The following is a 71,769-nucleotide window of genomic DNA, read 5'->3' on the forward strand; positions in this document are numbered from 1 at the left end:
AATTTCATTTTCAAAATTTTATTTTACTTTTTTACTTTGTTTTTCTTCCTTCTTATCGATGCTTGTAGGTGGTGCAGCTATCGCTCGGGTCCCGAATGCAGTCCCTCGACTCAAGGAGTGGGTCGAGCATCGCGTTACAAAGGCCATATTTTGAGCACGCATGGTGCGAACTTTTGAAGAGCCGGTGGGAGGCCCGTTTTGATGGTGAGATTCCTTTCCCGAGTGAGTAATACTTGGGTTTCTTTTGTGTTGATAAGTTCTTACTTGTTTTGTTTTCCTGTGCAGGTTTATCCAAGGACATCACACTAATGCCTCCATCTGGTGATGAGGATTTCTCCGCCGAGTCCCCTGCTCCGGGACAAGGCGATGAGAAGAAAAGGAAAAGGCCTCAGAATTCTCCGAACTCAGAATATAAGAAACCAATGAGAAGGCTGGTGCGCAAATCCAAAGAAAGAACCAGTACCCAAGCACCCTCATCGGACTCACTCCACCGGCTGAGGGACGAGTCTGAAGAAGAAGAAGAGTTTGATCTAGTGGCCCGAGAGTCGTTGCAGCTCGAGGGGCAAGGGGCCTCCAAATTAGAGAGAGGCCAAATTAAATTGCCTCAATTTAGGGAGGCTGATGAGGAGGTCGTGGTTGAGGCTTCCGAACCAGAGAGACGCAAGGTTGTTTTGCCTCAAGATAGGGAGGCGAAGAAGAGGCTGTGGTTGGGGCTTCCCAAGCAGTGAGCAATGCCTTTAAGGATGCACTCGGTGTGATAGACATCTCCGAGTCGCCTTCGTTCACTAAGTCCATGTACAACGAGGCTCGGATGGTGAAAGAATGTCTCAATGAGGGGGCCCAAGGAGTAGAAGACCCCCTCCACGACTTTTTTGATGGAGTGGATTCTGCCACCATGGAGAACGTCACCGAATTGGGTGACTTAGAGGTGCCGAAGAAGAGTCCATCTTTGGGAATAAGCGGGCCTTCCTCAAGTCTGAAAGTAATCAAACAATTCCCAGCTCCGAGTGTGAATCCTCACTAGAAGCGATCAATCATCATCTCCATTCCATAGGATGCTCGGGTTCTCTCTGCCCCCGTAGGGGTGGCCAATTACCTTCGATGATTGGTGACCAAGGAAGACCAAGCCAAGATGAACGAGGTGGACGCGCCCTACCTGTTCACGAAGCACAACAAGCGTTAAACCGGGTAACTTCAGATGCCTCTTTATGAATTCTAATTTGTACTTAGATTAATTTATCATAATTTTTTTCTTTGTGTTTGTAGGCCTCGATGCTTCATGAAGAGACTTTTCTCCAATATCAGGAAGAGCTAAACCAGTATGAGGTCGAGATTCGAGGGCTCACTGAAAAGAGAGATTTTTACAAACTTCTCAGTGAGTAACGTGGAGGGGAGGCGAAGAGCCTCCAAGCTGAGCTAGAGGCGGCTCGAAAGGAGCACGCTGACCTAGTGGAAAAGGTAAAGTCTTTGAGGTTAGTAAAGATGAGCTAGGCTTGGTGACTAACACTCTGAACCCACAGGTCCAACAGAATCTTGATCGGAAACCAGCTTTGGGCCGAGATGGATGTGATAAAGGTCGAGGCCGAAGAATGGAAAAGCAAAATGGGCCGCTTAGCCTCGAAAAAGGAAATTTCCCAGGCACAACTGGCTTCGGCTAAGGTCCATCTTCGGGCGACAAAGGAAAAGGTCGTGGTGCAGGCCAAAAATATTGAGGAGCTCCAGTCTCAGCTAAGTCCGGCCTTTTTTTATCGAGAAACTCTGACAAAGCAGCTTAAAACAGTCAAGTCGGTGGCCGTGGTGGTTAAAGCTGATGCCGAAGAGATGGTGGCCCAATATAAGGCCGATGCCGAGGCAGACCAAGATCGAGCGAAAGATATCGTTGAGCACGCGAAGCGGCAATCCCAAATGGAGGCCCTTGAGGAAACTCATGCTCGGAGTTTCGACTTGTCTGCTGAAATTGAGAAGGGGCTTGAAGCCAAGGCCAAGAATTTAGATTATTACGAGGATGGTGAAGACTCAAAGGGTTTTAATATGGTCGTAACCTATTTAGTTTGGGTGCTACCCAGTGTGCTTGTTACCCCAAGTTATCTGGGCTTGCCTAAGATAACACTCCCCAAATGGGGATGGATGTAACCTTTAAAATTCGGGTGTTGCCTAATGGGTCTTGTGCCCCGAGCTCTGATATCCCGGACCGTTCGAGTTTGTCTTCAGACGTCAGTCCCCGAGTGGGAGTGATCATTTGAACTCGGATTAAGGTATCTTTAGGGGATCGGATGTAGGAAATTCCTTAAGAATTGCAAAAAACATTTAGGGGACAAGATATTTATCCGCAAGGTAGAGACTTCTTTTTATTCTTGTGCGTAATAGTTACACATGCGTACAAGCTTTGTGCTAGGGCTCGAGCAGTCTATGCAGCCACGGTTCATTTGGTTGTTTGGCCCTTACAGTAAATCCTATCGATCGAGCCGAGACCGTGTGATCACAAAGTCAATTTCTTTACTAAAGTCGCTATCTGAGTGTAATGCCATTGGCGTCCGAGGTTGATCATAGAGAAGCCTCGAATACTATTGATGTGATCTTTGACACCGATTCATAATCGACCTTCGATTTTAAGTTAGCACGATCCACTGTTGCCTCGTTAAAAACCTTGGTGGAAAACCCATTTAGGACAAAACTGGTCCAAGGAAAAAAGAGTGCAACACGTGCTTTCAGACCTAAAAATTTGTACCGTTCCTTGTTGGTTACCTGCAAGTGTCAGTTCAAAATGTAAATAAAAGAAATGAGTGTGGCCGTACTTTAGCAGTAATATTGTTTCAAGTGAGTTATATTCAGTTGTTCGGTAGTTGCCTGCCGTTCATCGTTCCGAGTTTGTAGGATCCTTTTCCGGTGATCTCGATAATTTAATATGGTCCTTCCCAGTTTGGCTCCAGCTTCCCTTATTTTGGGTTCTGGGTGCTTAGTGTGACCTTCCTTAATATTATGTCCCCGACATTGAAGTTTCGAAGGTTAGCCCTTCGGTTGTAATATCTCTCGATCTGCTGTTTTAAGGTGGCCAACCAAACAAGGGAGGCTTCGCGTCTTTCGTCTAATAGACCCAGGCTCATATTCATAGCCTCGTCATTTGTTTCCTTGGTTGCGTACCGGAACTTCAGACTTGGTTCTCCGACTTCGACCGATATTAGAGCTTCGTCACCGTAAACCAGCGAGAACGGGGTGGCCCCGGTGTTGGACTTCCAGGTCGTACGGGGTGGTCGTACTTTGCTGCCGATGAATTCTTTTCCTTTGTCGCACACGATCTCGGATGGCATTCCGAATTGGCATATGATGCGGTCCCAAATGAAATCGATGGCTTCCTTCTTCCTAGCCTTCTAGTATGTCTGAGCTTCCGCCCACTTAAAAAAATAGTCAGTCATAAATAGTATGAATTGAGCCTTACCAGGTGCCCATGGAAGGGGGCCAACGATGTTCATTCCCCACTTCATGAACGACTATGGTGACAAAACTGAATGCAGTAGCTCCTCAGGTTGATGAATTATTGAAGCATGTCTTTGGAATTCATCACTTTTTCGTATGAATTCCTTTGCGTCTTTTTACATGTCAATCCAGTAGTAGTCGGCTCTGATTACCTTTCGAACTATTGATTCGGCGCCTGAATGATTTCCGCAGGTGCCCTCGTGAATTTCCCTCAGAATGTATTCGGTATCTCCTGGTCCTAGACATATCACTTGTGGGCCATCGAATTCAGACAAGTTGAACCGGGCTGCCTTAGTATAGAGGGCCCTCGATTCTTCCGGATCCGAGGGTAGTTTTCCAGTCTTTAGATATTCTATATATTTGTTCCTCCAATCCTAAGTCAGGCTTGTAGAGTTTATCTCAGTGTGACCCTCTTTCACCACCAATCTCATAAGTTGTACGACTAACCCCAAGTTGAGCTTGTCGTCCTCGGCCAACGACCCTAAGTTAGCAACGGCATTGGCCTCGCTATTTTGATCCCGAGGCACGTGTTGCAAAGTCCACTCCTTGAACCCATGTAATGTTACCTCCAACTTATCCAGGTACTTTTTCATTCATTCTTCTCTAACCTCGAATATCCCATTAACTTGGTTCACCACGAGGAGGGAATCACACTTAGCTTCGATCACCTCCGCCCCTAAGATTTTGGCATGTTGGTGGATTTAATATAATGCCAAGTCCGAACCCTTTTGCGTTCGAGGCACTGTCCATAAAGAGAGTCTAGATCCCCGAAGACGTCCCCGAATTCTCAACAACTCTCATTCGACCTCGGGTATTAGGATCAACATAATGTTGGCCAGGAAATCTGCCAAAAAATTGAGATATAATGGTTGTCCGGAGTTGATATTTAATATCTTACCCACTGATTTCCACGGCCCATTTGTCCAATCTCCGCGAGAGCTCGGGTGTATGCATTATATTTCGCAATGGGTAGGTAGTCACAACACATATAGGATGACATTGAAAATCTGGTTTTAGCTTCCTAGAGGCACTTAGCAAAGCGAGCACCAATTTTTCTAGGTGAGGGTATCTAGTTTCGAACTCACCTAAAGTCTGGTTTCACCTAAAGTCTGGTTAACATAGTAAATTGGAAATTGTGTACCTTGCTCTTCCCAGACCAGGACTCCACTTACCGCTATCTCCGATACCGCCATGTATAGGTATAATTATTCGTTTGCCTTCAGCCTGTGAAGCAGCGACGGGCTCGATAGACATCGCTTGAGTTCCTCCAAGGCCCGTTGGCACTCCGGGGTCCATGAGAAGTAATTCTTCTTCTTCAGTAGTTGGAATAATCGGTGGATCTTATCATGGGACCTCGAGATAAATCTCCACAGGGCTACTATACTCCCGGTTAATCTTTGCACAACTTTCACGTTGTCCACAATTGTGATATCCTCGATTGCTTTGATCTTGTTGGGGTTGATCTTGATTGGATATCATGAATCCGAGGAATTTACCTGATCCGACTCCAAACACACATTTCTCTGGGTTCAACTTCATATTGTACTTCTTCAATATGCTCAAATTTTCCTGCAAATGTTTTAAATGGTCCTTTGCTCGCAGGGACTTGACCAACATATCGTCAATGTAAACCTTCATTGATTTTCCTGTTTGTTCCTCAAATATCTGGTTACTAGGCGTTGATAAGTGGCACCGGCCTTTTTTAATCCGAATGGCATCACGTTATAACAGTATGTGTCGTACTTAGTAATGAAGGAGATTTTTTCCTGATCATCCGGGTTTATCCGTATTTGGTTGTGTCATGACCTGGATTTTCCACCTTTGAAAATCGTGATGTGCCTACTCGTGAAAGCTAGGCAAGCCGACAGTTACAGTTTTGCTACCATTATTATTAACCAAACAGGGATAGATAATAGATAAAACAAAATAACTAAGAAATACGGAAGAGATATCATAGTGCAGATAATAGATAAAACAAAATAGCTAAGAAATATGGAAGTGATATATTAGTGCCACAACTCAAGTATGTAGCTAACCCATAGATCTGGTGTCACAATCCACGAACGACTAAGATTACTATAAATATAAGTCTGAAAGAAGTACAACTATTCTTGAAATAGAAGAGACAGAAGAAACTAAAGCGGGAAAAGGGGACTTCGGGCTCTGCGAACGCCAGCAGATCTACCTTGGTCTCCTTAGACTGAAGGCAGCAACCTCAAGCTACCCACAAGGTCTGGCACCGAAATCTGCACAAAAGGTTCAAAGTGCAGTATCAATACAACCGACCCCATGTACAGGTAAGTGTCGAGCCTAACCTCGGCAAAGTAGTGACGAGGCTAGGACACGACAAACATATAAACATGTGCAGTTAAATCATATACGAACAGAAAAATAATAAGAGGAAATAACAAGTAAAGACGGGAAGGGGAACATGCCGCGCGGAATATCAAATTCTAACAGTAATTCAATAGAGAAGCATAATGAACACCATATTTATATCAACAAGAATAACAAAACAGTATCACGTGCACGGCATCACCCTTCGTGTTTTTACTCTCGTTCTCCCATAAGAAACAATAGAAACGGCACGGTATCTCCCTTCATGCATTAACTCTCATAATCATGGCACGACATCACCCTTCGTGCATTAACTCTCACAATATTGGCACGCCATCACCCTTCGTGCATTAACACTCACAATATCGGCACGACATCACCCTTCGAGCATTAACACTCATAATATCAGCACGGCATTACCCTTCGTGCATTAACACTCACTCACAATATCATGCACTACATCACCCTTCGTGCTTTACATTATTCCTCACCCAAATAATAGAAATAATACATCCCAGCAAGGAAATCAACAATAGAAACAAATACATCCTAGCAAGGGAATCAGCTATAACCAATCTCGTTCCAACAATTACTTCACAACATAAATCTCAACTTGAGCCAATACTCAACAATTGTCAATTACTAAGAAATTATCACAAGTCTTGTTCAACATTGATAAATATCAATTTAAGCATGGGCAGTACATAATAACAGTCACAATAATCATGGTATAAGACTCACGGGCATGCTTGACACCAACGTATAGATACTCGTCACCACACCTATACGTCGTACTCAACTCTAACACGTAGCAAATAAGACCACAACACCTATTCCCTAAAGCTAAGGTTAGACCAAATACTTACCTCAATTCCACGGACAAAATCAAGCCTCAATTACCGTTTTACCTCTCGGTTCCTCTTCCAATCCGCTTGTATCTAGTCATAATTTACTTAATAACATAAATAAAGGCTAAATAAACCAATTCTAATGCATGAATATAGATTTCCCAATGTTTTCTCCAAAAAGTCAAAAACCGACCCCGGGCCCGCTTAGTTAAAACTCGAAGTTCGAACCAAAACCTGATTATCCATTCACCCACGAACTCAAATATGCAATTGATTTTGAAATCCGACCTCAAATTGAGGTCCAAATCCCCAAAATTCTTAAATCCTAATTTCTACCAAAAAAACACTCAGTTTCCCATGAAAAACCTTAGATTTTAAAGAGAAATCAAGTAAAAAGATGAAATAGATTTGAAAAAAAGAGTTAAGATTCATTCACCTATGATTTGGGGAAGAACTTGCTCTAGAAAAATCGCTCCTAGGAGTTTAGGTTTTGAAATTTTGAAGAATGAAGTGAAAATCCCGTTTAAATAATGTTTTGTTCATGTGCAGATGTCGCAATTGCGACAGGAGCTTCGCAATTGCAAAGATCACAAATGCGAGACAGGATTCGCAATTGCGAACCTGCTGCATGTCTGCTCCTCTCGCAATTGCGGGCATTTTGTCGCAATTGCGATGACTGGCCCTCCCTGATGACTTCACAATTGTGAACAAGGCAGGCTTGGGCTTCTTCACAATTGCGATAAAGCCCTCGCAATTGCCAAGCATGTTAGGCTCGTAATTGCGAGATCAGGGCCTGCAACAATACCAGATGCAACATCCAATTTTCTCTAAGTCCCAAAACACTCCGTGGCCTATCCAAAACTCACTCGAGCCCTCGGGGCTCCAAATCAAACATGTGCGCAAGTCTAAAAATATCATACGGACTTGCTCGTGCGATCAAATCATCAAAATAACATCAAACACTATGAATTTAACCTCAAACTCATGATTTTCCTCAAAACACTTCAAATTTACTATTTTCACAACTGGACGTCCAAATCACGTCAAATCAACTCCAATTCTTACCAAATTTCACAGATACGACTTAATTATTATATTAAACCTGTACCGGGTTCCAGAACCAAAATACGGGACCGATACTATCAAATCACACACCATTTCATTTCCAAAAGTCCTTATATTTTCTAGAAAATAATTTTCTTTAAAAATTCTTTTCTCGGGCTAAGGACCTCAGAATTCGATTCCGGGCATACGCCCAAGTCCCATATTTTACTACGGACCCTATGGGACTATCAAATTACGGGTTTGGGTTCGTTTACCAAAAATATTGACCGAAGTCAACTTTAATTAATTTTGAAGGCCAAATTCAATATTTTTCTTAAATTTCACATAGAAGCTTTTTGGAAACGCGCCCGAACTATGCACGCAAATCGAGGAGAAAGGAAATGAGGTTTTCTAGGCCTCAAAACTCGGATTCAGATTCTAAAATACCAGATGACCCTTTGGGTCATCACATTCTCCACCTCTAAAACAACTGTTCGTCCTCGAACGGACATAGAAAAGTACCTGAATCGGTGAAAAGATGGGGATATCGGCTCCGCATATCGGACTCGGACTCCCAGGTCATTGCCTCAACCGGCTGACCCCTCCACTGCACACGAACTAAAGGGAACTTCTTCGATCTCAACTAACGAACCTGCCAGTCTAGAATAACTATCGGCTCCTCCTCATAGGTCAAGTTCGTGTCCAACTGGACAGTGCTGAAGTCTAACACGTGGGATGGATCATCGTGATACTTCCAAAGCATGGACACATGAAATAGTGGATGCATAGCCAATAAACTGGGCAACAATGCAAGTCTGTAAGCCACCTCTTCTACTCGATCAAGAATATCAAAAGGCCCGATGAACCTAGGGCTTAGCTTGCCCTTCTTTCCAAATCTCATCACGCCCTTCATGGGTGACACCCGAAGCAACACTCGCTCTCCGACCATGAATGCCACATCACGAACTTTACGGTCGGCATTACTCTTTTGCCTGGACTAAGCTATACGAAGCCTATCCTGAATGATCTTAACCTTGTCCAAGGCATCCTGTACTAGATATGTACCCAACAACCAAGCCTCCCCCGACTCAAACCACGCAACTAGCGATCGATAGTGTCTACCATATAATGCCTTATAGGGAGCCATCTGGATGCTCGAATGATAGCTGTTGTTGTAGGCAAACTCCTCTAATGGCAAGAACTGATCCCAAGAACCTCCAAAGTCAATAACACGAGCGGGGAGCATATCCTCCAAAATCTGAATAGTACGCTCGGACTGTCCGTCCGTCTGAGGATAAAATGTTATGCTCAACTCAACCCGCATGACCAACTCATGCTGAAGTGCCCTCGAGAAATGCAAGATAAACTACGAACCTCGGTCAGAAATAATAGACACATGCACACCATGAAGACGAACAATCTCCCAGATATAGATCTCAGCTAAGCTCTCTGAAGAATAGAAGACTGCCACAAGAATGAAATGCTTAGTTAGCCTATTAACAATAACCCATACTACATCGAACTTCCTCTGAGTCCGTGGGAGTCCAACAACGAAGTTTATAGTGATACGCTCCCACTTCCACTCAGAAATCTCAATCTTCTGAAGCAAACCATCAGGTCTCTGATGCTCGTACTTTACTTGCTGACGATTCAAACACCGAGCTACATATACAACAATATCCTTCTTCATCCTCCTCCACCAATAATGCCGCTGCAAATCCTGATACATCTTAGCGGCGCTCGAATGAATAGAATACCAGGAAATATGGGCCTCCTCTAGAATCAACACACGAAGTCCATCCACATTAGGCACACACACTCAACCCTACATCCTCAAAACTCCATCATCTTTAACTGTAACCTGTTTGGCACCACCATGTCGCACTATGCCCCTAAGGACTAGCAAGTGAGGATCATCATACTGTCGATCCCTGATATGCTTAAATAATGAAAAACCAAGCGATTGTACAAGCTAAAATACGGCTAGGCTTAGAAACATCCAACCTCACGAACTAATTGGCTAAAGCCTGAACATCCAAAGCAAGCGTTCTCTCACCGACTAGAATATACGCAAGGCTACCCATACTAGCCGACTTCCTACTCAAAGCATCGGCCACCATATTGGCCTTCCCCGGGTGATACAAGATGGTAATATCATAGTCTTTCAATAGCTCCAACCACCTTCTCTGCCTTAAATTTAGCTCATTCTGCTTGAACAAATATTGTAGACTCTTGTGATCTATGAACACCTCACATGACATGCCATATAAATAATGCCTCTAAATCTTCAACGTGTGAACAATGGTTGCTAGCTCCAAATCATGAACTGGATAATTCTTCGCGTGGATCTTCAACTGATGTGAAGCATATGCAATAACCTTGCCATTCTACATCAACACCGCACCAAGTCCAATACGAGATGCATCACAATATACTATATATGGCCCTAAACCTGTGGGCAAAACCAATATCGGCGCCGTAGTCAAAGCTGTCTTGAGCTTCTGAAAGCTCACCTCACACTCGTCCGACCACCTGAACTGGGCACCCTTCTAGGTCAACCTGGTCATTGGGGCTGCTATAGATGAAAAACCCTCCACAAACCGACAGTAATAACCTGCCAAACCCAAGAAACTTTAGATCTCTATAGCTGATGTGGGTCTAGGCCAGTCTTTGATTGCCTCTATCTTCTTCGGATCCATCTGAATACCCTCTGCTGATAAAACGTGACCCCAAGAAGGCAACTAAACTCAACCAAAACTCACACTTTGAAAACTTAGCATACATCTAACTGTCTCTCAAAGTCTGAAGAACGACTCAAAGATGTTGCTCATGCTCTTCTCGGCTACAGGAGTAGATCAAAATATCATTAATGAGGACAATCATGAAGGAATCTAGATAAGGCTTGAACACCTGGTTTATCAAATCCATAAAAGCTGCTGGGGCATTTGTCAACCCAAATGACATTACTAGAAACTCATAATGCCCATACCGAGTGCGAAACGTTGTCTTAGGGACATCAGATGCCCTAATCCTCAACTGATGGTAGCCAAATCTCAAATCAATCTTCGAAAATACCTTGGCACCCTGAAGTTGATCAAACAAATCATCAATTCTCGGCAATGGATACTTGTTCTTGATGGTGACCTTGTTCAACTGCCGATAATCTATACACATCCTCATCGACCCATCCTTCTTCTTAACAAACAATATCGGCGCACCCCAGGGCGACACACTAGGTATGATAAAGCCCTTATCCAGCAAGTCTTGCAACTGCTCCTTCAATTCTTTCAACTCTGGCGGGGCTATACGATATGGCGGGATAGAAATGGGCTGAGTGTTCGGAGCCAAATCAATGCAAACGTTGATATCCCTATCGGGTGGCATCCCCGAAAGGCCTGTAGGAAATACTTCTGGATACTCCCGAACAACTGGCACGAAATCTATAGAAGGAACCTCAGCACTAGAATTACGAACATATGCCAAGTAATCCAAACACCCCTTTTCAACCATACGCCAAGCCTTCATATAAGAAATAACCCTACTAACAAAATGACCAGGAGTGCCTCTCCACTACAATCGAGGCAACCCCGGCAAAGCTAAGGTTACGGTCTTGGCATGACAGTCCAATATGGCATGATAAGGTGATAGCCAATCCATCCCCAATATGACATCAAAATCAACCATATCCAGAAGTAAGAGATATACATGAGTCTTAAGACCCCCAATAATAAGCACACGAGAGATAGACATGATCTACAATATATAATCACCCACTGATGTGGACACATATATAGGAGCACTCAAAGAATCACGAGGCACAACCAAATACGTAGCAAATAAGATGACACATAGTAGTATGTAGACCCTGGATCAAATAGAACTGATGCATCTCTACTGTAAACTGAAACCGTATGTATGATAATGACATTGGATGCCTCAGCCTCAGGCCTGGCTAGGAAAGCATAACATTGGGAATGAGCCCAACCACTCTGAACTACATCCCTGGGATGGCCTCCTGCTTGATGGCCTCCACCTCTAGCAGCCTGACCTCAACCTCTAACACCTCTACCTCCACCTCTAGCTGCCTAACCTCTGCCCTTAGCTGGCTGAGCCGGCGGTGGAACACCCGGTGCCTAAACTATAGCACGAGAACCCTGATGCTGAGAACTGCTCGAGGCTCGAGGGCAAAATCTAGCAATGTGCCTCGGATCGCCACAAGTATAACAAGTCCTCGGCTGTTGGGACTACTGACTCTAACGGTCTGAGTAATCACCCTGAAAACTCTAGAGTAGATGTGTACTGATAAGAGCTGGTGATGCACTATAGGGTAGCTGATCTAAATACTGCATATGAGAACTACAGCCACCTAGAGCACCATGAGAAGCCTAAAGTGCTGAATGAAATGGCCTAGGAGGGTGGCCCTTACCAAAAGAATCCTTGCCTCCAGACGAGGTACCACTGAACCTACCAGAATGACGATGCCTCTTGCCAGACCCCTGACTGCTTCCCTGATCTAGAACCATCTAAACCCACCTGGCCACATTGCCGCATCCTGAAAAGAAATTTTGCTCCCTGTCTCCTTAGCCATTTGCAATCGAATAGGCTGAGCGAGTCCCTCAATGAACCTCCTTACTCTCTCTCTTTCGGTGGGGAGTATAAGAAGAGCATGATGAGCCAAATCAACAAATCTAGTCTCATACTGGGTGACAGTCATAGAACCCTGCTGGAGGCACTCAAACTACCTCCGATAATCCTCTCTCTCTGGGTGATAGGGAGAAACTTTTCCAAAAATAGCTGAGAGAACTGATCCCACGTCAGAGCTGGTGACCCAGCTGGTCTGGACAAACAATAATCTCTCCACCACTTCTTGGCGGAACTTGACAAACGAAAAAGCAACAAAGTTGACCCCGTTGGTCTCCACTACCCCTATGTTTTGTAGAGCCTCGTGACAATTATCCAAATAATCTTGGGGATGCTCTAAAGATGTGCCGCCATAGGTGGTAGTAAAAAACTTGGTAAACTTGTCCAGTCTCTACAAGGCATCAGCAGACATAGCTGACCCATCACCGGTCTATGCCACAAAACTCGGTGGAACAACTCCAACTGGCTGAGCTGCTGGAGTCTGAAACTAGGGAGTCATCTGCTCCAGAGTGCGAGTAGCAAGAGTCTGGGCTCCTCCTCCAACCTGAGAGATAGCTGGGGCAATAGGGAATATGCCTGCCTGAGTGACGCTCTCCATAAAGCCCACTAGACGGACCAAAGAATCTTGGACTACCAGGGTGGCAATGAACCCCTCTAGGACCTGAGCTGGCCTTGCTGGAACTGTCTGGTCTGGAACCCCATCCTCAAACTCTACCTGAGGCTCCGCCACTGGTGTTGCAGCTCGAGCTCTAGGCTGAGCCTTGCCATTGTCTCGGCCTCTATCACGACCTCGGCCTCTGCCCTTCGTAGGAGCTGCCACTGGGGGCTCGGGCTACTGGTCAACTGATGAAGCGGTACGTGTTCTTACCATCTGCGAAAGAACAGAATGGAAGTTCAATTAGTATTAAGAAATCAAGTCGGATGACAGGAAAGAATAGATGTAAAGTTTTCCTAAACTCTGTAGCCTCTAGGGGATAAGCACAGACGTCTCCGTACTGATATCTCAGAATCTACCTAGCTTGTTCGTGAATTGTGAGACCTAGGCAACCTAGAGCTCTGATACCAACTTGTCACGACCCGGATTTCCCACCTTCGGGAATCGTGATGGCGCCTACTCGTGAAAGCTAAACAAGCCGATAGTTATAGTTTTGCTACCATTATTATTAACCAAACAGGGACAGATAATAGATAAAACAAAATAACTAAGAAATGTGAAAGTGATATAACAGTGCCATAACTCAATTACATAGCTACCTCATAGATCTGGTGTCACAATCCATGAACGACTAAGATTTACTACAAATATAAATCTTAAAGAGGTACAACTGTTCTCGAAATAGAAGAGACAGAAGAAACTAAAGCGGGAAAAGGGGACTTCAGGCTCTGCGAATGCTAGCAGATCTACCTTGGTCTCCTTGAACTGAAGGCAACAACCTCAAGCTACTCACAAGGTCTGGCACTGAAATCTGCATAAAAAGTGCAGTGTGTAGTATCAATACAACCGACCCCATGTACTGGTAAGTGTCGAGCCTAACCTCGGCGAAGAAGTGTTGAGGCTAGGACACTACAACCATATAAACATGTGTAGTTAAATCATATACGAACAGAACAATAATAACAGAAAATAAAAAATAAAGATGGGAAGGGGAACATGTTGCAGGGAATATCAAATTCTAACAGTAATTCAATAGAGAAGCATAATGAACACCATATTTGTATCAACAAGAATAATGAAACAGTATCACGTGCAGGGCATTACCCTTCTTGCTTTTACTCTCGTTCTCACCATAAGAAATAACAGAAATGGCACGACATCACCCTTCGTGCATTAACTCTCATAATCATGGCACGGCATCACCCTTCATGCATTAACTCTCACAATATTGGCACCGCATCACCCTTCATGCATTAACACTCACAATACTGGCACGACATCACCCTTCGTGCATTAACACTCACAATATCGGCATGGCATCACCCTTCGTGCATTAACACTCACTCACAATATCATGCACGGCATTACCCTTCGTGTTTTACACTCTTCCTCACCCAAATAATAGAAACAATATATCCCGATTGTGAGCATTTTGTCTTAATTGCGATGACTGGCCCCTCCCTAATGACTTCACAATTGCGAAGGGAGCTTCGCAAATGCGAACAAGGCAGGCTTGGGCTTCTTCGCAATTGCGATAAAGCCCTCGAAATTGCCAAGCATGTTAGGCTCACAATTACGAAGCCTGACCTCGCAATTGCGAGATCAGGGCCTGCAACAATACCAGATGCAACACCCAATATTCTCTAAGTCCCAAAACACTTCGTGGCCTATCCAAAACTTACCCGAGCCCTCAGGGCTCCAAACCAAATATGCATGCAAGTCTAAAAACTTCATACGAACTTGCTCGTGCGATGAACTCAACAAAATAACATCAAAAACTATGAATTTAACCTCAAACTCATGATTTTCCTCAAGAACACTTCAAATTTACTATTTTCACAACTGGACGTCTAAATCACGTCAAATCAACTCCAATTCTTACCAAATTTCACATATACGATTTACGTATTATATTAAACTTGTATAGGGCTCCGAAACCAAAATACAAACCTGATACCATCAAGATCACACATCATTTCATTTCGAAAAGTCCTTATATTTTCCAGCAAATAATTTTCTTTAAAAAAAAATCTCGGGCTAGGGACCTCGGAATTAGATTTCGAGCATACGCCCAATTCCCGTATTTTACTACGGACCCTACAGGACCATCAAATCACGTGTTCGGGTCCATTTACCAAAAATATTGACCAAAGTCAACTTTAATCAATTTTGAAGGCCAAATTCAATATCTTTCTTAAATTTCACATAAAAGCTTTTCGGAAACGCGTTTGGACTGCGCATGCAAATCGAGGAGAAAGGAAATGAGGTTTTCAAGGCCTCGGAACCCAGATTTGGATTCTAAAATACAAAATGACCCTTTGGGTCATCACAGGTTGTACCCGGAGTAGGCGTCGAGAAAACTGAGGATCTCATGGCCGGTCGTGGTTGTCGCACCCCCTTTTTTCCCTTCGCGGAGAGAAGGTCCAGGTTTCGACATTCATGGAAGGGGAGGTGGTAATAACTTATTTCCTTTTGGGAATTGGATATTTTGAAGAGTTGCCACCTAACGAATTATGGTGCGTTAGGGTACCTAGAGCGATTAACTCCTGGATTGGTTTGTATTACTAGAGATTTAGGGTAAGGGCTCGAAATAACCTTAAGGGGAAAGTGTTAGGCACCCCTCTCAGTCCACAACGGTGGGTCCCCGCCGAACTTATACTTGTGAACTAGTCCATTAACAAATAAATAGTTTTCAACACATAATTGCAAATAAGAGCAGGTTGGACATTGTATGACTCAGATAATAGACAAAAGATTCGAACAAGTTGTGTTCGTATAAAGCTTTAAATACAAGGAATTTGAGAAAGGAGGGGTCCTAGGTTGGTTAGCCTACAGGATCACCCTACACAATGTCCGGTAAACACTCCTCAATGAGGGGCTACACGTGACATTAACGCGTAGTCATCATATCCCATATCTACCCTTTCCCACCCTTTAGTGGTTATTAAAGTGAGTGTTGATTAGCGATCTCTATTGCGTGCTGTTACTCGTCCCTTCTTAATGGTCCTGGAGGAATTTAGGACCTCTACTTATAGGCAGTTCTAGATAGACCCCTAAGGTTTAAAGGAGAAAATACTAAGGTGACAAGTAGGAACACATAGGACTTCAACAAATAAAGGCATGAAATAGAAGATAAGAGGCTCAGGTTCACCCCCCACAGATAATGCATGTAAACAACACGACTCAAACACAAATAAGAGCAATATTGTTAAACAGTATCCTAAGACATGTTGTCTAGGCGAATATCAGAACACATGAGATATGTAGTCTTTATTTTGTAACCCAGAAGCAGGGCCCTAATCAGTTTGTCTACTGGTTTTAAGCCCGTTAATCATTAGGCAACACACACAAAAGGCAGTTTCCAGTTTTATAAGAGTTGAATACCTAAGGCTTGCCTAGGCGTGGGATAGTGCACAGTCTTTATTAGAACCATTAGAAGTTCAGAAGTCATTTTTGCCTAATAGCATGTTGTTCTATGTGTTACAAAGATACTGGGTTATTACTAATTTGTTTAAAGTAGTGTGAGACTGTTTATATTCCTTTTTATGCATCAGTAGTTTAACTAGGCATAGCTGAGTGAGGATGAATAAGAACCTAAACATGGTATCTAATATGCAAACATAAGGTATAGAGTGACTGATATGCAAGATTCCTAAAGCAGGATTTCTAAATGCACGGCATAGTTGTAGAACTTCCTAAAAAGTAGGATTTCTAAATGCATAAAGGTTATAGCATTATATAGCATGTTGTCAAGTGTGCAGGAACAACAATTTTATGTTATTGTTGTTATTTAGCCTAAAGCAGGGTTTCTAAGCGATAAAACAATGTCAAGCGAAATGCTAAAACAGTAAACCTAAGAACATGATATCTAATGCATGGCATGCTTGGAATATATTGGTCCTAAACATGGATTCTAATACACATATGGGAAATGTAAACCTAAGGCATGGTTTCTACCCATTGATATTGATAACATATATGACTACCCTTTTTCCTTTTCACTAGCCAACCCCCAATATTTGTTTACAACAAATTATTACAGACCAATACTACATGAATTACATAAGTAGAAAAGAAAACAAGAAGTTACACTATAGGGAACCTGAAAATGGGCCCAAATGATTTCCCAACCCTCCAATAGCCTCAAATGCCAAATTCCATAGACAATATCATTGTCTAGGTGCGTTAGAGTTCCCTAAGGATCTCAAGGATCCCGGGCAGTGCTAACACCTAGACTTTATAACTAGAACTGAGCAAGTGTAGTATGGAAGAGCCAGCTCCAGTGCATTAGAGTTCAGAAGGATCTCATAGGGATCCCAAGGCAGTCACACACTGGAGGGGCAAAACTTAAGGATCTAATAGTGGAGTGAGAGTGGTTGACATAATTTTGAAAAGATTTTAGCAGGAAAGCAGTGTAAAAGAGACTTAGTTGAAATAATTTTGTAAACAAGAGAGTTGTTTAGTAAAACAGCTTTTGAAAACAGTTGTATAATTAAACAAACAGCGGGTCAAACAAACAAGTTCAGCAACACTCAAATAATAGTCCTTCACACAGGGGAATGGGAATTGGGGACACATAGAGCACATAGTATACAGGAGGAAAGCAGTTCTTGTGGGGGTTTAAGGGATTAGGGGATAGCTATAGGTACCAATAAAATAGGAACTTCAAAAATAGTTATAGAATCAGTCATTTAAAGTGACAGATCAGCTTGCATATCAAAACTGGATAACAAATAGACAAGCATTCAAAACAGGGTAGAGTCATGTTGAGACAGACCACTAGGGGGTATAACATGTTCTGAAAGGCCCTAAGAAGGTTAGACTAGCATGCTAGATGAAGCAGTAATGTAAACATGTCAATTGCATGTTGAACAACAGAACCATAGATAGAAACAAATTAGAAATATGGTAAACTGAAGCAGTAAAAGAAACATATTGGTTTTGGGACTTGAATTGAAATCAGAACATACCAGTAGAGAGATAGTAAACACAAAGTGAGGAATAGGAGAGCACAATAGTTAGCCTTGGCTTGTAGCCGGCTAACTCAGAATAATAGCAAGTAACCAAAGAGAGAGAGAGAGAGCAGAAAGTTTTTGAGTGTGAGAGAGTTTTGAACCAATGTGTTCGTGTGTTGTGTTAATGAAAGAGCAGGGTACTTATAGTTTGAAAACATGTAGAAAATAAGGCAAGAGCCATAGTTCAGCAATAATTGTGGAACTATGTACTAATCATTGTAAGTACTTCCCTTTAATTAAGGAGTTAAATAACAAATAAGGAAAAAAATCAATGTACGACCAATAAGGACAAACTTCAAATACAGTAGGTATAGGGTAAACAATTAGGGCCAAGTTCAAAAAAATTCTAATTAAGGAGATAGTCGGTAAGAATCAAGTAATAATGCAGACAAGGTAAGGGAATCAATCAAATCGAGTAGAAAGGTAGGAATCGAAGGTTTACATGAAAGTGTTCAAATCAGACCAAGAAATAGGGAATTCAGAATCAATCAAAGATAAAGTCATGAAAAGAGTTAGCATTTAGCATATAAATAAATTAAGACATGGATAGTCAAGAGTCGACATACAGCTCTAGCAAACATGAGAGCCAAACAATATTGATTCAGTGAGAAAGAAGCAAGTCTTGATGTGAACAGTCAAGATGAACATATGCATATAGAATCAATGTAAATTCAGGCTAAGAAACTCAGTAGAAACATATCAAGGCAATATAGTCACGAGAAATCACAGAAACTCAAAAACGAGAACCGGTCAGTCATGCTGATACACAAAACCAACAAAGAACCCTAAAAAATTAGGGCTTTCAACATAGACAAATTAAAGATGTAGTAAACTCATAGAATCAGTCAAGATATGTGAGAAATAGAAGTTTAAACACAAAGAATCAGTTAAACAAGGTTTTTTTAAAAGAAGTTCTGAAACCCTAGTTTTAGAAGAAGATGAAAAACACTTGAAACCACATGATTCTTGTAAAAACCCTCAAGGACAGTGTAAAACATTCAAGAAAAAAACTCAGATCATCCTAGATCTGTACAAATCTAGGAGGTATAGAAAAGAAATTAGGGTTTCAGAAGAACCCTTTTTAGACGAAGAAACCTGTCCAGAAACTCAAAGATCGTGGCAGATATAGAATGATTCTGCTTAGAATCACACTGGAATAGCCAGGAACAGGTAGGAGATGAACCTTAGATGCAAGTCGGCATGGCCTTAGGCCCTTGAAGACCTTAGAGAAGGCAAGCATGACATGAGAGAAGTCATTGGAGGCTTAAGAGACGATGAGAGGTCATCGGAGATGACCGGAGATGGGAGGTCGGCGATTGAAGATTAGGGTTAGGTTGAGAGTGTTTTGAGAGAGGAGAGGATCTTAGGGCAGCGGATGTGGAGAAATGATTAGGGTTAGGGGGTCGTTTGGAATTAAAAAGGAAAGAACAAACGAGAAAGATCAACGACTAGGATATGATGGGTTTTGGGTCGGGTAGGATGTGTTTGGGGCCTGGGTCAGGTAATTCAATTAGGAATTAGGCTGGGGTATTGGGTTGAATTTAGGCTAAAATTGAAATACAATTTGGCTAAGTTTTAAATAGCCAATTTAACCCTATATAATTTATAATAAATAATAGATAATTCCTAGAAAATAATTTCGTGTAGTAAAATGATTTAAAATAGATATTTAACATTTTAAAAATATAGAAGACCATTTTATGCATATAAACATAATTATGCATTAATAGGGCTAGTATTGCAAATATATGCAAATTAGTTTTAAAAATGTAAATGCAATTATAAAAATGCACAAAAAATACTTAAGCACTATTTTGCCTAAATATAGGATTTAGATGGCTAAATTACCACAACAATAATTTAAAAGATAATTATTGGAAATTTTATAAGTAAAAAGGGAAGAATTAAATCATTTTAAAGCCTTTAAAATTATAGAAAAATTATAAAAACCCTGTGCATGCTTATGTATGCATATATATGCGATTTTGAAAGTATAATTTGGTTATACCCAGAATAGGCATTGAGAAAATTGAGGATCTCATGAATGGCCATCGCATCGATCATGCGATCAATGCTGGGAAAAGGGAAAGAGTCCTTGGTACATGCCTTATTCAAATCTTTATAGTTTACACACATTCTTAATTTATTCCCTTTTTTAGGGACTACCACTATGTTTGCTAACTAATCCGGGTATTTAACCTCCCGAATGAATCCTATTTTAAGGAGTTTAGATACCCCGTCCTTGATGAAAGCTTGTTTAACCTCGGACTAGGGTCTCCTCTTCTGCTTGACCGGGTGGAATTTTGGGTCCAGGCTTAGATTGTGAGTGGTTATCTCTGGCGGGATCCATGTCATATTAAGATGGAACTAAGCGAAACAATCTATGTTAGCAATAAGAAATTGAATGAGTTTTTCCTGAGCTCAGACTTAACCCCGTGCCTAGGTATACCTTTCGATCGGGTAGATGCTCGATCAATATGACATGTTCCAGCTCCTCGACCGTTGATTTAGTGGCGTGGGAATCATAAGGGACTATAAAAGATATGGAACCCCATAATCATCGTCTTCATCAGTCCCCTGTTTCTCCGGTTGGGGCCTGGCCGGTGTCGGTAATTGCTATTTAGCCTCTTGCTTTGCGAACGAACTTGGTTCGTTTGACGTTGCAAGTGCGGATATCAGAATCACCTCTTCGATCGTAAACATTTTCTTTGCTGCTGGTTGTTCTCCATAGATTGTTTTTATCCCTCCTAACATTGGGAATTTTAACACTTGGTGAAGAGTCGAGGGCACCGCCCTCGTGTTGTGGATTCATGGCCTCCCGAACAGAATGTTATACCTCATGTCTCCTTCGATTACATAAAACTTGGCCTTCTGGATGGTCCTGGCGGCATTCACTGGTAATGTTATCTCCCCCTTAATGGTTTTACATGCCATGTTGAATTCGTTTAGAACTCGGACTGCAGGAACAATTTGATCTTGTAGATCGAGCTACTCTACGACTCTCGATCGGATGATGTTGGCCGAGCTACCTGGATCAATTAACACATGCTTAACTCGAGATTTACTTATGATCACATATATTACCAGTGCATCGTTGTGGAGCTGCATGATCCCTTGTGCGTCTTCGTCATTGAAAGACAAGGTTCCTTCTGGTTAGGATCCCTTTGGGTTAGATCGGATTCTAGAGGTCGAGGCCATTTGGTGTCCCTGATGCGTTCGATAGCAGATACGATGGCAGTAGCATCGACGTTAAAGTTGTATTCTAATAACCTCAGAGCTTCTTTAGGACCGATAGGCCTGTCGAAACCATTCTTGCTCATAAGTCCCCGGTTGCTCTGACCTCAATCATTTCTCCTTTCATTTCGAATAGAATTTCACCCAGGCCCACTGCTTCATCGATCTCTATTGTACTGCTGATACCGATCTCTATTTGATCTCGGTTCCCGATCGGTGTGTCTCTTCACTTTGTCAATAGTTCTGACAAGGTATACGGACCCGGAAGAGGCCCCAAATTGATCATCTTTGACTCTGATTTTTGACTGATATCAGTTATGCACGTCGGGCCAAGTAATAGCCGGATATTCTATCAGATTTTGTTTCAACTACTGTGAAGCCACCGAGCTTCGAACATTGAGTCCCTGGGTGAAAGCTTGAATGGCCCAATCATCAGCGACCGGTGGTAGATCCATCCGTTCCATTTGAAACCGGGTCACAAACTCTCTGAGCATCTCATTATCTTTTTGTTTTACTTTGAAAAGGTCTGACTTCCTGGTCCCGACCTTGATGGCCCCGGCATGTGCTTTCATGAAAGAATCTGCAAGCATAGCAAATGAGTCAATAGAATTAGGAGGTAAGTTGTGATACCATATTATAGCTCTCTTTGACAGGATCTCTACGAACTTCTTCAACAAGATAGATTCGATCTCATCATAATCCAAGTCATTTCCTTTGATGGCACATATGTAGGAGATGACATGCTCGTTAGGGTCAGTCGTTCCGTTGTTCTTAGGAATATGGGACATGCAAAACTTCTTACGGATCGGCTTTGGAGCCGCGCTCGGAGGAAAAGGTTTTTGAACGAACTTCTTGGAATCCAGGCCTTTCAGTATTGGCGGTGCTCCCGGGATTTGGTCGACCCTAGAATTGTAGGTTTCCACCTTCTTGTCATTTGCTTTGATTTTCTTTTTCCCCGATTCCATCCTTTTCGTTAGTTCTTCAAGCATTTTCATGATCTCGGTATTGGTCCCCGATTCATTTTCATTCGACCTCTTGACGACCGGTTCATCCCTGCGGGTAACTTCTCGAGACGGATTGGGTTTAGTTCTGCTCGGTGCATGGCTTTGGTTCTGTAACTAAGCTATCGCCGCCTGTTGAGCCTATAACATTTCGAAGATCATTCGTAAATTGATCACATCTCCTCCATTGTTTTGCATATTTTAAGCTGCTGATCGGGCTCCACCACAGACGTTATTCTTGGGGTCAGTAGGCAGATTTTTGTTGATAGCCACATGCGAGTTACCGTCAAACGGGTCCGCGATTGGAATTCCGATAGGATCAACGGGCAGTACCTCGTCACCGGGCGCTATCTTGTTATTTTCACCATGATGATCAGACTCGTTGTCAATATGTAGGGGTGTCGATTGAGAGTTTGACATTTTGAGTTTTAGCCTGAAATCAGAAATGCCTTAAAGAACAAGTGTAAAGTAGTGTGTGTTATGGAAATTTGTATCAAATAACCACTATTATACTTGCCCCACGGTGGGCACCAAACTCTTTACCCTCAAAACCGGATAACAATTGAATTTGTAAGTGGCTTTAAGGATACGTGGATTAACTTGATACAAAGCGATAAATTAAATTGCAATTGAAATGAACAAGGATAAAGTAAATTCAAACCACACGAATTGAGCAGCTACAGTCTTGAGAGGTTAGCCACCCTCGAACTGGATGCACTTCGATCGGTATCAAGACACACTTGAATAATAGCCTAAATAGAAAAATAATGTATTGCTTTGGAATGCATGTTACAATATCCTAAACGAATTATCAAACTCCCTTTATATGGTGGGGGAATCCTACTTTAGGTACAATTCTATAAAAGGTAAAAATCTCTTGATTTGCTGATTGTCGGTTCCTTATTGATATGTGTCGAGATTCCCGCCGTAATATCCGACCGATCACGGATATTTAGGTCTTCTGTTGGTTACGCTAACAATGTTTTTTCGAGCTCGTTCGGGGTCAGGGTTGATTCCGGGATCGCGGACTCAATGTTCTCGAAGATAGACATTCTGACCTCGGGCTCTGATTCGGTGGGACTTGGGGTTGATCTTTAGTCCTTCATGTTCCGAGCCCGATCTACCATGTCGTCGACGAGCCCGATTTCAACCTTATATAGAATGATTATAAAACAAAACACATGAACATTAAATAAACTAACCAGTTGGATTTTCTCTCTTATTTTTTCGCAAATTATGCTATATTTTTATTATCTTTTTCTTAGAAAAAGAGTTAACACCTCAAAAGTGATAAGATTTTCATTTCTTTGCTAAACCACTGCAAAGTAACAATATTGCCTTATCCCTAAGACACATTCCTCAAGGAAAAAGGGCAAAGCTGGGCTCGGGGAGTGGGAGTTGTCGATGGCACAAGAAATTTGAAACAAAATTATTTGGATATTCAATATATAAAGCTACATATAAAATAATTCAGAAACGAACTAAATATATCCTTGTACTATGAGAAAATGTTTAAATATATCCCTCGTTATACTTTGGGTCTAAATATACTCATGTCATAATATTATTGGTTCAAGTATACCCTTATTCCATTAAGTTTGTCCAAGGTGGACATTCAACCTATGTGGCACTCATATTTGATAAGGTGGATGCCACATTGCATGTCACACCAATGGTGGTGGAGGGAACAAAAATTTAATGGTGGACAAAAAAGGGAGGGGGGGGGGGGGAAATGGGTTAGGGGTGCTGAGGAGGTAGCATGCCACGTGACATCCACCTCATCAAATGTTAGTACCATGTAGGATTGGATTTCCATCTTGGACAAATTTAACGGAAGAAAAGTTAAATTTGAACCAATAGTATAACGATATGGGTATATTTGAACTCAAAGTATTGTTACACCCCATGTTTTCGTACGTGGAAGTACTCCATAAGTAAATTGATATAAGCTCGGAAATGAAATGTTACATCCCGCATTTTCGTACGTTAAAGTTTCGTTGTAAGTTAATTGATGTAAGCTCGGGAGTGAGAATATTTGGAGGTTATAAGTATTATGCTATTTCAAATGAGTAATAAGTAAATTCGCGAAGATGAAGAGGTAAAATATTTATATGTAGATCATCTTAGCACTAAATTTAGTACCCCCCTAGAGGGGAATATGAAGTGATGTGGAATTAAGTTAGAATCAAGTGGTTCTAGTAACTATGGAATGTCAAAGGAAGAATGCGATAAAAATGAGAAAGGGATGAGATTGCATTTATCCAAATCCTATCGATATGTTACGTTGGTACTCGATTGAGTAAGGCACCGGGTGCCCCTCGTGACCCTTCGGTTTGGGTCGTGACAAGTATAACGAGAGATATATTTAAATATTTTCTCATACTACATGGGTATATTTAGACCTTTTCCGAAAATAATTTTTGATTAGTAACGTATTTGCGGTGTAACTTAAATTCTTGAGAAACAATTCACTAATTTATTTTTAGATTAGAATTGTGTCTTAATGATATTTAAGTTTAAAAGTTGAGGGTATAGTGTTTGTTAAAAGAAGTGTTGGGGCAAAACAAAATATTTTTCGCCATACACGCGCAGGTCATTGTAAGTGGCTTCCGGCAACATTTTCCCGACTCCGACTTAGGAATGTCGAAGAAAGCAGAACTAGCTGCGCCGCCGTCAGCGGCGGAGACGGCGTACTTCGGAGAGACCTGGCGGGAATTTAATGACGGATTAACTTACCATGACATTGTCCGACGCATCGATGCTGGTATACTTACAAAAAATGCACCTATTTTCCAACAAACTTTTTTCTTAAAGTAATTTAGGCTTTCTTTTTTGTGCAAAATCTACAGGTCTTACACTGATCGAATTCTACTCCAGAAAGTACAAAAGTTCAGCTCCTTTACAAGGGTAAGCTTATAAAAAAAATTAATAATTTTTTTGTGCAGTATTGTTGAAGATTTAGACACTAATTTGTAAAGCAGTTGGTTGCAGAGAATTCAAAATAAGCAGGTAAATTGCTCAAGGAAAATGGTTAAATTGGATGTTTAATGCACATGGACTATTGAGATTATGAAGCTTGGTCATGTTTAATTGTTACAGATAACAGTTGACGGTAAAGTTGTTACTATACCAGATACTGAACTCAGGTCACTTCTGTAAACTGAATTCCTTTTCGCAATACTTAGCCTACGTTATGTTGCGTGATTCAATATCTGAATTCTGAAGTGTAGTTTTTGGATGAGCAGAGCTGGTACAGAACTAGTATATCATCGACTTCCTTGGAGAGAACCTGATGCACCTTACTTGTTACAAGTACTATTTGAAGATAACTATTTGGTAAATTAAAATTGAGGTTCTGTTTTATTATCAAAGTTTTATAACTTATTAATGTGATCGTATTAATCACTCCAGGAAGAATCTTCGATTATTATGATGTTGGTTATTGACACTGCCAATCGAAGTGTCGGACTGACATCACTGCTTAGCTCTTTGTATCATTGATGAATTTGAGACTTTTTGTATGTTCGTCCAAAAAGGTTTGTATTGGTTAATAGAAAAATATCTGGAAAAACTAGGAAATTCAAGAGGAAAAATTGATGTCCATGCAAGTACATAGGTGAATAATAGAAAAGTTAAAGACGCCTAGATGCATATTGGGCTTGAGCAATTCAAAAATGCACGAAGGAGGAAATGATGGCATTTCTTTCCAGACTTAACCAACCTTAAAGTAAAAGACTGAAATCTTTGCACTAGATCTATCCTTATGGAACTCCCTTCCCTCCCCCCCCCCCCCCAAAAAAAAAAAAAAAAAAAAAAAATAAAGGCGATTTCCTCAATTTTTTTTGAGAAGGTAAGTAACAAATCGAAGGAGTTACTCAATTTCCTTGTAATTTTGGTAAAATGGCTGCTGGTTAACCATTTTGTCGAGGTTTTATATGAAACTTGATTGGCAGGAAAAAATTAAAGAACCGCCTTGGTATTTCTATGGTACTCAAACTTTAGATGCAATTCTTGTTATCTTCTGCAAAATCCTGTCCAGTGATGTGATCACTTAACTAAAGGGGCATTTATCACTGAGCTTTGGAAGTTTATATTTCATAGTACCTTACTTTGCTTCTTTAGAAGAAGTTTGTAGATTGACGACCAGCACAAAACTAGTCAATTTATGATATCATAATCGTGGCTTTACACCAGGGATCTACTTTGTGTCTATACTAGTTTATCCTATTTATAGATTAACTGATACTCCCTCCGTTCCAGTTTATGTGAACCTATTTCCTTTTTGGTCCGTTCCAAAAAGAATGACCCCTTTCTAAATTTGGAAACAATTTAGCTTAAACTTACAATTCTACCCTTAATGAGAAGCTTTTATATATAACCACACAAATATGCTGGCCTCTTTTTGACTTGTTTATGATCACAAATTCCAAAGGTCTTCATTTTTTTTTAAATTTTGTGCCCAGTCAAACAGTTCACATAAATTGGAACAGAGGGAGTAGTATATATGATGGGATTCCACCGTGAATACCATTTGCAAACAATATTCGAAAGGGTCAATCAATGGTTTGAATTATTGAGAAATATTCCAGATAGCAAGAGTTTTTTGATAAGTAAAAATAAGAATATATATACACTACTAGTTCAGGGAAGAAGAATGAACTTGATGTGAGATTAGACGGGATTATGGCATCTGAATGCAACCAATTCAGATATTTAGGGTTAGCCTTTTAGGGAAGCATAGACTATAGATTTAATGTAGATAGAATATAGGGCCTCTCAAGTTTGACATATCCATAAGATGAGTATTGTAGAAATGCTTATGTCAAGATGGATGTACTATCTTACAACAATAGAAAAATTACAAGTAATCACATCCCATAGAAAGTGCAGCATACACAGAGGATAAAATTAGATACACCCGCTTAAGATCTTTGATTGTATCCTGTGTACACCTCCAAATGTCCGGAGGTGTGTCACTAAGATGATTTGTCAAAAGAACCGAGGTAGACCTAAAATCAAATGGAGGGACATTGTCTCAATGGACCTACAATCCCTTCACATCCATACAGATTTAGCAAAGAACATAGCACAATGGAAGCATATATCCATACGCAATGCGAACAATATGGAATTAAGGCTTAGTCATTGTTGCTACACTTACAGGATTTGTGTTTGCCAAAAATCCTTTTAGTTTGGTTAGGGATTTGTATGTTCGTGTAGGAATAAATGTGAGATTTAAAGAAGGGAAAAGGTCAAATTGCCCCTCTACTATACTATATTGTTTACTTGTGCCACCCGTTATACTATTTGTCCCTACCATTAATGAACTTAAAATATTTGCACGTATCCTTATCGAACCTCTGCCGTGGCAGCTGACCCACTTTATTTTTTCCATGTCAGCCTCCAAGTCACACGACCAAATGCCACCTCGCCATCCTCTTCCCCAACCATTTCTTCTTCCACCCCCACTCAAAGCCACCAATACCTCCAAGGCTCCAGCTACCATTACAACCAAACAACACCCAAATCAGATTCAAGTAACTTCATATTTCCCAAAACAACAACAACTATTGATTCTCATTTTTTTCACGACTTTTCCAGATTTCGAAGAATTTGATGAGTTCTTCAACTTTTCTCACTATTTAGAAATGGAGGTTTCAAGTTTTCTTCTCTTAAATCTTGATAAAATAAGTGTTAAGCTCCGAATCTAACACAAATAAATGATTTCTAGAAGATTTAAGCAATAAACGCTGAACATCCATTAAATTTTCAGATCCGTGAACTTGGAAACCCGAAATGGGTTTTTAATTTTTTTTCAAAATTAATCCAAACCAAGACGACAACAATCCGATTTTGAGCGCACTTTAAGGTCAAAACTCAACAACGCAACTGTTAATCTTTTGAGTTTTTACCTTCTTTGTTGGTAGGCAGAGCTCTATTTTTGCTTTGGCTTTGGCCTTGGTTTTTAACATAAATCGTCTTTCATGGCTATAGTGGTTCACCTTCGCTCGGATATGATGTTTTATGGTCTAAATCTGTATTTCAAGTGTGTTTCTAGCCATTTGTCACCGGCCAGTAGTGGTTTTTGGTTAGGTGAGTGTTTGGTGAGAAGAAAAGAAATAACAAGAAATGAGAAGAATATGAGAACATTTAATAGAGGGAGACGAAGATGAGAACTATCTTTTGGAGGTTTTGGAGTGTGTGGATCTGTGAGTTAAGAGAGGGAGAAGAAGATGAGAATTTTTTAATAAAAAAGGGTGGGTTAATTAGTGGAACCTGCTTACTTGATTGCTGACATGGACAAAATATTAGAGGAGTCAGATGCCACGGTGGAGGGATGTTAGGGCAAAGGGCAATTGTGCAAACTTTGTTAATGGTAGGGGTGGATTTGGACGAAAGTATAATGGGGGACAAACGTAAACTATATACCATAGTAAAGGGGTAAATTCGGACCTTTTCCCTTGAAAGAATTCCTAGGTTTCGAGTATTCAGTCTAAAGGCAAATTCCAGTATTGGAATAAAATAGGCCCAAATGGACCATAATTGATATAAAGGATCTATATTGTGACCCTACTTGTTTGAATTGAGGCTTAGTTGTAAACTCATAGATCTTCTTTCTACAGGCCCTGTTTTGGTCTTGAACGAAAAATTTAAATTTTAACAAGTTAAAATAAATAAGCCTGCAGTTGGAAATCTTGTAAGTGGATACATAAAGAGAATGAAACAAATACAAGTGAAACAAAGAGCATATTGTAGCATAGCTCGTAGAGAATTTCTCTCACTGTCCTATACGGGCCAAGGGTATATTCATGTTATGGATTCTCACATTTCAGATTGCTCTAAATAAACCTTCTGGTTTGCAAGTCCTTCCTGGAGGGTTGTTCCAGCAGCGGACTGTCTTGACACAACTCCAATGGCATGTGAGCAAGCTGACAACCTCTTCCTCGGGTTGTCGAAAAACACATCCTGTCCCAGTTCATCGCCTAGGAAGGGGTACATCAGGTGAGTTATCACGGGTACATGAATTTCTGCTCCAAGTTTACTTATTGAATAAAGAATGAATTTCTGCTACAAGTAAAATATGAAAGATGGCTTTAATGTTATGTCATGGTATCTCCTTTACTGAAAAAGAACAGAATTACATAAACCTGTATCAATGGTAGTAGGGAATTTTATATTTGAATAACTGAATGGAAATACTAAATCTAAATGTAAAAAAATTAACATTCAAGCTATCTTTCACCTCCATCCAGCAAAGAAAACAGAAACACATTAATCACCGATTCTGGACAACATTGAAGCGAAGTGATAATGATATGGTTTTTGAAATAGTTTTTGTCCCTTCAATGCTAATTGTCGTTCAATGTGACAATCAGTGTCTTGATTGTTGGCTTCCAGCTTCGCTCTCGAATTTTTACGTGATCTAAAAGTCAGTATATTAGTCCATCTTAGAAGAAACTCTCCATGGTATTCTGTATGTAATTTCCAAAAGATGGAGCTTTAATTGTGCTCCGTCATGGCAGCATGTTATTCTTGCCTAGTTTTAGTTTTCAAGAAATGTGAATTTTGTCTCCCCCTTTTTCTTAATAGGACCTAGTAGTAGTTTAATCATGATCGTATTCTCGAGATCTAGCAACCGATACGAAGTCGAGTCATCATGCTACAGAGCTTCTTTCTGGAATTATGAAAACTTTGGAACAATATAAAATTTTCATTTTGACAGTTCCCTGTCTTCTTTTTCTGAAACCAAGCAAGAAAAAACAATCTTATTCCTTTTCTGAGATGTTCCAGGAATACTTCTCTGTGCGAAAACAAAGCTCGCTAAATCTCGCCTTGCGGCATATTTTGCTGAGGGGACGTCGGTTGTTGAAGACAAGTATGTTGAATCTGCTTCACCAATTATACATGCCCTATTTTCCTGACATGCCTTATGCTGCTATTGCTAATTTCATTCAGAGTGATAAAATAATAAAGGCAGCTTGATGTCTATGTTCCAGTGTCGGACACTGATGCATCGAGTTGTCTTATTAATGTTATTAATGTTCTGAAAGAGATTGTTAATTAAGCATGCAAAACTCTCTTGATTGGAGAAAATTGTGGAAACATATGCTAGTCTGCGTACTATCTTTATATTGTCACTGGCTATCAACATAAAACACTTTTCAGTCCCAAGATAATACTCCCTCCGTTCCAGTTTATGTGGCAACATTTCCTTTTTAGTCCGTTTCAAAAAGAATAATAGCATTCTAAATTTGGAAACAATTTAACTTAAACTTCCCATTTTACTCTTAATGAGAAGCTTTTATCGCCACCTTCATTATGTTAAAGATGGTGAACTTTATTTGTATAGATACACCAACTCAGAGTGCAAGAAAATGAGGAAAATTAGCAAGATATATCGGGCGCTTGTAAGTGGTGTGATTGATATGGATGAGGTATTATTATAGCATTATTCTCACTTACATTCCCCCTTTTATCCTTCTATGCGTGTTTTACATTGTAACCTTCTAACACTTTTTCTCGCCTCAGTTTGTCTGGTTTCATTTTGTCCGTTGGAGTGTCTGTTCTAGGGTAGCCAATCCATTGGGTTATTGGAAATTAAAAGTAATTTTGACTGATAGGTTGTCATCAAGCAACCAATTGGGACGATTAAATATCCTGGAGTTGCTAAAGGGTTGTATGTTGCTTCTCCTTCAGGTTTTCAAATTTGTTTATTTTGGATAAACAGTCTCCTGGATTAGTTTTTATAAAGATTCCTTCAGTTGTTACCATTTCCAGTGGTGCTTCAAAAGACACTATTTTTGGCTTAAATTCCTTCTGAACTTCGTTTCCAGGGAAGCCAGCTCTGAGCAGTGTTCGCGTTCTTGAAAGAGATTTAGAGAATAACAGCACATTGGTCCAGGTAATAGAAGTCAAAGACATAAGAAATTTATTACTATAGCCACCTTCCTTAACCTTCCCTACCCTGGAGAAGGAGATGGAACCTTAATATTTTCTTTCCTACATGTTGTGTGTTATGAACAGGTTGAAATTCAATCTGGAAGGCCACACCAAATCCGTATCCACCTCTCTTTCATTGGACTTCCACTAATTGGTAATCTGAAATTTTATAAGACATTCTCCTCCATCACAAAAAGATAAAAAGAAAAATAGAAGTAGAACTCAGTTTGTCTGTTAAAAGAAATGCCCAAAAAAAAAAAAGAATAGATGACACATAAAGTTCACCAACTTCAGATGGCCAAACCATATGTTGACCAGTACTTCGACTCTGGTTTGGTGCAACGCACACGTTCATAGTTCTTAGTTCTATGAAACCATATCAGTAATATCTACCTTAGTGCACGAGTAATGGAGAAAAGGTGATTGAAGAACCTCAGACTATACATTGGGTTATGATAAGAGAATGATCTTGGAATACTTCCTCAACTAAGTCTGTGGATTTTGCATCTTCTTTTGTTACAGAAATGCCAATGATCATTCTGATGAAGATGATATGAGGCCCTCTACTTCTAGAAAATATGTGATTGAAACGATGGGGGGTTGGAATGTGTTTTCATCCTCTGGGTTATAGCCAAGCAAATATGATTGGCTTATCAAATAGTTATAATATTGCAGGTTTATTTTTCCTTTGGTACCATCTTGGTACATTAATTAATAAACCTTTACCTTATCAAAAAACAATAAAAATTGCAGGTTTAGATGTTTATTCCATTGACAAACACTTCCAAGCTAAAAAAGGAACAATTACCATTTCCTTATGGAATCATCCATAATGTAATTTCCTCAACAAGTATCTTGTGTTCAGATTTTATACTGTGTATGCTTCCCCTGCACTATGTGGTCAATGCAAAATGCAAAAGCTAAGAATGTTAGCCTGAGCTAACTGTAGATCTGTCGAAGCTGAATTCTAGGTAATAATCCTACTGCCTTCATAGACCTACTGGGTCTGTTGAAAGAGATTGGTTCTGAAATCTTAATTTGTATACCTTGAACAAACTAACCAACCAAAATCGATTAGTTTTTGGCTGGACTGCTCTTGTAACATTTCTCTGAATGCTACAGCAGTTCTTCTGCTCTTGTTATGTAGTCAAGCAGCTATTCTGTTGGTTCCTTTCTTTTTATGATTAATAAAATATTGTATATCTTACCAGGTGATCCTCTTTATGTTTCTGGCGGGCAACCAAAGTGCTTTGATCCTGAATTAATGGATGAAAGTTTTGAGAAAGATGGGTATGGAATTAGAGTTCTGTTTGTCGCATTTTTTTAAAATATTAATTAGTCCCTCGGTCAGACATCTTATTGTTTTCATGGTAGTAAATACTAGTTTTGTGTGCTATTTATAGTACCCTGCTTCCACAGCTTTATCATATTAAAGCAAGGAAGTAGTAATCAACAGCCCTTTTTCATGACAGTTATGGACAACAAGCTTACAGATTTCTCTAAAAGCATATAAATTATGCCTATTTTGACGAAAAGAAGCTTTATTCTTTATGCTAATTTTGAAGATAGTCAAATTACTTAAAATTGAGACAGAAAATACCTGAGCTTTTTTGTTTTGTCTAATCACTTTAAATAATAACAATAGTTGCTGATGCTGCTAATATCGTGACCTGAATTTAGTTGGCTTTACTTTTTCATTAGCGGCTATCAAAGACCTGAGAATCCTGTTCCTGGAGACTGTGGATATAACCTGCATGCACATCAAATAGTTCTTATACACCCAATCACAAATGAGGTTAGTTGTTTTTCACAATATTGTTTTAGAAGCCAGTAATTTCAATTCTAGTCATTACCTAGCCACAAAAAAATAAAAATTGTACGTTAGTCATTTGCAGTTTTACATAACTGATCAGAGGAATACTTAACTAAGATGCTTGTTTTGATGTTTAGCAGTTAGCCATATATCCTCTAATAATTCTTTTAAAATGAAAGCTATGGATGAATAAAAGTTTTGCTACCTAGATTAAACAAGTAAATTCAATATATTGCTCCATTAAGCCCCACTAATTGCTCGTTTTATTGGACAAAATTTTGCATGTAAGGCCTTCAATATGCACAGATTAAATGAATCTAACCTCTCCCTTGAAACCTAAAGAAGGGAAGTTTTCCAAACGAGTCCCAAGAGTATGACCTTAGTCATGATCTGATTCTCGTTCTGTCAATTATTCTCATTTGATCCTCAATTTTTTGCATTTGACTCTAAATAATCCTTCCAATTACTGTTGATAATCTAAACAATGACTTGTCTATCGCCCTCAAACTGCTTGGTGAGAAATAAGAGACATGGGAGAGAGATTTGGGAGAAAGCATGAGACAAATGTCTTATACCTGGGTTGTTTTATATTCATGCTTTTCAAAGTATACAATTACATCTCCCGATGTAGAGCACTTATACAACCTATATAACACTCTCCCTCAAGATGGTGTATTGAAATCTATGTTTATAATTAGCTCAAAGACCGTCGAGGGACTTGGTGATTTGACCTTATAAGTTGTGTGACAATATGTATTATGTCCCGAGAGAAAAGACAAAATAACAAATGATTTCTGGGTGCTTGGGGTCCTCTCTTTTGGAGTAAATGCAATATGAATTGACTTGATTATTACGCATAAGTCCATCCAATCGTTCTCTCTGAACTTCAGCTTTCTTAGTCGATTAATTCATCATTCATATGAATTTCATAAGTTGTAGTACTATGACTCAATAATCTGCTTTTGCATTGGATCTTGAAACCACATTTTGTTTCTACTCTACCAAGATACCAGTTAGAAAGCATTATTTGGAAGTATAACGTCTTAAAATTGATCTGCTCAATGTGCCCGTGTACGCAACAGTTTTCTCAATCCTCATAGTGCATTACTTTTCATGGAGTAGATTTATATGAACGATGCGAATCACTGCATCCCAATAGGTGCACACTGCACACAGAGAATCCAAGAGTTAATTTACAATGCTTATTGAGAACATAATACCAGGTCAAGTTATGATGGGATAGTTTAACTTTTTGATCAACCTCCTGGAAAACGAAGATGCTCCCCTTCACCCGCTATAAGCTTAACATACACATGATGTCAATAGGCGTAACATCTGTCATGCCTATGTCTTCAAGAATATCGAGAGCATACTCCCTCTATGAATTGGCAATACCTAATCGGGATTGTGGTGAGTGCTTAGGAATACCTCAATGTAACTTGCCTAGATCATGGTACAAGAATACTGACTGAATGATGTTTCAATTTGGTAATGCCTCCAAATCCTTACACGCATTTCATCCACATACATTACCAAATATAGTGATCAAAGCACAAGAACACTGAATGATCAACTTTCATTGTGGGTTATGCCAAACTCCTTAATAACTGTGCTAACTTGCCAATCCATGATTGAGGTGATTGTTTCAAATCATATAGTGATCAAAGCACAAGACCACTATACTTCGTTTGAGCAACAAAACTTGGTGGTTTCTCCGTGTATACTTATCTTCAAGTTCTTGATGGAGAAATGCATTTTCTGATGTCAGTTGATGAAGAGACCAATCACAAACAACAATGATGGATAGGAAAAAACTAATAGAAGCAATCCTAGCCACGGGAGAGAATATATCATTATAGCTAGTACAAAAATCAGTGCATAACATTTGGCAACCAAATGTGCCTTAAGCCGATTAACCTGTCCTTAAAGATTAACCTTCACTAACATAACACACATTGGCAACCAACAATTGATTTACCTAGAAGTAGGAATGAGCTCCAAGATATCACTAGAGTGTAAATCTAACATATCTAAAACATAAATTGTGACCGGACGAAATCAGAAAAAGTTTCTTCTCTAGATTTAGCATTGAAATAAAGGACAAATACGACCCAAAAAGGCATGACGGGTAATGACAAACAATGTTTACTCAACAATATATACGGTCACAACAATTACGAGTAGTAGGATACCTTTGTAAATAACCACTAGTGAGTTATGTGTAGGTGACAAGCTGTAGGCGAAGGATCCGATGCAAGATGTGAATCATCCAAACATAGCATAGGACGCTAGCAATGAGGATAAGTCAAAAGTGTTGATCTTTACAAACAAAAAAAAACAAGGTCAACAGTATCTATGTTGTGAAGAGAGATGGAGGATAAATGTAGAATCTTCTAGTGGTATTGCTGGTAAAACCATGGAGGTGTTGAGATGTTCAAAGGGAGGTATCAGATGAGGCTAAATTTCAAGAAGGTGATATCAGCCAATAGAAGGTATAAAACATCTTTGTTCAAAAGTTACAAGGACGGAACATCTAATTGTATAAGTAGCGTGCGAATGGTCTCAGTGAGATAGATATTCTTCCTTTTGACTTCCAAATATAAGAAGAGGTATAATAAAGGAGATGGCTAATGAGTAATTTGATGAGAGTTCATAAACTAATGTAATATGGAAAACAAATGTGCAATTTTTAGAAGTCAGGAGCTGTGTATTTTGCAAGGTGGGGGCAGGAGGGGAATGTGCAGTTTTGAGAAGTTTAGAGAGGAGCCAAAATCGACGCCGATTGCCAACCATCACTTGCAAGCTCCCACGGATTGACCCAAAGGCCAAGTCAGTTTCTAGGATATTCTATTGTTGAATAGGGATGGTGGGAAGCTAGGACATGTACGGATCCTAAGTTTTGTTTAATTTAGCACACTAATCACCCACCAGCTTCATAGCTGAGTTTGATATGCTTGAAGGGTATAAGCAGTAGTCTTAGTCTTTGCTTTTACTCTTATAGATGTCAAGATTTTTTGTTTGATGTTGTATTCGGAGCGAATGCCACGCGTGGGGAATGAGAAAATGAAAGGGTTGTGGAAGGGCAATTAGTAGGGATGAAGTGTGGGAAGGAGACTGGCGAGGTAAAAGAGGGTGGATGTCAGGTTATAGTGGTGCTCCGAGAGAGGGAGGGATGGCTCCAAATGCCTTTTTTCAATGTGATTTTCTTTTGCCTATTTTTTTTCCAAGTTTGGCCTTTCATTTTTTTCCATTATTTTGTTTCTTTTGTAAAATTACCCTTCTAGCCTCGAAATGCATCCACATGAGAGATTGGAAAATTGCTATTATTTGGCTGGTTGGTGTATGGAAGGATCATTCAAAAACAAATATGATTGATTAGAGATTTAAACAAGGGAAAAGAGCCAAAATTACCCCTAAACTATTAAAAATAGAGCAATCATGCCCTCGTCTAATATGGTCCCAAATGTACCCTCGCCATTAGTCAAATGGCTCATTTATGCCCCTAAAAACTAAAAACTCCAACTATGATTTTAACCCATTAAAATAATGTTTACTTGCAAACATGGGTTTTTGTTGTTGTCTTAATTATTAGGAAAGATTTGATTCTAACTGAGATTTAATTTTCTTCTAATTGGTTGTAATTTATTTGTCTTCCTAAAATAGTCATGGGACCTAGTGTATAAATATCATTGCTTAGGGATGTAAGAAACACATGAAAATACAAGAAGGCTTTTCTTCTTCTCAAATTCTACATGGTATCAGAGCCATTGCTGCCTTTTTGATATGAATTATCTCCCTCGCAGCATTAAGGTTTCGTTTTTATCAAAGAGGTCGAGTTTTCTTTCTCTTGGTGGCTGTTCGCTACATAAACTCCTTGTCAGTTTTTGGTTGGAATTTTCTTTTATGTTGGGGTTGCTGAAAGGCGACTGGTGGTGGAATGACATAGTCCAAGGCAAAGTGGAGGCGAAGAAGGAAGCGTATATGAAGTTGGTAGGGAGCACATGCGAGGAGGAGATGAGAGCGAATAGAGAGAGGTACAAGATAGTAAGAAAGGAGGCTAAGAATACAATGTTTGGCCGACTATATGAGGAATTGGGGGAAAAGGCGGGGATAAGAAGTTGTTTCGATTGGCTAAAGCGAGGGAGAGGAAGGCTCGGGATTTGGATCAAGTGAGGTGCATCAAAAACGAGGACGGTAGAGTCTTGATGGGGGAGTCCCAGATTAAACAGAGATGGCAGATGTACTTTCAGGGTCTTCTAAATGAGGAAGAGGACCGTGATATAGTGCTAGGGGATCTGGGGCATTCGGAGAGTCTCCGAGACTTTGGGTATTGTAGGCGTATTAAGTTGGAGGAGGTCGTGGGGGCTATGCGTAAGATGAGTCGGGGCAGAGCGACCGGGCCAGATGAAATTCCGGTTGAGTTCTGGAAGTATGTGGGTAGAGCAGGCTTGGAGTGGCTGACTGGCTGTTTAATGTTATTTTCAGGACGAAGAGGATGCCGGATGAGTGGAGGTGGAGTACAGTGGTTCCGTTGTACAAGATCAAATGTGATATTCAGTGTTGTAACAACTATAGAGGTATCAAGTTACTAAGTCATACCATGAAAGTTTGGGAGAGGGTGGTGGAGGTGAGGAAGATAGTGTCTATATCTGACAACTAGTTCGGGTTCATGCCGGGTCGCTCGACCACGGAAGCTATCCACCTTATTAGGAAGTTGGTGGAACGGTACAGGGATAGGAAGAAAGATCTGCACATGGTATTTATTGACTTGGAGAAAGCATATGACAAGGTCCCTAGGGAGGTGCTATGGAGATGTCTGGAGGTAAAAGGTGTGCCGGTAGCTTATGTTAGAACGATCAAGGACATGTATGATGGAGCTAAGACTAGGGTAAGGATTGTGAGAGGCGACTCGGAGCATTTCCCGGTTGTTATGGGGTTACACCAAGGATCAGCGCTTAGCCCGTTCTTATTTGCCTTAGTAATGGATGCATTAACACACCATATTCAAGGGGAAGTGTCATGGTGTATGTTATTCGTTGATGACATAATCCTGATTGATGAGACGTGGGACGGTGTTAATGAGAGGTTGGAGGTTTGGAGACAGGCTCTCGAGTCTAAGGGTTTCAAATTGAGCAGGACTAAGACAGAGTACCTGGAGTGCAGGTTCAACGCCGAGTCGAGGGAAGTAGGCATGGATGTGGGGCTTGGATCACACTCATCCCCAAGAGAGGTAGTTTCAAGTACCTTGGGTCGGGTATTCAAGGGGATGGAGAGATTGACGAGGACGTCACTCACTGCATAGGAGTGGGGTGGATGAAATGGAGGCTAGCATCTGGAGTCTTATGTGACAAGAAAGTGTCACCGATACTCAAAGGTAAGTTTTATAAGGCGGTGGTTAGACCGGCCATGTTGTATGGGGCAGAGTGCTGGCCAGTTAAGAACTCTCATATCCAAAAGATGAAGGCAGTTGAGATGAAGATGTTGAAGTGGATGTGCGGGCACACTAAGATAGATAAGATTAGGAATGAAGATATTCGGGAGAATGTAGGTGTGGCCTCTGTGGATGACAAGATGCGGGAAGCGAGGCTCTGATGGTTCGAGCACGTGCGGAGGAGAAGCCCGGATGCTCCGGTGAGGAGGTGCGAGCTTCTGGCTTTATGGGGTACAAGAAGAGGTAAAGGACGACCTAAGAAGTATTGGGGAGAGGTGATCAGGCAGGACATGGCACGATTGCAGATTTCCGAGGACATGGCCCTTGATAGGAAGGTCTGGAGGTCGAGCATTAGGGTTGTAGGATAGAGTGGTAGTCGAGCTTCTCCTTCTCCATTCCGGGGATGAAGCAAGTTTGAGTAGGTTGGTCCAAGACGGCTTGTTGTTAATGTAGAGTTCACACTAACCTTACTGTTTTCCATAGCTCTGGACCTTAGTTGCGGGTTATTGTTATTGCATGTCATCTATTTTATGGTTTTTAGGATGTTGTCATTATTTCTATGGCTATGTTGATGTTACTGATGAATTGTCTTTTCTTGTTTTCTTATTTTATTTCCATCTTCCTGAGCCGAGGGTCTATCGGAAATAGCATCTCTGCCCTATCGGGGTAGGAGTAAGGTCTGCGTACACACTACCCTTCCCAGACCCCACTTAGTGGGACTTTACTGGGTTGTTGTTGTTGTTGGGTTGCTGAAACATTCCGAGCTTATCCCTACCAGTTTTGATTTTTCTGTTCACCGGAGTTAAGGTTCTGTCGAGACAAATTTGGTTTCTGGCGAGGCAGATTATTTTTGAGCAATTTTCTTCAGATTTTCTTCTGGTTAGGCAGAAAATATGGAGGCAATCAAGGAGACAGTTTTTGAAGAAATCTTGTCTTCGGATGAAATTCAACTTCTTCGTCGCCTCCTAGACAAACTTGACTCCACTAATGTTGCCACATCTAATTATGTGCAATCAAGTATTGCCTTTGCTGCTCACCTTAATTTTTGAATTTTTGATTCTTGTGCAATTAGACACATGACAAGCTCTTTTCCAAACTATTCTCCGTGTCTCAAAAGAGATAATGTTAAAATAGCCAATGGTTCTTTCACACCAATCGTGGAACAAGTTCTGTCGTTTGTACTTGTGAGAATGTACGGGAGAAAAATCTATTTATTAACAATGATACAATGATCCCTATATATAATACATATTCTACTCCTAATACATATAGGACTAGGACATATTATACTCCTACTATATATGAGACTAGGACTATTTACACATAACTATCTAATACTCCCCCTCAAACTGGTGCATACAAATCATATGTACCGAGCTTGTTACATATGTAACTTATACGTGGACCAGTGAGGGACTTGGTGAAAATATTTGTAAGCTGATCATTCGACATACAAGGCCACTAGACTCTCCCTGAGCATCAAAACCAAATGGTTGTTGATAAATAGAAGTTGGTCGAAAGTTCGCCGGAAAAATTTGAAAATAGTGAGACTAAGCCGAATTCCACATTATAAAATAGGTTCTAAAACAACACCAGAAACAGAACTTTTCTGGAAATCACTGTTCACGTTGAAAAAAAAGTGCATTGTTCACGCCGGAAAAAATAAATATTGCCAAAATTTGATGTAATTTATATGGGTAGACTTGAAATCACTGGACGAGTAAGTTGTCCTGAAGAAGTTTTGTCAAAAACTGGTTGGAAAAGTTACTGTAGCTCGCAGGAACCCTAGTTCGAGCGGCGCGTGGAGGCGCATGATGGACTTTCTGCCGGAGTGAATGACTGGGGTTTTGTCGCCCGACTTTTTCGAACAAGATAGTAGTGTCGGTTTTCGCACAACACTTACCGATGAGGAGATAACGCAAATTAATCTTGAGTCGTCAACCAGAAAGACGCACGGTGACGGACTTTTTTTGTTCCGATGGGACTAAAATTTAGGGGTTTGGTCGCACAAGGGTTTCGGATTTGATGGTGGTACTGGCATATGCACAGTACCACTGTAGCAGTGATGAACCCCGGGAACAAGATGAAGTTGTCGGAAAATTGCACGGCGATGAGATCTTTCTTCCCGGATGTCGTTGAAAGACGCACAACGATAATTTTCTCACTAAAGCTCTGATACCATGTGAGAATGTACAGATGAAAAATCTATTTATTAACAATGATGCAATGGTCCCTATATATAATACATATTCCACTCCTACTACATATGAGACTAGAACTATTTACACATAACTATCTAACAGTACTCCTAATATTAAAATATCATTTGTGCTTCATGTCCGTGAGTTCCCTGTCAATCTTTTATCTGTTAGTGCCATCATTAAAACTCTAAATTGTAAAATCGAGTTCTTCCCCGTTCATTGTATTTTTTCAGGATATTCAAACAGGGAAAAGGATTGGCAGTGGTAGATTACGTGATAATTTATATATATTAGATGGAATTTAAAACTCTGGTCAAGTCTTTTTAGGGAAAGTAAGGATGTCAACCAAGAAATAATACAACGGCTATGCCAGTTAGGACACCTATCATTCTTTGATTTGAAGAAGTTATATCCCGATTTATTTTCAAGGACTCAATTTTAATCTTTGTTCTGTGATGCGTGTGAATGTGTCAAGCATACTAGAAACTCTTATCATGTGAGTGATAATAGAAGCACAACTCCTTTTATGACTATTCATTCTGATGTATGTGGTCCTACCCAAACTGTTTCTTTGTCTGGTAGTCGATGGTTTGTTACTTTAATTGGTTGCTGCACTAGGATGACTTGAGTATATTTGTTAAAAGCCAAAACTGAAGTTTTCTCTCGTTTTCAATCATTTCATAAGATGATTTGTACTCAGTTTGATGCCAAAATAAAAAGCTTGATAAGTGACAATGGCGGCGAATACACGGATAAAAGATTTGGTGCTTATTTGGGTCCAATGGGATAGTCCATCAGACTAGTTGTCCTTTCACTGGTGCAAAAAACGGGGTCGTTGAAAGGAAAAATAGCATTTGTTAGAATTAGCAAGATCTCTTATGTTCACCATGTATTTGCCAAAAAAGCTATTCTAGTGGTTGCCTATCTTATCAACAGAATACCACTTAAAACCCTCAATTTTCAATGTTCCATGGAAGCTTTAAAGGGTAAGAATGAATATACAGTTCCTCCAAAGTTTTGAGTGTGTTTGCTTTGTCCACACTAGGAATTCTGGGAAACTTGATCCTAGAGCTATAAAGTGTGTTCTCATTGGATATTCTCCGACACATAAAGGTTACAAATGTTATCATCCTCCCTCTAGGAGATCTTTTGTTGGCATGGATGTTACCTTTTGAGAATTTGAGCCCTATTTCAGTATTACCTCATCACCTCTTCAGGGGAAGAGCGGTAAGGAGGAAGAGGTGATTCTACCTAGTTCCATTATTAGACCTCTTGATGATATTGTCACATGGGAAAGTGAAATTGGAGAAAGAATTCAGGGGGAGACTATTGGGCGTTTGGATAGGCATGACTTGAAAACTTACTCAAGAAGAAATAGAGTAGAAGAAGCCATCATGCAATCTACAGAAGCTGAACCTTCTTCTACCGGTGAATTAACTACATTTTTTAATGCGTTAGATGTACCTATTGCTCACAAAAAAGAGTCAGATCTTGCACTACCAAATATTTTTTTATCTAATTTTGTCTCCTGTAATTCTTTGCCTCCTTATAGAGCCTTTGCCTTGTCTATTTCTTTTGTGTCTATTCCCCAGAATTGGAGGGAAACTTTTTTTGCAGATCCTAAATAGAAGCAAGCTATGATTGAAGAAATGAAGGCCTTGTCAAAAAAATGAGACTTGGGAACTTGTCACTTCACCACCAGATAAGAAGTTGGTTGGTTGTAAATGGGTCTTCACTGTGAAGCAAAAAGCTGATGGTCTGATGGTCTGATGGTCTGATTGAAAGATTCAAAGTAAGATTGGTGGCTAAGGGATTCACTCAGACTTATGAAGTGGACTATCAAAAGACATTTGCCCCTGTTGCAAAAATAAACACTATCAGGAAACTTGTCTTGTATAGCTAATTTTGATTGGGACTTACAACAGTTTGATGTGAAGAATGCATTTTTTCATGGAGACTTGGAAGAAGAGATGTATATGGAGATATCTCCCGAATTTGATACTGAACAAAGTCAAGGAAAGGTGTGTAGACGGAAGAAAGCCCTATACGGACTGAATCAATTCCCTAGAGCTTGGTTTGATAGATTCTACAAAGCAATGATCTCCTTCGCCTACCAACAAAGCAATGATGACCATACTCTCTTCATAAGACATCAAAAGGATAAATTCACTCTTCTCATAATTTATGTTGACGACATAGTAATGACAGGAGATGACAAAGGGAAAATGACCTGACTGAAGAAGCTATTGGCACAGGAATTTGAGATAAAAAATCTAGGAAAATTGCAGTACTTCTTGGAATTGAGGTTGCTAAATCAAAAAGAGGAATCTTTATTTCTCAAAGAAAGTATATTTTGGATCCCTTGAAAGAAACTGGTATGACAGGTTGCAAACTAGCGGAATCGCCCATTGAAAATAATCACAAGTTACAAACTAGAGTACATAGCATATTCAACCAGCTTGGTGAGTCAGTTTATGCATGATCCTCGAGATCCTCATATGCAAGTTGTCTTTCACATTTTACGGTATCTAAAGTCTGCTCTAGGCAAAGGTCTGCTTTTCTCCGAACATGGTCACCTTCAGGTAGAAGCCTATACAGATGCGGGTTGGGCTGCATCTTTAGATGATAGAAGATCTGCATCCGATTACTGTACTCTCATAGGAGGGAATTTGGTTACTTGGAGTAGCAAGAAGCAAAGTGTAGTTGCTAGATCAAGTGCGGAAGCGGAATATAGAGCTATGGCCCATGGTGTTTGTGAACTTCTTTGGTTACTAAAATTACTAGAGAATTGAGACTCTCTGAAAAGCGGAAACATTTCTTATATTGTGACAACAAGGCTTCCATCAGAATAGCTCATAATCTAGTCCAGCATGACCGAATAAAGCATGTTGAAATTGATCATCAAAGGAAAATTTACAATTTGTGTCTTGAGCTTGTTTCATCACTTCATGTATCATCAGAAAAGCAGCTAGTTGATGTGTTACCAAGGGTCTCAATAAACAAAACGGACTTTTCATACACTGGTTTGCAAGTTGGGCATGTGCGTCATCTTTGCACTAATTTGAGGGGGGTATTGATTGGCTTAATGATTGGAAAAGATTTAATTATGTTGATTGCTTTAATTATTATGAGAGATTTGATTCTGATTGAATTGTAATTTATTTCCCTTCTTAAAATAGTCATAGGACCTAGTATATAAATACTTTTACTTGGGGATGTAAGAAACACACTGAAATACAAGAAGCTTTTTCTTCTTCTCAAAATCTATAGTTTCCAAAATCAATTAGGCGCATATATTTTGTTTCAGCAAAAGTCTACATGGAAAGGAACTCAAAATATTTCAAAAAAATAAAAACATCTCACTTTTTGTCTTTCATATGATTTTGAGATTCATCACATAAGGCCTGATGGGTTATTATATGAAGCAGAAGCAATCCAGTATCAAAATCACATGTAATCTAGACAATTAGCATATACAAAGTTATACAGGTTACCTCTTGAAGCACGAGCACAACTTGTCGATGAAGTAGCCCTCTAGTTTCGCGGATGGTCAGCGAAAGCACCACCAAGTTTGCTCCTCACCGGCAAGATCATGATCCAGCAGTTCCACGATCTTCACCCGTGTTACCCAGATAATACCCAAAAATAGCAAAATTCGAGTGAACGAATTTCACTAGGAAAACATGTCCCAAATTACGGCTAGAGAAAACGCTGACCTCTAGAGGGAAAAACTCATGTATTTATAATACACATTTTAAGGGTTTAACGCCCTTTTCCAAAACCTATTGGAATTTCTTTTTCACCACGAAAAGAATTTCTTTTATTTCCTAATATTCAGGTGCAACAGGGAACACATAATTCAATTAATAAGCCTTTGTATAATGGAATTAATTCGTAATATTTGAATTAATTCTATCATAATAAATCACGCGTTATTCCACTAAAAATTCGTAATTGCACTTAGTTCAATTTTAAAATTTCTTCCATTAAATCTATTTAATTCCTCATGTTAAGATTCATATACTAATCAATGCCAATTTAATTTATTACTTATTTTCTGTAGACTTTTACTTAACTTATTTTATGTATCGGATACAAAATTCATCGATGAGTTAAGGTGTATCATCAATCTCAATATGGAGACATGAATTCCTTCAACTAATCATTACATAGCCAATATATATCATTATTGTCTAATTTACCAAGCACATTGACTCACAAAAGAATCTCGCCTTTTAATAAATTAGAATAATAAATAATATACACAACTAATAATTATTATATCAAGATTAAGAGTATAATTATATTTAATGGACCAGAGGATTATTTTATTAAGTCAGTATAAAATATTTATCTCTACTTGGTCTGTTTAATACGTACAAAATATACTAGTGCAAGAAGTCGGAATTAAACTATTAATTATTCTGATGGTTTGTCCAATTTCATCATTAGATTGTGAACTTAAACTTTATTCTTGTAAAAATCAATAATTTAATCTTTCGTGTATAAGCTAAAACTCTATACGTTAAATCATTTACTCCCTCTATTTCAATTTATATGTTATTTTGACTTGGCACGGGGTTTAAGAAAGTAAGAAAGATTTTTAAATCTTGTGTTCTTAAACTAAAGATGTGTGTAAGTACCAAAATGCCCTTGAATTTTGTGGCCTTAAATATGCCATGTGGAAAGTTGGAGTTAAGGAATTACTAAACATAGAAAGAGGCATTCTTTTTTGAAGAGACTAAAAGAGAAGTAAGACACATAAATTGGAACGAATGGAGTACTATATAAGTAAATGGAGAAACATATGAATATATGATCTATTTAAATTTTTATTAAAATTGAATAAATAATATATCTAAAACATAGTTAATAGTAGTATATATCCCAAAGAGGGCCGATAAACTAACATAGCCGATAAACTAGCTTCTGACCCAAAAGATTGTCGTCTCTGATGTTCTCGTGCTGGAGAAGGAAGCCGCCACCACCCAAACCTGAATCGATATCTTTCCCCGGACTCAGGGAGAAATCTTCTGCTCCGGAGACGAAGGAAACAGGAAGATTGAAATTGATATGGAAGGAATTGTTGTTACTGAATCTTATTCGCTCAAGGAAGAAAGTAACAAAGTTTGAAGAACTCCCAAATCCTGAACAAAAAGCTTCAAAGGAATTGAAACATTTGGTTCAAATGCTCTGATGAACAACTGGCACTACAGCACCAGCGGAAACACCAGAAAAGGTGGAGCTGGTGCTGGACCAAGAATTGGATATGTTTCTGACTACCCTTCTAAGCTAATTGAGCCATTATTGGTTTAATGCTATTATCAATTGCTTATTTAGTTTTTATTCATATATATGTATATATATGTACTGACATTCTGCATGAAGATTTCAATTTTTTGTGTATTCCTGCTTCTTTTAAGTTTCGACAGCCATGGAGGGGAAAACGAGGAAGACTTTCCAAATATTTTAATTTCCTTTCCATGTGGCCATATGCTGGAATAAAATACCCCTCCCATGGATTTTGGAAATACATGTCAGCAAGAAAATATTATTTTAGTGGATTAAAATCAGACCTAGAGCTCCGTCAGTTTTTAGGGGCATAAACGAGCCATTTGACTAACGGCGAGGGTAATTTTGGGACTATAATCAAACTGGTATAATTGTTCTATTTCCAATAGCAAAGGGGCAATTTGGCCCTTTTCCGTTTAAACAATTGGTAAGGTGAGGGTGGAAGTATAAGTGCATACTTCTTGGAGTCGTTTGGTGATTTACTCCTTCGATGGTAATGGGAATTGTGGATCGGTGACCAAATTCAACATCCTCTTTTGCAAACAATAGTTGAATTACCTTTATTCTATGGATCTCTGTCAAGTTCCGAAGCTTTTGTATGGGCTCTATAAAAAGCGGATCATGTGTAATTATTGTTTTAAACAAGGCTACGTTGCTATGCATTTCAATTCAAAGCAAACTTATTGACAGTAATTGTTCATCTTGCAGCTTATCCAGATTACAGCACCGCTACCATCTATCCTTCAAACACGAGAAGAAGGCAAGGCGAATCAGCCAAATTCCAGCTAGAAGTATATTCCGTGCGTGCCCCTGCTACTAGGTAGTCAAGCTTATGGCCTGCAGATACCGTTGGAATGATTAAAAGATTCAAGTCATGGCACACACAATGTTGATTAATGTGACTTGTAAGTTTATAACTTAGAAGCGTGTTTTTTCTATTTTCCGTTTTCTTTGGTCAAAAGATTTTGGAAAGAAGAGATGGGGAATTTTTAAATCTAGACCAGATTAAAAAAAAATTTAGTGGGATCTTTACCAGATATTTTGCGGCTGGGCCTGTGAAAACGATTATTGACTTTAATCACACCCGTCATCACGGGGCGAACCAAGAAACAAAAGTCAGTGATAGGTGCGGTGGGACCCAGCTAAAAAGAGACCCCGTGTTTTTTTTTAACCTATCCTTTAATCTCACCTGTCAAAGAGGCCAGCTGTCACTAACCAGTATCTATCCAAATGCAATCATCATCCGAAGTGAAGAATCCACTAGAGACAAGCTTCTCTTCCCACAGTCAAACTAATGTTCAACTTAAATCTAACCTTCCTTGTAATCAATCCTCTGCAGTTAGAAATAACCGCCCCCAGAACAACATCAGCAACCCCTTAATAACAATATCAAACACCAACAGGAAAAAATCAGCACAAAAAATTAATAACGTGTAGGTAACAACAACGGTCCAGTATAGTTCCATAAGTGGGGTATGGGGATGGTAATATGTATGCAGACCTTACCCCTATTCCGGGGGCAAAGAGGTTGTTTCTAGAAGACCCTCGGCTCAAGAAAGTAACAAGAGACGATATATTAATACCATCAATAGAATCATAATAAAATAACAGCAATATAAAAAATACGAAATAGATAAAAAGGGAGAAACGCTGTAAGAAGAAGCAAAAGATACTGAATTTCTTCCACCTCCCAAGCTTCTGATAAATTATTGCTGTATTTCCATCAAATACAACAAATACAAAGCTACTGGCAAATATTACAGACACCTAGAATTCTGTAACAAAAAAGACGGCAACTACTACCGTCTACTGCCTATAAGTTTCCTGAATTAAAATTACAAAAACTATTGTACATTGTGGCAAAAAGAGAATTGCCACGGAGACCATCCACTGGCCTCCCTTGCGATCAACTACCTGCTGATATCACCCTTACTTAACCAATAATCATCTTCTCTGATAATGCTTGTCGCCTGCCCACTAAATTGTTCCGCTTTGGCATAATGCATTTTGATTGCAGCCACCGGATCAGAGACGCCGGTGCACTGCCCTCCCACCAGAATCCCTCCTCTACCAACAACCACACCCCTTGCCTGTTGCTGCATACTGGACACCACATCGAACCCATTTCTTCTTTGCATCTCAGAGAACACCGCATCTTGCCTCTGTTTCATTTCTATAGTAAAAGGCTGCACATCTAGACTCCTGTACACTTGATAATCTGCTGCTGCTACTCCATTGTTGCTACTTACATCTCTAGTTGGAAAGACAGGGACACCGTTCAAACTCCGCTCAGTGGCTGTCTTCACAACCCCATGCAAAGGAGGCTGTTGTTCCACTTTGCTGGAAGCTATCGCATAATTACCAAATGCAGCAGGATATTTTGCCAGCAAGATAGCAGAGTCAGGCAACGAAGAAAACCCTGTTTGTATTCTATTTCCATCCCAGAAACCAAAACTTCTTACTTGATGATTCTCAGAGCCCAGGAAGTTATTGCGCTCGAATTTGGCAGTGGCTGAATTCCCATCTAAACTGTGACTTGCACTGGACATATTGCTACAAACTTTCAACTGCTGATTGCTACTATCACTCTGCTGCGCGTTGGAACTGGTATTCGCTTGAGGGCACGGTTTACTGAGAATCTGTCCAAACAATTTCACATCACCATTCCTACAAGGTTTATCAACATTTGATGAGCTACCTCCTACTGTCTGTTCTCGGTTAGTACCATTGCACCTCTGGAGAAAGAAACCAGTTGTATCTGAACGTAGATTCTTACCCACTTTCTGGATTTCTTGCAATGCAGCTGATGTACTGCAGCCATCTCCACTCTCCTTCGTGGCTGACTCCCCCAATGAATAGCTGCCAAGAATCTGCCTGGATTCAATATGTGCTATCTGTGAGGTACTCGGCAAGGGCTGCTCAGCTGACTGAGTAGCATTCTCACGCTGCTGATCACCAACATTCTCAAGTTCTAGTTCTGATAAATAAACGGCATTAGAAGCTCGAGGCATTTTTTTCCTCTGAACTGAAATATTGCTTCCCGAGTAATTGACACCAGGCTTACACTCAGAATCAGATTCCAGAAGAGTCATATTCTGAGATCCATTAAGAGGGCACAATTCAGCTCCCCTAACAGCAGCAAGATGTGAATTACTCCCGGACGAAACCATATTGGACTTGGTATCTTCCAAAGAGAAGTTTGACCTACTTACTTCAGCGCTATCTGCCTTTCTATTTTTCAAATCATGTTCAGGCACCACTCCCTTTATTTCTTCCCCTGAATGCTCGCCAGAAACTTTATTGGCACACAATATGTCATCCGGACCATTCTCAGAGACATCTCCATCAATTTGAACACCACCTTCCTGAGAAACCGTAACCATATTTTCATCCCCTAGACCATTTTCAGTACAAGCACCCTGAATCTCACAATGCCTGTTAAATTCCACCCTTTGCTTATCCACATGACAATTTACCTGAACTGAATTCTTTGACACAAGTTCAGTATCTACTGAATCCAGTTCTCCAGCCCCATCTTTATCATCAGAGCTGGTCATATCAGGCTTTGAAATCCCTGCACTCACACATAAATCAGATAGCTCTTTCAACTTCAAACTTGATTTTTCATTACAGAACAGCTCAGTCTCCATAACACAAGCATCAGGATCATTTCCACCATTAACATCCTGCCTCACCAAATTGCCAGGTCCAGGAAGAATCTCATCCAGTCCGAGACACTTCCTGGCCTTGCTAAAGAATATCTTGCACTGCTCCCGGGATCTCGTTCGAACACATCTTGATACCATAACAAAATCTTTGCCATAAGCTGACACGGCCTGGATGAAGATTGATTTCTCTTCATCCGTCCAATCAGTAGGATCCATCTCGCCACAACTCTCATCTGAACAGGTTTCATCATCAACACTCTGGGTAACCTCTGGAGTCAGGGGCAATCTGGTCGATGAACCCACTTTCTGGTGCTTCCATTCCTGGTTTCCTTCTGCAGGATCAATTGAACTTGTAATGCAGGAACTCATAGCTTCTGATGATAAGGAACCACAGATACCAGTCAAAACATCAGCAGCCACTCTTTCTCTTTCACTATGACATACATCAAGACTGTTTGACCTCTCCAGCTCATTGTGTCTGGACGTCTTGTGCTCAGTGACCATTCGAACTGAGTACTTTGACGTACACTTTTGCTGAATCTCAATACTATCCTCAACATTAGCTGCAATTGCTGATGCAGCACCTAAGATATCAAGAGAAACAGAATTAGCCTCACGGTTCCATCTTTTCCCAGAAGAAGCAACAAGGTAGGTATTTGCAGAACAAACTTTTGCTTGTTTAGAATAATCTGGTTTTCTCTTTGTTCTCTCAAAACAATCTGATTTGTGATTCTTGTAATAGAACTCTATGCAATCAGCAGTTGTTTTATGATCAAGAAAAGAAGCGATCTTCCTGAAGTCTTTCCCAAAGGTAGCAAGTTTGTCAATAAAAATTTCTCTCTCCTCTGATGTCCATGGATTGATCACAGACCTTTCTTTCTCAACAGCACAGGGATCTTCCACCAGACTATTTTTTGAAATAAACCTTGACATCGCCCTCTCCTTCTGATCTAAAACTAAAGCAGGCATCCTTAACGTGTTCCTGTAGACCTTCGCCCTAAGATCTGAGAGCAGCCTGCTTGCAAAGTTCAATACTTCCAACGAGGGTACCAGGCTTGAGTTTCCAACTGCATTGGCAATGGACATTTTTAAAATCAGTATTGTAAAGAAAACGAACATGAAGGCAAACAAAGCCACTGGGATATTGCTAAAGCTAAAGAAGAAAAAGATGAAAACAGCTTCACACATATTTACATAGTATGCATATCTCAAGGAAGTTGTAATTTCTTTTGCGTCCAAGACAGCTTCACGCAGCTCTCCCACAAGCAAGGGTAAACCTGCCATGGAAGCTGGTACAGATGGGCTCTCTCACACTGAATGTTGTAGTTGGGATATAAAACTGGGTTCTTCGGGTTGCTAGCCTGTTGTCACTTATACGCCTGAACCAGTCAGTCATCCCCAGTTATCCCCTCGGCAATAAAATTAAGGAACTAGCTAAATTGGAAACAAACAACTAACATATAATCACACATGACCATCTTCTTATGTGCTTTTGCTTTAAAATACTACTTACAACGTGAGAAACAAAAAAAATCATGAAGTGGGATTGTAGATATCTAAATTCCAACAAGAATTTACAATGTGCTACTTATTGAAAGCATTAGACAGCCACGCACAACCTGCAAGACATGACTAAATATACAAGAGTATTTCAAACATCGCCCCATTTTAGTCCTCCACGAAAGCTATTGCAAATGTCTTGGGTGTGGGATACGTACCGGATATGGTCAATAAACATTGGTACTTTGACCAAAGACCACAATCTAAGGAAAAATTAGAGAAAAGATTTGGCATTTTGATTTCTCAGGACAAAAGCTACTGTGGATTTCTAGATGGCTACCTACAACTTGAGAATAATACGGATTCTACAAGCTACATGTACGTTCTCCACATAATGTCTCATGATTTACGCATATTTTTATAGCTCTATTTAAGATACAGCCAAATCCCCGGACCTTTATTTGGATCCGTACCCATGAATCTTAAAATTTACAAAATGTAGGATTCAACCTCTAGATCTGCACCCGTACCGCACCCGAGTCCAAGCAACTTAGCAAGAACCTAATAAACATTTTTTATGGATCAGACCTCCAGCACGTAAAGAGACAAGAACGCTTAAAAATAGAATTCCACATTTTAAAACTTAAAAAAATAAGTACCTCTCAAATCAAAGAGCAAAATTGTGGTAAAGATTGAAAAAAAAAATCGAAGTAGAAACTGTCTAGATTATCAAAATAGATTCTAATTCATGAGGGCCAATGCCATGAACTAGTAAAACGAGGACCACCGGAAATGGCACGGAACCTAGTTCGTAGGAGCTATAACATTGTCTGATTACCCTCCGGGCAACGAACAACAAATTGAGTACAATTAATTCCAAATTATAGAATAGCAGCTTAACTTTGATTCATCTAACTACACCCTAACTCTGAACCACAATGTTGAATGTTGTACCAACACATTAAACAAAAGTATCACACTTAAAGTTCATCTCAATGGATAGTGAAACCAAAATGAGGCAAGAAGAGTGTAAGGTTGCAGCACGGCACCAAAATATCCCTATCTTGAAACTTCTTCGACTTTGGTATAGCAGATTTTTTGAATCTATAAAAGATACGCGCCAAGAGACTGATAAAGTCATTCAAACACATATTTTCATCAAGCACAACTATAGGCATAAAATAAAGGGATTATAATGCCGAAAATGTACACTCATAGCATAGCAAATAAACTAACAGCGGGTTATTTTGACACAGAAAAAAAAAACAAGGGGGTTCATGGTGCAGAAGAAAAAATAAAGGAAATAACATACCAGTAGTCGAAAATCGTGAACGAACTGTAGAACGGTGTTTCTGATGTCCTATCTGCACAGGGCGCAGGCTGAAATCAAACTTTTTCTGAGACTTCGCACGAAACTTCCTCGCAGAAAGCATGCGCATATCTTCCTTCCAAAGGTGCTGATGTACCCTAAACTTGAGGGCAATGATCTTTTCTTTGAACTGTTTAAACTGCTTCCTCCTAGCAAATCTTTCCTTAACCGCATGATCAATTTGCAAAGAAGACACACTTGAAAAATCAAAACTGCATTTGCCAGCAGGCAGTAGGTTCTTGAATACATCAAATGCTCTGTATGCAGTGTCTTTGTTGGCAGCTAATATCAAATTATATAAAGCATCTTTTCCGCAGTTCAAACTGCCATCAGAAACAGGTCGAGAACAACGGGTAGTCAGCTGGAAGCTCTCCACGCAGGCAAGTGTGTCCCTTGCCATATCCTCACTAAAACTGCACACTTTCACATCTGAACTTCTAGACTTCGCTTTGTCCTCAGTGGAACTGCACACTTTCACATTATTACTTAAAGACTTACTGTCATCTGAAATCAACATTCCACCAACATGTTTCATGGCACCAATAGGTGCCACATCTTTCTCTGAGGGTAATTCAACAAACTTTGAAGTTGCACTGCCTGGACTATCAATGTCCTCAACTTTCACCTCAGCGTGCTCCTTTTCCTGTATATTAGTCCCTTCCTCTCCAATTACATCTTCCGGTATAACAACTTGCAATGGAGCAGGTCTAGAAGCTATATTAGTAGTGCCTTGATCTTCATGAGAGTTTGAGTTGCACTCTTTTCGTGGAGAACAGGACCCAGATGGAACAAGCTGGGTATATTCAGGTTCAGATATCAATGTCTTCAGTTCATTCTCAAGTGAATCAATCTCAACTTCAGTTTTTTCTAGCACCTTTGAAATATCGTTCTTCCAAATTAGCAACTTGTTCACTGCCGTTGATCTCATAAAACCAGAGTCCACGGAACTTGAGTCCTCAGATTGTAACAATTCATTGATTGAAGAGTTCAAATTGGAGATTTGTGAAAGATCAAAATTCTCTAAGTTAAAAGCAAATTCCTCAGAGTGATACTGGGAGATGATACTGGGGGAGCCACATAAATTACCAACATCCTGATCAATGTTTGTTGCCTTGACAGGTTGTTTATCCTCAAGACCTGTTAAAAACAAAATGTGAATAATTTTCATCTTTTCTTAATCTCTTGTACTTAAAAAGGTTAACTAGTCTCATTATCTGGTATTCAACTGCAAAACCATAATATCATATCAACCCACTTAAAAAGACAATACAGGGACAGAAATAAAAAGGCAAGCCTATGTCTAGAACATACGAATTTTCTCTAATAAATGGAGTCAGAGAAAGGAGATTCTAGGAAGGATTCTGCTACGAAACCATAATACAGATAAGAAACATAGATAATCAGATGCATGTCTTGATCCTTCAGCAAACCAACGAATGGGAGCAATAGAAGCTAAATCTTTCTTGACTACTACAAAAGCTCCACAAAATAGTATCAAATCTTTCAAGACAGGGATATGCAGTAGTCATGATGCAAAGTATATGCTCCCACACCAAACAAATGTTATAAGTTAGTGAACCGCTACACATATTGGGTCTGCGGAGAAGCCAAAAATATCAGAAAGAGCTAAAGTATCAAGCAATAGATAGTGGGATTTGTTGAATTAGGAGCATACCAAGTAAAATAACTCTACCATTCTAGTTACTAGCAAATTTGTGAAACTTGCCTTTTAATGTATTCATAAAGGTGAAGATTGCATTACATATTATGCCTGCAAATGCAAAAGTTCGATGATTTTAAATCAAATCAGAAATCCATGACCTTCACCCTATCCAATTAAATTTTGAAAGTGGGGATATTACACTTATATTGAACTACATAATCATTTTCCGAAGTACAATTCAAATTAAGACTGAAAATGTGTCCAAGATGCAGATCAAAGAAAAAGCCTAAGTACAGTTCCTGACAGTTCAGATCCTTTAACACACAAACAACTACTTTGATCCCATCGTTTCCAGCGTGCTTCTTTCTTTCTTTTGGATAAGGTTAATGTATACTTTCCAGTCTTCTTTTCCCTGTCAATTATTTGTTTTTTTGGGCATTCTTTTTATATTTTGGCAATTTGCCACTACATGTTTTTTGGGCATTCTTTTTATATTTTGGCAATTTGCCACTACATGTTTTTTGGGCATTCTTTTTATATTTTGGCAATTTGCCACTACAGAAAGGATGGGAGTAAATCCACAGCGTGCACCTATTTAACAGCATTACAATAAGGAATTACTTGAGAATAATACCTGGGGAAGAACTACAAGCAACTGACGAAGGTGTGGTAGGAGAGGGACAATCCAGAGAAACAGCAACCCTTGGGCTTTTATCTGCCGTGTTCAAGGGGTGAGGATGACCAGGTTCCACACTATCACCAGAGATACAAGCTCCCACCTTAGCAGCACTATCCTCGGGGACTTTCTTCTTCTCATACTTGGCCAGTCCTTCACCCCAACCCAGGCGCGGCTTCTTCCGGGAAGAAGTTTCTTCAGAAGGGGCAGCAGAAGTTACACATGCAGTTGCATCCCCTGTAGGAGATTGCAGAGCTTTTGAGTTTCCAGGCTGCAACTCCGGCTTTGTCTCGTTAGAATCGACTCCCATGCTTTTCGAGCTGCCTGAATGACTTAATGATCCCCTGGACGATAAACTTCCAGACCGAGCCCATTTCAGTGGCCTCCATTCAATTGACCCCAGCGAGTTCCCCCTCTCAAATCTTTGGCCCGTGCTTGCTGTTCCATTAGCGCTACCACTCTTATTGTGCTGGTCTCTAGAGTGAGACTGATCCCATGTATTGTTGACATGCTCAGAATTGTGTGGGACCACAACATCCGCTGGCCTCTGATCATTTGTAGCAGTATCATGCTGTCTTACAGGACCACTGGGGGATGCAGCAGCTTCCCAAGAGAGACCACCACCTCTTCTCCAATCCCTCTGACCACCAAAAGACCTATTTTCCCTGCTACTACTCCTGCTGCCATACTTCCCACCACCATCCCCACGAGACTGCCGACAGCTCTCATCTTCCACAATCTTTTCATTGGAACGAGAAGGCATGAAACCATGTCCGGATTCTTCTGGATACATGTGCCAACTACCCTGCTTACCATGACCTTCAGCAGAAAAAATTCAAACCCCCAAAAATAAGGTAACCAAAAAAGGAGGCAAAAATCAACAGATGCAAACAAAATACATAATTTTAGAAGGCAAAAAGAGGAATTTCACATGAACTTCTAACTTGTGCAAAACAATAGACCGACAGATAAAGCAAGAAAATCACAGATCTACACACTATTAAGGAGAAAAACCAAACCCAAAGTCAACTTTTGTGCAGTTTAGGCAACAGATCAGCCCTAGACATAAGTTCATATATACCGTAGAAACCATATTTACTCAAACCCCAAAGAACCAAATAATTATAGATCTAAAACAAAAGCCATAAGACCCGCACGAATTTCTAGATCGAGAAATTTATTACAAAAGCGATAAACTGACCCAAAGGACGATAAAATAAAAACCCTAGATTAAGGGGCAGCAGTAAAGAAAGAAGATAAAAAAAAAACTTACCAGGAGGGGCACCTCTAGTAGAGCGAAAATCAGCGGGAACCCAACGAGAAGAACCGTAGTGGTGGCGCGGCGGAGGCTCCCTCCAGCGGGGCCCACCCCTCAACAGTTCTGAACGATCGTGCTGCCTCCTCTCCTTGAAGAAATCCTTCCGATCCCAAGGTAATGGCTCCGACGGCATCTATTCTTTTTCTCCTCAATTGCATCACACACACAAATATCAAGCTAAAAATTCCACCACACCCCAACAACCACCAAAATCGAACCAAACAACAAAAAACCCAAACTAAAATCGAAACAACCCCACACAAAAAATCAGGGCCAGAAAAAAGGAAACAACAGCCGTGACAAATAAAAGATCCCAAAACTGCACCAAACACCCCGCGCCACCATAAAAAAGAAAAAGTAAACTAGGGTTAGGGTTTTCCTAAATTAAAATAAAAACAAATATTGAACAGAGAGTTTGCCGAATCTTGCTGTCTTCTTCTTCTGCTTCTTGTGGTGATTCTTCAATGGAGAATCAGAGAACCAAAAAAAGAGGGTAAGAGAAAAGAGTGTATTTGTTGATAAGGGACAAAAGAAAAAAGAGGCAACCCCAGAGAGAGAGAATAGAGAGAAGAGAGGGAAAGAAGAAGAAGAAAAAAGGATTTTTAATTTGTTTTTCTTCTCTCTTTTCTTTTTCTCTTGATGAGATGAGATAAGAGAGAGAGAGAGGGAACGTATGCGGATCTCAACCCTCTTATTGTGCCACATTTCATTCAACTTTTGCATCCGATTCTTATTTTATTTTCCTTTTCTTTTTATTGCTACTAGTAGTATTTATTTTAATTTTAGTATCTACGTGCATTTATTATTTTCATTTATGTTTTCTTTTGTGGGTTATTTAAATAAAAACTAAAATTGAGTAGCAAAGGCTGTTCTCTCTAACTTGGGAAATCGAAATTGTTGAACTGGTTGCGGTTCTGTCTACCCCCTTCCCTCGTTTTACCGCCTCTTACTTTCTGCTCATTGTATCCTTTTTATTTTTTACAATCATGCCCTCATTGTATCCTTTTTGTTTTTTACAATTATGCCCTTAATTGTGTGGATGATTTACAATCATGGTTAATAAATATTCAAGAACCTTTTTTTTGTTTTGATTTCCCATCCTATATCCAAAACACATATCGATGAGAATCATTAAAAGAAAAATATTTTTAACTTATTTTTTTCATTCTCAAAAGTATAGAATATTTGATTAAGGGTAAAAAAATCTTATCTATATCACTATAACTATTGGTGATATATTCACGACCTTGAAAAAGTTAGGTCATTTGGTCTAAGACTAGACAAGGATTAATAGCAATAAAACAATTTCAATACATATTTTACTTACTTTTTAATAAAAGTGTTTGTTCAATATAAGGGGTTATTTTAGTTATTTCTTTCCAAATTATTAATCACTGTATTTTTATTTTGTTTTTATCTCCCTTGAGATAATACATACACTCATACTATAATTTAAGTGAGTGTGTCATTTAATATATAAAAATGGTATGCATTGCTATGCTTGATTTCGAGTACATAGTTGAATCCAAAGGAGCCCCAAGCACATTCAGATTGATCTCTCTCTCTCTTTTGGGGGGGGAGGGGATACCTAAAAACTCCTAAAATTGGCATAGATTATTAGTTACACCCCTAAAATTGGCATGATCTTAATTATCCTCTTGAACTTAGTTTTTGAGAGTCATTATCTCCTGGATGTTGAAATAGTAAAGAATATGGATACACTCTCTTTTAAGCGTGTGGGAGTGAAGAATATTTGAAAAATCAATTTCAAGTAGGTTCTTTTTTAATAATTATCATAGTCATAGATAATGATTTATTTGTTACAACTATGTATTTCTTCATGGTTCATCTTAATATACTAATTACCCCAATTTTTATTATTTTTAATTTCTTCTATAGATACAACAACAACAGCATATCAGTATTATCCAACATTGTGGAGTCTGGGAAGGATAATGTATACGCATAATGAAAATAAGCACCATATTAATGAAAATATATACAAGAAGGGACAGAGCTGTAGACATGTGATTTTTGACCCTCCCCAAGATTTTTCATATTTTAGCGCGTAAATATTTAATTTAGGCATAATATAGATATTTTAAGTAATTTTGACTCTTTTACTTTATTTTATTACAAGAAAACAAAAATTACAAAAATAGGTTCATTAATGTTTTGTAGTCATTTTTAATCTTAAAAAAAAATACAAAAAATAGTATCGTATTTTTATTTTAATATGATATTTGAAAATACCAAAAATAGATTTGTTTTAATGGTTAGTTTTATTTTAATAATTATTTGAATAGTACGAATAATTAACAAATGGGCCCGTATTTTTAATCTCGTTCGCAGCGAAAGAATAGAGCTTGGGCTCGAGCAACCCATCTTTATGCCTAATTTTGGACTTAGCCCACAATTGTCAAGCCCATAAATCTTAGGCTCATACCCACTAACCTAAAAACCCTACAAAAACTAACCTAGACCTATGTATATATAAACAAGCTAACACTTAACGAGGAGGGGGGTATGAAACGAAGGTTGCGCATGAAAATGAAACGCTGAAGAGCAAAAAGAAAACAAAAAAGTTGAACGAAAAGGAACGAAAAAAAGCAGCAAAAGTTGCGCATGAATAACGAAGAAGGCTGAGAACGAACAAAAGTTGAAAGCAGCAGCTAAAAAGGCTGTGCGAAAGCGATCCCACCCCCCACCCCCGACTCCATCTTCTCCAACGAACCCCCCTTTTTTCCAGAACTGCTTCTCCAACAGCCCACAAAACTGGGAACAACCCAGCTCGCCAGAGAAAACACTGACGATCCCTGAACGTTAATCGTCAAACAACCCCGTCTCTGCCTGAAACTCGCCGGAAAAACGAGCTTCACCAACTCGTCGGATTAACGAGTTCCAGACGCGACAAACAGAACCAAGCGACCTCACCCAGCTCACCATCGTCGCTGGACCTCCGTTCACTGCGAAGTTGCCATTTCCGACGAACACGTCACAAACGACCAGCCAACACCAACCAGCGACCTCACGATTCAAACCAGCCCTAAGTCGCGATTCCTTCATAACCACCATGACAGCCCTTCTTTACAAAGAACCAACCACTCGTCGTTTCCCATAAGACAGCAGCAACGAGGTGTCGTGAAAACAGAGTGAGATATCGAGGGAGGAGCAGACGCTCAGGTCTGGGTAACGGGTGTGGCAAGGCAATCCGGTCAGGGTTCGATAAGGTTTCCGGCGTGGGCCGACGATGTCATTTGCGCTCAATCTTGTCGGGGTAATTTCCCGTCTCCTTTGTAAGCCAACTAGTTCTTATTGATATGTTCGTAAGCTTGAGAAAGGTTCATTCCTCCCATTCTCATTATATTCATGCTTATTGATATATGCCCTCAGCTGCAAAATTTCACTGAATGTAGGATATTACTGTTTGTTTGAGTTTCTTAATTGCTTGCTCTCTTGATTAATCAAAATTTGCTCCCATGTGTTTATGTTGTTCTCTTTTAAGAAGTCACATGTGAATGTTAGCTTAGAGTTTGTTAACGTAAATTGTTGGGTTGATTTAATTAGACTCAAGAAAGAATTTGAACCAGGAATTGGATTGTAGTTACTGTAGAGGTATCCGTTTAATAGCTCTAGACTTAGATCCGAGTATTTTGTGTTCTTTAATAGTTGAATGTTATATATGAATATCTGTAGTTCACTTAGTGGAGTGCTTTTTCTTTAATAACTGATGCGCGCCATAGTATATAATTCTAGCAATATATGGCTCTCTAAAATTGTGTTTGAATTCCCTTTTAGAATTGGAATTGAGATGTCGTGCCAAATGAAACCTCAAATGCATGATCCTCGCTTAGTTAGTATTTCAGTCCTTAAATTCGCGGCGTGCCATTTAGTTTAATTTTCAGGGCCCTCGCAAAGTTGCAACATGTAGTTGCTTTAAGTGCGACATTTTAATAAAGTTATTTTCCTAAATTCGGGTGCACATTTATGTGACCCAAATCCAAATCTCAACGATGTTAAAATATGTCAAAAACCACAGGTGCATTTATGTGACGTGGTTCGAGACGTGTTTTAATAACGTTGCAATTTTCTTTAAAAAATAAATAAAAGCGGTTAAAAAGTTAAAATTGCACATAGGTTAAAACCTGTATTAAAATCAGATAATTAAGCCAATTATAACAGTTGAGAGACCGTGCTAGAACCACGGAACTCGGGAATGCCTAACACCTTCTCCCGGGTTAACAGAATTTCTTACTCGAATTTCTGGTTCGCGGACTATTAAACAGAGTCAAACTTTTTCCTCGATTTGGGATTAAACCGGTGACTTGGGACACCATAAATCTCCCAAGTGGCGACTCTGAATTTTATTTAAAAAAACAATAAATCTCGTTTCGATTGTCCTTTAATTGGAAAAATTCCCTTATATTTATACCCTTTACGGGGTGTAGATAAAAAAAGGAGGTGTGACAGCTCTGGCGACTCTGCTGGGGAACGAACCCAGAATCTCTGATTCAGGGTTCAAGAATTCGAGCTTAGATGAATTGTTGTATTTGGCTTTATTTATTATATGATTTTATTCACATGTTTGGGCCTAATGTGCTAAATGTTGCTTTTTATCGCTTTGATATTATTTGAACTGTATATATAAACTGTTACGAAACCCCTCTTTTCTCTCTCCTGAGGAGTGCACGTTGGTCGTGACTTCTTTCTGTTAGTGTCAAATCCCAAATAGAACGAGGCTCGGACAAGTTGCAAAGTCGGATGATCCTTTGGTTACCGGTATGCAGCCCCCTCCTCGGCTCGAGTTGTCCGCTCGGGTAAGCCAGGTCTAGAACAAATAAACCCAGGTTTTAAACCTAGTATAACAAAGCCTCATGTCGGATCCCTAGCAGGAACGCTTATCTGCATCATGTGCATTTGACTTAGGGGACTCAACACAGGGGTTGGGTTCGTCTAGGACAAGTGTACACAAAATAACAAACCATCTTGATTCATCCTATGTGCTACATGTTGCATTTCTTCAAGGGTAAAAGGGTCATTTGGCAGACCAACGATAATTGAGTGCAAATGAAAAAAATGGAAAAAAAGAAAAAATAAAGGAAAAAGAGAGGGTGAAGTGTGAAGATAAAGCGAGTGGGGCCTAATTATGTTTTGTGTCACAATTTTGTTAAGAAAAAAAAATAAGAGAGCTTGAAAATTCAAAAAAAAAATGATTTTGCATTTTTTCATCATTTTTCGAAAAATCAAAAATCAAAAAAAAAGAAGGAAAAAGAAAATCCAAAAAGATTTTGTATGTTTCATCATTTTTCAAAAAAAAAGACAAAAAAAAAAGGTTTTCTCTAAAAATAGTTGTTTTTTTTCTTGCCCGTATCCAATTTGTCCGAACTACGCATACCTGATTCTCGTCTTTCGGGACGTGATACGTAGGCAACCCACATATGGTCCGGTCTTCCTAGTAAATCTTAGGTTCTTGGCTTTGCGGGGTCTTAGCCAAATTTTGCACTTCTAATCACTTTTTGACCAAATAAGTCATTTTGCAAAAATAGCCTCAATCATGTCTTGCATGTGTCTAGTAGGGAATGTTATTGTCTCACATAGTGTTGGTTTAAGTTTTCTCATACAGGTGTGGATTCACTTACCGGAGTTTGAGCATGACAGATACCCCAGGACCACCGCATTCAGGAGTTGCTTAAGGAGATTTTTTATATTTGTTATTTTTATTTTATTTTTATGTTTGGAGTATGTTTTTTACGTCGTCTTTTACTTTCTAGTTTTATACAACAATGTCAAGTTTTTTGTTATTGTACTTTTATTTTGTATTTGAAAAGGTGTGGTGTAACTCAAAATAAAAAAAAATATTTTGCATTTTTATATTTTCGTTAGAATTTTCTTTAGAAATACTACTCCTAGAAATCAAGAAGAAAAAAAAAAGTTTGAGGTGGTTTTATTTTAGGAAGTTAGTATCTAGAATTTTTTTTAATACTTCCCTTAGTATATTAGGACCAAAATTCAAAAAAAAAGAAAAAAAAAGAATTTTCTTTTAGTACCTCTTTAAAAGTTTTCTTTGAGACATTAATTCCAAAATCCAAAAGATTTTCTTGTGAGGTGTTTCTTTCGGAAATTAGTGAAAAATAAAAAAAAAATCTTTTATTTTCATTAGAACTATTGGATATTGTACATAAAAAAAATAATACTTTATTTTTTGTTTGTCATTGGAATTTTTCCTTTAGGCAATCAAAATTGAAATCCAAAAACATTATGTTTTATCTTTTTCATTGCTTGCTCGAGATCTTGCGTCAGGATATCAAATGAGGATTCAAAATGTCTTTTTGTGGTTTATTCTTTAGATTTCCTTCAAAAAAAAGAACCAAAAAATGGAAACGTTAGTTTGTTTACTTTATTCCCGATCTTCCAAAACTACGCAAAGATCTGATTCATGCGGCGTCATGATACGTAGGCAACCTACATATGGTTCGATCGAATTATTTTTTTTACTGTTAAAAGAAAAGAAAAAGGGAAAAAGGAAAAAAAAAGAAGGAAACAAAAAAAAAGAGGTGCAATTGTGGGATGTGAGATATGAGAGAAAGAAAAGAGTGATTATAAAAAAAATGAAGGAAAATGGGCAAGCCAAGAAGTGCTAGAAAGACAAAGAAAAGAGAAGGTTGAAATGAATAAATTGGGATGATGCCAACTGACCTTTGTACCCTCGAAGTCATTTTAGAACCGATAACTGTGGTTAGGTGCATTGCACGTAAAGTGAGATTATCTTATGTTAAATGCCCTAACGCTAACATGATGGCTTCATTTTGTTATATTCATAGCAGAAGGTTGGTTGGTTTATGTTTTTTTTTAAAAGTGGTAACTCTTCTCTACAACATAAGGTCAAAAGGCAATGGCAGACAACAACAGAACTGAGTTGGTTGATACCGGTGCCCGGAAGCAGTTGTTTGAACATGACAATGGGTTGGTTGAAGAGGTAAAGATGTTAAGACAGCACATGGCGGACATGTATCAGGCTTGGATGACTGGGAAGGCACCACCCCGCCACCACCTAACTTCCTAAATACTACTCTTACCCAAACACCGGTCATAGTGCCAGATGATCCCCCATACTCTCCAGATCCACCCGTTTATCATGGCTTTCCCAACCACCCTAGTAGCTCCATCACTCATCTTCCAATTACCTTTCCCAAAAATTGCGCTCCTGTCTTATCCACCATCCCCAATAATGAACACCCACTCAAAGCTCATGATGCCCAATATTACCCCTCAGAGGTTGCCCACAAGGTTCCCAACTCATACAAGTCGGGTCCGCGGAATGAGGCTCATGTTGAAAATGAAAAGTTCACAGGAAGAAAAGAGCGAGATGGGATACCCAGGAGGTCGAAAAGCATAGAACAGTCCCTAAAGAACAAGCACGGAATGGGAGACCAGGATAGCATGGCTTACAAAGAACTGTCTGTGTCCCCTAACGTTCGTCTGCCCGCGGGATTCAAAGTGCCAAGATTTAACTTGTATGATGGGTGTGGAGATCCGGTAGCCCATTTGAGGGATTATTGCAGTGAAATGAGAAGTGTTGGCGAGAAAGATGATTTGTTGATGGCATACTTCAGTGAGATCCTGACCGGGGCAGCTTTGGAATGGCATAATCGTCAAGATGTTGGTAAGTGGCCTACATTGGGTGACATGGCTCAAGATTTTGTTTGATACTTTCAATACAAATCAGGTGTTGTCCCAGACCGCTCCTCCCTATCTCAAATGGAAAAGAAACCCAAGGAAAGTTTTAGGGATTTTTGGCTTAGATGAAACGAACAAATTGCTAGGGATAGTCCTCCCATTGATAGAAAAAATGTTGGTGAGCCCCGCCGACGACAGGGTCCAGCGGTCGCTCTTGCTAAACGCTTTCAGCCTCAATGTCGACCTCCTAGATATACTTGTAATCCTCCCCAATGCTACTTCTCCCTACAGAACTCCCAAAGTCGTACATCACTTTCCCAGTACCTTGTCCATAATGCACCACCATATGCTCCATACCTACAAGGCTCGCGATGGCCCACACCACTTCCCCAAATGTCTTACCCGCCCCCACAAGCCTGCCGAAAACCCCCTGGATCAGGTTTCCGGCCCAATCAAGCATTTAAGAATGAGAGGTTGCTGAAAAAAGAAAAGGCTTTCACCCCTATTGGAGAATCATATGCCAGTTTGTTCCAAAAGTTGAAGCAATTGGACATGTTGAAGCCGATTCATATAAAAATGCCAAACCCTCTGTCAAAGAAGTTTGATTTTTCTCAAAGGTGCGCTATTGCTCAGATGCCCCGGGGCATGACATAGAGAAGTGTTGGAATCTGAAGAAAGCAATTCAGAAGCTTATTGATGCAGGTGACATTGTCGTGCAAAATCCAGATGCAACAGACACTAGCCAAAGTCCATCGCCTGAGACGCATATGGTGAGTATGATTTTTTTGAAAAGGAATATGAAAATTCTTCTGAGATCCTCGAAGGCCCACATGCTACAAAGTTTTCAGTGCTATTTGAGGTTGATCTTAAGAACGAGCCAGCAAAGGGAGCCCAAAAGCAATTTGTTAAGAACAATGTGATGGAAGTTTGTGAAGGTCCTAGTAATGTTGATGCAGAATTCAGTGGCTAAGATGCCGAGCTTGGCAATTGGAAAGACGCTCTTTTCTTGGTTAGCCAGGGAAGAGTTTTTGGTGGTTTATGTGGTTGTCATTTCCGTTGTCCGGGTTATTTCAGGGTTGTAATCCGGATATTGTCTTGTGACTCAAACCCTTCTATCCTTTTATTTCGCCTAGTTTGTTTGGTCATAGTAGCCCGTCTAGTGTTGTATAGGTTTGTTCTAGGTTTGTAACCCCAGTTTAGTTTGTTTGTTTTGTTGTCCAAACCCTTTCACCATCTATCTAATGCAATTTTCTGTTTTCTGTAATTTCTAATCATTTCTGTTTAGTTCTCTTTTCTTTTTTTATAGTTCTTTTCCTATTGACTCTAGTGACATGACATGCACGCGTAATTCTCAGCCTGGTTTTAAAAGTCAGTTTAGTCACGAAGCAACGAAACAATGTTGAAGATGTAGGGACATTTGAGGGAAATAAGTGAAGGCATTTTGAGATCACTTCAAGCCCGGATTATGTGAAACTGCGGCAGATAGAACATAAAAATACACTATTGAAATGCATCATGCTGCATCGGGTGAAGATAACGGAAAGTTTGTCCAAATTGACAGGGGTCGTTCGTGGTAGTGAGAGTGAGAGTGTTGTCTAATGGTGCTTTGTATGTAATAGATGTAGAAGGCGAATGTGTGAATATGGTCATCAAGTCTGACGCAATCAAAAGATGTTACGAATGTTTTCCTTGGTTTGTGTAATTGTGTTGTTTGTACTTGGCATGTTTTGAAGATTGGAATGACGAAGGCATTTTGTTCTGCTATCTAAACACCTTATCCTTCGTTACCCCTTTGAGCCTCATTTATTTTCTTTCATACCCCTCTTTCGGAATCAGTAGCAAAGATCAGAAACACAAGCGTGAAAGATAAGTAAAGGAAAAGGAGAAAAGAAGAAAACGAAAAGGGAGAGAAGAAGAAATGAAAGAGAAGAAAAGAAGAAAAAAAAGAAAAAAAGAGGAAAAAGAAGAAAGAAAAAAACAACAAAACAACAAAAAGAGAAAAAGCAAGAAAGAAAAGAAAAGAAAAGAGAAAGAGAAAAGAAAAATCACAACAACAGAGTAATTCCTATGTCATGAACTACGTTCGACCTGATTCCTTTTAAGGATACGTAGGCAGCCTCACGGTTCAGTCTCATCAAAATAAAAATTTAAAAGTCCCCAAGCAAGAAACTGGGGCAGAAGTTGTGGTTGTTGTAAGAAATCTGATTCTGAAAGTTGTAATTTTTAACCCATGAGAACTGTTTTTGAGCCTTTGACATCCTTTCTTTTTAACCCTATCCAAAAGCCCACGTTACGGTCCAAAGAAAGACCTTCTGATCAGTCTTCAAGAGATGCCAAGTCAAGCAAGAAGAGGTAATACATATCAGAGGCAATACTCTGGAGTAAGCAGAAAAATAATGAAAATGAGGGAGTCTTATTGGTGAAAACCCTCACGGGCACCGTAGGGTGACGGGAGCTGAGAGAAATCCAAGAATAAGAGAGTCTTATTGGTGAAAACCCTCGCGGGCACCATAAGGCAACGGTAAGTTGAGAGAAAGAACAGAATGAGAGAGGCTTGATGGTGAAAACCCTTCGGGCACTACAAGTCGAATAAGGATTGTGAATCAGATTGGATAATTGGAGCATTGAAGTCCAGTTTCATGGTTCAGGGGTATAACAAGAGTTGAACATCAGACTTGTTTGACAGATTATGCCACTTAATCAACATTTGCATGTCATTGGAGTTGGTATCCACATCTGATAGGTTTCCACTTTGTAGTTTTCTTGTTAGGAATCATCTCTTTCCTTTGCCCTTTACTCTATTCCTTTTGTCTTGTTTACTTCATCTTCCTTAGTCTGTTTGGTCAAAATAAGTGAGAAATGACTTCAAAATTTGCCACTAGCTTTTCAATTGCACAAAACGAGACCTGGCCAGTACATCAAAATGTCATAAGTCAGGAAAGAACAACAAGCGCATTGAGCTGGTAATAATCAACATGCTTTGGGATCCTTATGAAATACAAAGGTTTGGTACACATCAATTCAGGAACAATGCAACAGATGGAGGGTTTTAGGTGAATAGATCAAAGGTATTTTCGGTGAAACACGACGGTTTGGTACATACCAATTCATATACAATGCAACAAGAAGGAGGGGTTTGGTGAACGGATCAAAGGTATTTTCTATGGTAAGATCGACAAAAGGTGTTTAATCAGTGACAAGCGAGGTCCTCCGAGCAGAAATCAAAGTTATCGTAGCAAGTGAAGGAGCAACAGACCTCAAGGCCAGGGCCAGTGGTTTAAGTCAAGAAAAACAACATGCGCGATGAGTGGGTGGCAATTGTCGTGCTTTGGAATTCATGAAAAACACAAAGATGCAGTACATGTCAACACAAGAGCACGATGCAATAGATGGAGGGTGTTAGGTGGACGAATCAAAGGTATTTTCGGTAAAACACAAAGGTTGGTAAATTTCAGTTCATGAGTAGTGTAACAGATAGAAGGAATTGGGTCTGAACGGAGAACGGGCATTTTCTGTGATAAGGATGACAGAGAAAGTGGCTAGTCCATAAGCAAGAAAGGTCCTCGAGGGGAAATCAGTTATCATAGGAAGTGAAGGAGCAATCGCCCTCAAAGTCAAGGCCACAAACCAACCGCCACATTTTAAACTAACAAGAATTTTCTTTGATTGAAACAGGGGCAGAAAAGTTTGTTTGTTTCGGAGAAACCCTCCGTGGAGAAAGGCAGTCACCAAATAGGTTTGATTTTTGATTTTCAGGACCCTCCTGAAAAATGGGACCTAGTTTAAAGTTCAGAATAGCATAATCTAGCATAAATGTATCCCAAAGGAATATAAGTTAGTTTAGAAGTTTGCATACTTGAGATAAGAATCAATTAAGAGTTTTCAGGACCCTCCTGAATAATGGAACTTAGCTTTAAGATTTCGATTAGATAACAACATTTAGCGTAAAGTCTGCTGTAGGGTAGTATAATTTAGCCATAAAAGGTGTCACTCTTAAGATAAAATTGGACTTTTGATTTTCAGGACCCTCCTGGATAATGGGGAGTAGTTTAAAGATGCTCTTAGATAGTAAGATTTAGTAGAAGTCACACATGTAGAAGATATAACTTAGATTTTAAATTGTCGTTTAGTTAAGAGTTGTCAGGACCCCCCTGAATAATGGGACCTAGCTTTCAAATCTTTAGTAATACTTGGTAATATGATTTAGTTTTACAATCACATCTGTCCCCAGCCACCAAACGGGGGCAGAAAATTTTCTTTGTTTTTGTCTGTTTTGTTGAAGTCAGGAGCCCGCCTGGAAAGCAGGGAATATATTTCAAGTTGAAGTCAGGAGTCCGCCTAGAGAGCAGGGAATACTTTTAGGCGCAGCAATCAGGAGCCCGCCTGGAGAGCAAGGGAGTACAATTTAAATTTAGCTTTCAAAATTCTTTGTTTTGTCTATTTTGAAGTCAGGAGCCCGCCTGGAGAACAAAGGAATACTCTCAAGTTCAGCAGTCAGGAGCCCGCCTGGAGAGTAGGGAATACATTTCAAGTTGAAGTTAGGAGCCCGCCTGGAGAGCAGGGAATACTTTCAAGCGCAGCAATTAGGAGCTCGCCTGGAGAACAAGGGAGTACAATTTAAATTTAGCTTTCAAATTCTTTGTTTTGTCTATTTTGAAGTTAGGAGCTCGCCTGGAGAGCAGGGAATACATTCAAGTTTAGCAGTCAGGAGCCCACCTAAAGAGTAAGGAATACATTTCAAGTTGAAGTCAGGAGCCCGCCTGGAGAGCAGGGAATACTTTCAAGCGCAGCAGTCAGGAGCCCGCCTGGAGAACAAGGGAGTACAATTTAAATTTTGGCCTTCACATTCTTTGTTTTGTCTATCTTGAAGTCAGGAGCCCGCCTGGAAAGCAGGGAATACATTTCAAATTGAAGTTAGGATCCCACCTGGAGAGTAGGGAATACTTTCAAGCGTAGCAGTCAGGAGCCCGCCTGGAAAACAAGGGAGTACAATTTAAATTTTGGCCTTCAAATTCTTTTTTTGTCTATCTTGAAGTCAGGAGCCCACCTGGAGAGCAGGGAGCACTTTCAAGTTGAAGTCAGGAGCCCGCTTGGAGAGCAGGGAATACATTTCAAGTTAGCAGTCAGGAGCCCGCCTGGAGAGCAGGGAATACATTTCACGTCAGCAGTCAGGAGCCCGCCTGAAGAGCAGGGAATACATTTCACGTCAGCAGTCAGGGAGCCCCGCCTGGAGAATAGGGTCAGTTTTTACTTTAGTCAAGCTTAGTTTATAGTTTTCCTAGTCTATTCTTTAGTTTAATTTCATCATTGCATCAATAGTACAAGTGATTTACAATTTTGCTAACAACCCACAAATCTTCCTAGTACAAACTAGGGCAGAAAATTTCTTTGTTTTGTCTATTTTGTTGTAATCAGGCGCTCACCTGGAGAACAAGGGGAAACAACTCAAGTTTCTAGGGAAAGCAGTGTCGAAGGAAGACAACTCGAGTTTCAAGGGAAAGCAGTTTCGAAGGAAGACAATTCAAGTTTTAGGGAAAATGGTTCAAGGTGCAAGGGAAAATAGTGTCAAGTAACAAGAGAAGACGGTTCGAGTTCAACAATCAAGCGTCCACCTGAAGAAAAGGAAAAGCATCTCAGATTGCAATTCAAGTCAGCAACCAAAGAATATCGCAGCAAGAATGCGAGTCAACAGTCCGAGGTTATCAACAGAAGTTAGTCACAATAAAGAAAAAGAGGGAAAGACAAGAAGTGAATCCAAATGCAGAAGTTGATGAAAGATGTGAACTGCTTAAGACATGGTGGAAATCACAAGCACTACATGTCCGGTTTTGGTTCGAAAATCTGAAGAAGAATGAGCTAACACCTGTAACTGGCAAGCGCTAAGGTTCAAATCTAAAGTCTGCATGAAGAACCATTCAAGACTCAAGATCAAGCTTCAGAAGACTTATAGATAGGAATCTTGTAACTCGTAGTTGATAGACTTAGCTAGTCTTTTTCATGTTTTGATTTTGATGTAATAGCAGGACTGCGGACCGGAACCTCGACGGAGCGGCACCTCGACCGGCTCTCCACCTCGGTATACTCCATAACCTCACTTATCTCTGAACTACACGTGGCCTGATTCCTTTATAGCCAAGGATATGTAGGAAGCCCAGATACCAGGTATATTCCACCTCAAAGTGTCTCTTTGATCTTTGAAGTATGGCTGATACCTTTCTTTGCCTAGTCTCGACTCTCTTTCTGTAAACCTTTGTTCCTTCGTTAAGAGCCTACTTGGATATGTAGACATGTGATTTTTGACCCTCCCCAAGATTTTTCATATTTTAGCGCGTAAATATTTAATTTAGGCATAATATAGATATTTTAAGTAATTTTGACTCTTTTACTTTATTTTATTACAAGAAAACAAAAATTACAAAAATAGGTTCATTAATGTTTTGTAGTCATTTTTAATCTTAAAAAAAAATACAAAAAATAGTATCGTATTTTTATTTTAATATGATATTTAAAAATACCAAAAATAGATTTATTTTAATAATTATTTGAATAGTAGGAATAATTAACAAATGGGCCCGTATTTTTAATCTCGTTCGCAGCGAAAGAACAGAGCTTGGGCTCGAGCAACCCATCTTTAGGCCTAATTTTGGACTTAGCCCACAATTGTCAAGCCCATAATTCTTAGGACCATACTCACTAACCTAAAAACCCTACAAAAACTAACCTAGACCTATGTATATATAAACAAGCTAACACCTAACGAGGAGGGGGTATGAAACGAAGGCTGCGCATGAAAACGAAACGTTGAAGAGCAAAAAGAAAACAAAAAAGTTGAACGAAATGGAACGAAAAAAGCAGCAAAAGCTGCGCATGAATAACGAAGAAGGCTAAGAACGAACAAAAGCTGAAAGCAGCAGCTAAAAAGGCTGCGCGAAAGCGATCCCACCCCCGACTCCATCTTCTCCAACGAACCCCCCTTTTTCCAGAACTGCTTCTCTAACAGCCCACAAAACCGGGAACAACCCAGCTCGCTGGAGAAAACACCGACGACCCCTGAACGTTAATCGTCAAACAACCCCGTCTCTGCCTGAAACTCACCGGAAAAATGAGCTTCACCAGCTCGTCGGATTAACGAGTTCCAGACGCGACAAACAGAACCAAGCGACCTCACCCAACTCACCATCGTCGCTGGACCTCCGTTCATTGCGAAGCTGCCATTTCCGGTGAAGCTTCACGTCACAAACGACCAACCAACACCAACCAGTGACCTCATGATTCAAACCAGCCCTAAGCCGCGATTCCTCCATAACCACCATGACAGCCCTTCTTTCCAAAGAACCAACCACTCGCCGTTTCCCATAAGACAGCAGCAACGAGGTGTCGTGAAAACAGAGTGAGATATCGAGGGAGGAGCAGACGCTCAGGTCTGGGTAACTGGTGTGTCAAGGCAATCCGGTCAGGGTTCGATAAGGTTTCCGGCGTGGGCCGACGATGTCATTTGCGCTCAATCTTGTCGGGGTAATTTCCCGTCTCCTTTGTAAGCCAACTAGTTCTTATTGATATGTTCGTAAGCTTGAGAAAGGTTCATTCCTCCCATTCTCATTATATTCATGCTTATTGATACATGCCCTCAGCTGCAAAATTTCACTGAATGCAGGATATTACTGTTTGTTTGAGTTTCTTAATTGCTTGCTCTCTTGATTAATCAAAAGTTGCTCCCATGTGTTTATGTTGTTCTCTTTTAAGAAGTCACATGTGAATGTTAGCTTAGAGTTTGTTAACGTAAATTGTTGGGTTGATTTAATTGGACTCAAGAAAGAATTTGAACCAGGAATTGGATTGTAGTTACTGTAGAGGTATCCGTTTAATAGCTCTAGACTTAGATCCGAGTATTTTGTTTTCTTTCTTAGTTGAATGTTAAATATGAATATCCGTAGTTCACTTAGTGGAGTGCTTTTTCTTTAATAACTGATGC

General features: G+C 39.7%; 2 protein-coding genes across 5 annotated transcripts; one reads left to right on the forward strand and one right to left on the reverse strand.

The window, feature by feature from the left end:
* The first annotated feature begins 24,795 nt into the window (after nucleotides 1-24,795).
* On the forward strand, nucleotides 24,796-46,920 carry LOC107809259 (RNA pseudouridine synthase 5-like). Of its 4 annotated transcripts, none has more exons than XM_075225214.1 (14): nucleotides 24,796-25,013; nucleotides 25,099-25,156; nucleotides 25,231-25,258; nucleotides 25,349-25,395; nucleotides 25,480-25,585; nucleotides 29,083-29,251; nucleotides 30,041-30,125; nucleotides 30,600-30,684; nucleotides 30,871-30,946; nucleotides 31,084-31,151; nucleotides 31,274-31,343; nucleotides 32,401-32,479; nucleotides 32,891-32,984; nucleotides 46,635-46,920. In XM_075225214.1, the coding sequence occupies exons 1-14, from the start codon at nucleotides 24,890-24,892 to the stop codon at nucleotides 46,713-46,715; spliced, it is 1,170 nt and encodes a 389-aa protein (XP_075081315.1). In that variant the 5' UTR covers nucleotides 24,796-24,889; the 3' UTR covers nucleotides 46,716-46,920. The 4 variants fall into 4 exon arrangements, with proteins under 4 accessions (XP_075081315.1, XP_075081316.1, XP_075081313.1 ...); XM_075225215.1 differs by having other exon boundaries at nucleotides 25,495-25,585; XM_075225212.1 differs by having other exon boundaries at nucleotides 24,803-25,013; nucleotides 25,072-25,156.
* Nucleotides 46,921-47,579: 659 nt separating this feature from the next.
* LOC107806392 (uncharacterized) lies at nucleotides 47,580-56,790 on the reverse strand. The gene is made up of 4 exons (XM_016630536.2): nucleotides 56,076-56,790; nucleotides 54,761-55,621; nucleotides 52,407-53,600; nucleotides 47,580-50,661 (listed from the first exon to the last, which is right to left on the reverse strand). Exons 1-4 carry the CDS (start codon nucleotides 56,251-56,253, stop codon nucleotides 47,837-47,839), a joined length of 5,058 nt encoding a protein of 1,685 aa, XP_016486022.2. The 5' UTR covers nucleotides 56,254-56,790; the 3' UTR covers nucleotides 47,580-47,836.
* Nucleotides 56,791-71,769: the final 14,979 nt, after the last annotated feature.

Source organism: Nicotiana tabacum, chromosome 11, assembly GCF_000715075.1.
Source record: "Nicotiana tabacum cultivar K326 chromosome 11, ASM71507v2, whole genome shotgun sequence".
Lineage (NCBI taxonomy): Eukaryota > Viridiplantae > Streptophyta > Magnoliopsida > Solanales > Solanaceae > Nicotiana > Nicotiana tabacum.

Excerpts from the sequence above, each read along its gene's own strand:
- LOC107809259 (XM_075225212.1), top strand. The coding sequence starts at position 24,890 with ATGTCGAAGAAAGCAGAACTAGCTGCGCCGCCGTCAGCGGCGGAGACG. Across the intron at positions 29,252-30,040 it reads CCTAGGAAGGGGTACATCAG|GAATACTTCTCTGTGCGAAA; the intron begins GTGAGTTATCAC and ends GAGATGTTCCAG. Across the intron at positions 31,152-31,273 it reads ATAACAGCACATTGGTCCAG|GTTGAAATTCAATCTGGAAG; the intron begins GTAATAGAAGTC and ends TGTTATGAACAG.
- LOC107806392 (XM_016630536.2), bottom strand. The coding sequence starts at position 56,253 with ATGCCGTCGGAGCCATTACCTTGGGATCGGAAGGATTTCTTCAAGGAG. Across the intron at positions 55,622-56,075 it reads TACTAGAGGTGCCCCTCCTG|GTCATGGTAAGCAGGGTAGT; the intron begins GTAAGTTTTTTT and ends TTTCTGCTGAAG. Across the intron at positions 50,662-52,406 it reads TTCACGATTTTCGACTACTG|TTGGAAACTCAAGCCTGGTA; the intron begins GTATGTTATTTC and ends TTGCCAATGCAG.